Raw genomic sequence first — 72,089 nt, 5'->3', positions numbered from 1 at the left:
AATTCCAGTTACAATAGTGTCATAAACACTTCAGATGTTTAAGAGTAAATTTAAACAAAGATTGACAAGAATTATTTTCTCAAAACTATAAGTCTCCAGAGAGAAATTTTAAATGACCTAAATGATTGAGAAGATATGTCCTGTTTACAGTTAAAAATACTTAATATTCTTAAGATATTAACAATAATTCCCCAGTAATTCAACCCAACCCAACTCATGGTCCCAGCAGATTTTTTAAATAGAAATTTGCAAACTATATGTGAAATTTACATCGAAATGTAAAAGACCTAGAAAAACCAAATCAATCTTCAAGAAGAATACAACTAGAGGACTTACACTATGCAATTTAAGTTCTACTGTAATGCTAAATTCATCAAGAGTGTGGTATTTGCAAAAGAATAGACAAATCAATCAATGGAACAGAATGAAATTCAGAAATAGATTCTTTCATATGGTCAATTGATTTTCATCAAAGGTGCAAAGCAATTCGATAGAGAAAGGAAAGTTCATTCAACAAATGGCGCTGGAACTAATAGATATACATATAGGAAAAAAATATGCCTACATTCTTACCTCATACTAGTATACACAAAGTTAATTTCAGATAGATTGTAGATCTAAACACAAAAGCCAGAAAGGTAAGTCTTCTAGAAGAAAACATAGGAGAAGATCTTCACAACCCTTCGATAAGCAAAGATTTCCTTGAGGGGATACAGAAATCACGAATCATCAAAGAGAGAAAAAAAGATACATTGTACTTGGTCAAATAAAAATCTTCTTTCTATTCACCGGAAGATATCATTAAGAAAACAGTCAAGACACAGATGGGGCAAAACAGTTGCATATGTATATCTGATCAAGGAGTCCTTCCAGAATACAAAAACTCAATGATAAAAAAAATTTCAAATGGACAAAAGACATGAACAAACACTTGACTAAAAAAGATATAGGAATGACCAATCAGCTTGTGAAAAAATGCTCAGCTGGGAACTTCCCTGGTGGTCCAGTGGTTAAGACTCTGTGCTTCCACTGCAGGGGTCTTGGGTTCATCTCTGCAGCTAAGATACCCCATGCCGCATGGCACGGCCAAAAAAAAAGTGATCAGCTGATACTGGGAAACACATAAATGAAAATGAAAATTATAATGAGATACTACCATACAAGAATGACCAAAATTTGATAGAGGATAACATGAAATGTTGGCGAGAATGAAGAGTAACAACATTCAGCATTCCTGGTGTCAACACAAAATGCTACCAACATTTACAAAGTTAAAAATTCACCTATTCATTGATCCAGCAATTTCTCTCCTGAGTGTTTGTACAAAAGAAATATTTAAAATCAAATGTCCACTAAAACTTGTACAAGAATATTCATAGGAACCTTATTCATAACTGCTAGAAACTTGAAACAACTCAAATGTCCATCAATAAGAAAATGAATTTTAAATTTTTGGTAAATTTATACAATGAAATACTATTTAACAAGAAAAAAAAAAGAACAAATTACTGATAGAAATAACAAAGATGAACTTTATAAACGTCATATCAAGCATAAAAAGCCTTACACACAACTACATTTATATAAAGTTCAGGAAGGCAAAATTAATCTATGGAGACAGAAGTTAGAAAATCATTGACACAAACTGGAGCATAAGGAACATTTCTGGGTTGATCAAAAGATCCCATATTTAGTTTGGGGTGGTTGTTATATGATTGTACAAAATTATTCAGAACTAATTGAATCAAATACTTAAGATGTGTGCAATTTATTGTCTGTAAATAAAACCTCAATATGAAAGAAGCTAAAATAAGATTAAAATTTCAATGAACAATATTTCATATCTTCTTCAACGTGATGCTTTATACCACTGGTTTGCTAATAGCTTAAGCATAATCTGTTCAGAATTTTAACAATAATGGATGAAAATTTATTTCTCCAATTGTCTTGACAATTGCAGTTTTATCTCCCCCCACTCAACCTTCTTATCTGATCTGGTTAGACTGTCATTGTTTTAGGAGAAGATGAAATATCATCTCTGCCTTCTCAGTCTTCTTTTATGCTTGCTTGTATAGTATTATCTTTAATACAAGTTGGTTTCTTTGCAGGAATATTTCCAAGTGGCTTGTCCATTTTGTGAAGGTTAGTTTACTTATAAAACTGCCGTGATACAACAGGAAATGATGCTCAGTGAGTCACAACATGGTTAAAACAAACAAATAAAGAGGAACTTGTCAAGTTCTGCATGCTGCGGAGCCCTGGATCTCCCCATAGGGATGCCTCTCCACACGTTAGTAACAGTTAGAGCCCCTGCCTGTCTCTCTTAGGGACTTAAGAAGGACCAGAGTGCTAATCAGTATATTAAAAATAAGTAAAGCTTATTTTATTCTTAAAAAGAATAAACATAAGTGGGGGTGGTGTTTATCCATACCCTCTGGGGAACCTATGTGCCCACCTCATTACCTTACACTGTTTCTTACCTAGCCTGTTTCTTTATTACTACTTATTATTTAGGTCTTAGATATTACTGCCCTGGTGAGTTTCTCTGACTCTTTAGGACTGAGTTAGGTGCCTCAGGGCCTTTGCACAAGAATACAGACCATCATATTTCAAGGTGAGCCTACCTGTCATTATACTGATCTAGATAACAGGGTTAAACACATTAAAAGCTTCCTTCACTATTTATTCAAGAAATTGATAGCTAATCATGTTCCCTCCGCTTTTACAGGCATCGGGGATTCAATGGTGAACCAAATGACCGGCTATCCCCATATCATCTAGGCACTGAAATTCTGGTGGGGCAGACAGACAATTAAAAAATAAATAGTGATAAGTATACGGGAAAAAATAAGGCAAGAGAGGAGGTGAAATATGAAGACAGTGGGGTTGACAATAACATCTAGTGGTCAAGGAGGACCTCACTCAGAATGTGACCTTGAGTCAAGACCAGAAGGAACCATGTGAATATATGCAGGAAAATTGTTATAAGATCATACTTGCTGAGGGAGCAAGGGCAGAAGCAGGGAGAGAAGTGGATAGGTTCAAGATAATTTTCAGAGTTAGAGTCCAGAGATCTTTCTTAAACGGGAAGGACAGCAGGGATACGGAAAAGGATGAATAAAGGATGACTCTCAGGTTTCTGTTTTCAGCTAATTGGTGAACGATGATGGCGCTTAGAGAGATGGGAAAGAGTGAGCACGTGGCGTGCACATAGGGGGAGCGTGTGGGGTGGAGTGCACAGCGGGTCAACAGTTCATGTTTGACATGGTAAATTTGAGCTGTTAGGTACATAGTGGTTACCCATTTTACCTTTGAGGACATCCAGGCTCCCAGAGCATAATTTACTTGCTGCAGTAGATTGTCTATGCCTCCCCACTTGCAACGTGACCTTGAGACACTTCGCATCAAGGGGGGAGTCTATTTCTCCACTCTTTCGATGTGGGCTTAGATATGTGACTTGCTTTGTCCCAGTCAGATATCAGCAAATATGACAAAAGTGGAGACTTAGAAAGTCATGTTGCCAAGACCATGACCGCCACCATGGGGACAAGGTGGGGTAGCCTGCTGGAAGATGAGAGACACATCACCCTGTCACCCCAGCTGATATCACTCCAACCACCGGACACAAGAGTGAGGTCACCTTAGACCAGCCCTATCAGAGCCAGCCCAGACCAAGATGTGAGAAAGAAAAAAAAAGATGTGTTTGAATCACTAAATCATTTCAGCAAAACTTAATTGATACCCTTATTTCAGATCCAGAGCTGGGGAGTGGCCAAGTTAAGAATTGTAGCTTCCTTCTCCTAAATTCACTGTTTCTCCATCATTCCTGGACTAGTCTCTTTGAATATTAGCTCACACAGCCAGAACCAGGAACATTCTGGGGCCATGTCCTCCAAGCTGCCGTCTTAAAGCATGTGTGCATTAAAATCCACACCATTTGTTAATGTGCAATCTCTCTCTCTCTCTCTCTCTCTCTCTCTCTCCCTTTGCTGAGACCATGTTGCTGTAAAAGCAACCAACAGAAATCCAATTCAATCTCTGGGGAAATTTATAGAAAAAAAATCTTGCTATGCCAGTGCTTTTTCCATGGCAATATGAAGCATATGGGATCTCAGAAGAAGCATCTATCACAATATGTTGCATTGCAGTGCAGGAATTGGCATCTTTTCCAATTCCTCAAAGCATAGCTAAGAGCAAAAAAAAGTTATGAGGTCTAGGCTACTGCTGACATGCTGTCCCTTTCAAAGCATTCTATTCGTTTAAGGAAAAGGAAAAAAAAAGTAAAAAACAAACCAAAAAACTCCTGAGGCCCCAGATGTCGTCCACTACCGATCCCAGAAGTCTCTGAGCTGAAACCCGAACCCAGAACATATTAAAAATTGTAAATAGTGTCAAGGAGTCCTGCCACTGTGGGCATCCCCAACAAAATACAGGGGCTGAAGGACAGCATCCTGGGGCCCCCCATGGAATGGGAAGGAGGGTATAAAACTACTCATTCTCACTTTAGAAATGAAGAGTCCTGAGCGCTAGCCCTTGCTTTGTTACTATGTGACTGAATGACTCTGGACAAGTCTGCAACCACAGAGATGGTCAATGAAGTCATCATTAACCATGAACACTGCAGCACAGGACTCTTTGCTCAGAGCTAGGGGTGAACAGAGGTCTGTGTCCCGAGGAGAGGGAACAGGAGACTAGTACATTTTGATGTGATGGGGTGAGAGATGTGGGAGGGTCTCCTGGCCACTGAGAACAGAAGGAACTGGGGTATCTCTAATTAGTCAGAGACCACGGGGAGAATGTTGGGTGCTTGGAGTTTAGATGCAGAAAGGGAAGAGAAGGAATGTGGGGCATATGGGGAGCCTTACCGCTGATTGCCATGTAGAGGTAGGGGACCCATTAGATCCCCATCCAGTGCTGTCGGTCCTGCTTTGCCATTGAGGAAACTGAGTCAGAAGGAGAGATGGGACTCAATCCCACTCCATAGCCAGTAAGTGATGGAGCTTAGATCTAAACTCAGGCCTGCTGATCTCTAAACCCCATGCTTTTAGCATTTTAATCTTCTTGGAATATAAGACCAAAAAATGATGCTTATGGATATCTTCTGAAATATTACGGAAAGGACAACATGGCATTGTCAGACAGAAAAAGTGCTAGTTTGTTATAAAAACATCATTTTAAGTAATGAGATGGATTCTTTCTCTTCTTGCTCACTTCAGCTGAGTCTCACGCAGCCCCTCTTTCCTCTCTTGTTCCTGTGATCGAGTGTGGGGAAAGAAAGCAGTGCTTGGGAGTGTAAAGGCCCGGAATGTTAGATCCTGCTTGATCATCGCAGTGATAAGCATCTCAATAATGCAGCAGCACAGTGCCTTTCTGCTTCCCAGTGACCTGCAAGATCAATCCTGAGGCTTCTACAGCAGAAGGGAGAAAACAGCCAGAAATGGCTCAGGGGTTGGGAATCATTTTGGAGAGAAACCTGTTTCTGGCTTTTAAAAAAATTGTATTGAAATATAGTTGATCTACAATGTTGTGTTAGTTTCAGGTGTATAGCAAAGTGATTCAGTTATATACATGTATATATATATATATATATATATATATATATATATTCTTTTTTAGATTATTTTCCATTATAGGTTATTACAAGATATTGAGTATACTTCCTGCACTATACAGTAGGTCCTTGTTATTTATCTATTTTGTATATAGTAATATTTTTTATCTTGTGTATATTTTCATCCCAAACTCCTAATTTATCCCTCCTCCCCCTTTCCTCTTTGGTAACCATAAGTTTGTTTTCTATTTCTGTGGGTCTATTTCTGTTTTGTAAATAAGTTCATTTGTATCATTTTCTTAGATTCCACATATAAGCAATATCACATGATATTTGTCTCTCTCTGTCAGACTTACTTCACTTAGTATGATCCTCTCTAGGTCCATCCACGTTGCTGCAAATGGCATTATTTCATTCTCTAAATCACTTAAAGTTGTATTCCTAACCTTTTTGTTAATATTTGACATTAGACGAAATGGTTTAATTCCACCTATGTGTGTGTGTGTTTTATGTACCTCAAATTAAATGAAAAACAATAGAAACATTATTCCAAATTAAAAGTTATAAATGCAAGAGTTTTCCCAGTCAAAATAGTTATTCAGTTTGTATCCAGTACATGGGACACACATACAGAATGACCAATGAGATTCAAAAACCACTTGATGGTAACCAGAGGCCAGTGGGGTTATAAAGAGCAGCCCAGGTGTGTGTGAGGATGGAGTTTGGGGCTGGAAAGATGGGAGGGAACAAGATAGGGGCGGGGTGGGGGTGAGAATGGAGTGCCTGCCAGGAGTTTCGTAAACAGCAACGAGAGTTCTAAGAAAAGCTTTACTAGAGAGTTCAAAAGGGGGAGAAACTGTGAATTCCAGCTTTACCACTTACCAGACCTGTGATTCAGGTAACGTAACCTCCCTGAACCTCAGTTTACCTGCCCTCCTGACAACTGGGAAAACTGCTTCTCACTTGCCAGGGGAATTAGAGAAACAAATGAATAATGCTGTTTCCCAAACTCCCCTCTTCAGAAGGACCATGTGGAGGCGTCTGTCCAAATATAGATTTTCAGGCCCCTTTCCTGAAGCTTCTGGGGCCTGGGAATGTGCTTTCAACCAGTGTTCCAGCAGCGACAGGGCCCAAAGAATGGACTGGAGCTTTGTGTCAATTTCCCCTCCCATCACCAACACGCTTCCACCCTAGTCACTTTGAATCCACATAAATATTTTCATCTATTCTTATTCTTAACTTTTCACTTTGAAATAATTTCAGACTCATAAAACTTTTGCCAAAAAAACCCAGCAGGAGTTGTCTTATGCTTTTCATCCAGCGTCCCCAATTATTAACATCTTATATAACCCTAATACAATAATGAAAATCAAGACATCAACATGAATCCAATCTTCTTCACTAATGCACAGCCCTTATTTAAATTTTACCAGTTGTTCCATTAATGTCCTTTTTCTGATCTGGGATCTAACCGTGGCAAATTCAAATAAGTTAAATATGGTGTGATGCTAGGAAAACCCTCTTCTAGACAAGTCCCCAACAGCCCTGTAAACAGATGGGTGCTTCAATCCCATTTCACACGGACACTTTAGAGCTGTCATTATATCCCACGTAGTCCTTACAATCAAGAAATATGGATAAGCATTGAGATAATGATTTTGATGATCTTGGCACAGGTTAGTAGGATAAGTAGAAGCTCACTTAAGACACACACAAAATCATTATTCATTTGTAAGAAATCAAGGAAAAAGTGATGAAAGGCAGGCAGAAGCTTTAGTAGAGAAGAGCTTGAGATGCTATGGCCCTGTCCTTGCTTCTCCCTTGAGCAAGGCCACTCCCAGCCCTGACCACCACCCTGCTGGTCAGTCAAGGTCCATTCAATGAGATGAGCCGTGGGAAGGATTTAGCTCAATGAACACATAAGGAGGACTCAATAAATGTTGTTCCTAATTTGTTACTCTTTCCAAAGCCACTCTACTTGAAATTTATCAATTCTATCCATGAAGGGTGATAGTCCCAATTTCCAACCCCCCTTCCTGTTCTTTGCGTCTTTCATATAGCGTGGAACACATCCTGATTTATATTGTAGCTATCCGTGTACTTCTTTATCTTATCGCCCCAACTAGATTGTAAATTCTGATGCTTTTATCCCCTGTGGAAGCTTCCTGGGCTTCGTGCAGATCACACTGGGGGTAGCTGGCCTCCTAAATGGCACTGGGGCACACAGCCTGCAGATCCTCTGATTTAATTTATTACCGACGCTCTAGGCTTTAACTTGCTTTAAGCATCTTCCTATAAAGCTGCCATTGTGCTCAACATGGGGAGGCACCTCTTCTGGGAGGCAAGTCCTCCCCTCTTCAGGAAAAAGGAACACCCCTATTCAGGTGGCCCACTTATTGATAATGAGGACTTTGGGGCAAGGTCTGTATTTTGGGTACTGTCCATTGCCTTTAGGTAAAAGAGGGACAAAGAAAGCTTAAGGAGGTTGACGATACTTCCTAGCACTTTGTTGCTTCACATCTTCAAAGAGCTTTACACAAATCAACTAATGAACACCTTATCACACAGCATTTAGTCTCCCCCAGGGATCTGGAAGGCTTTAGGCTTCAATGCTGCAGCCAGAGACTTGAAACGGGTGGGCAATTTGCGGTTAACAATTGCATTTATGACTGCGTTTCCTGAAAGGCAATCACACACATCTCATGCCTTTTACTGAGCAAGTCTTGGCTGGATGTTTGTTGACTGACTGACTGAGTCCAACTGACGGGCAGATCGCTAAATGAGGCCCTTCCTTTGCCCTCCCGCTTCTCCAGGTCTCATCAAAAGGCACAGGGCAACTTCGTTTTAGAAAGTTCTTTTCAATGCCATAAGTCCCTTATAAAACTCAGATGCAAAGTCTGCAACTTGTTCCTAGGAAAATGCTAAGTGCACACAGCATATGCTGCAAATGTTTGGGTGACTTTTCAGAGCGCTGCCTAAAATGCAAATTAAGACTCTGCTTCAAGTATTGTTTGGAAGCAGCCAGCTTAAAAAGGATCACCTATGTCCAGTTCGGGAAGAAATAATTTACTCTGCCAAGAATACTTTGGTTCCACTGGTTTAAAAGCATAATTTATAAGTGCAGTTGCCCTTTTCAGATTAGGCATTAAGAATATCTTGAAAGGTTCTATGAATATGTTTCACTTAAAAATCATTAAGTGAAAACAATGTGTTTTCTGGTCACAGCCATCTGCAGTGACCTTAGGGACTTGCTTTTCTTAGCCTCATCTAATAGCAGATTCTCATATTTGGGAAAATAGGAAATGTTCAGCCTGCCTTCTTAGTGTGTGGATGCGTAGTGACTAGGGAAGACTTTTCTGAAAACTTCTTGGCAGTGCCGACAGTGATGTTAACTAAATCCTCCGTAAATACCCCGGAACAGAGCTAAACAAATGACGTTAGGAAACTCTGATAACCCAATACCTAATTCCAAGCCTTATTGAAAATCAGGAAGGAAAATAATTTGTAGGCATTCGGATGGAAAATAGCCTCACTTTCTAGGAAAAGTGAGCATTTTAAGTGAGCATTTTGAGAAGGAGGCTGGGAGAGAGGGAGGAAAAGAAAGATCAAAAGGAAATTTGAAGCCCTTTGGGAGTGGCCCTCTGAAAACAATAGCTTGCACTTCAATGGACAGCCTTGAAATGCAGAAATCTACGATTCCTTCTAAAAAGACGCAAAGAAGCTTAGGTAGAGTTTACCCTGGTCCCAATATCACTAATACGTGCACCAGGGGCCGGTCATTTCTTCCTGGTGTTTTGGGGAGAAAGGAAGGAATTAGCAAATTAAGGCCCAAGAGAGTGAATTCTATGAATTAAAGCCAAGGATAAAAGAAAGGGTTTTCCATCTTCTCTCCAATTGATGTGCAAATTTGCCCTCTGCTGGCCCAGATGTCCTTAAAGGACTGAGGGGTCCAGATGTTTTCAGGAGAACAGGAACTTAGAAGTTCAAGTCCATGATTCTTAGCTAGAAATAAGAGTTAACCAGCCAGGTAGGCTTGTCTCCTTCCAGAATTTCTTGTCAAGCATCCTGGATTCCTTTCCTTGACCCATCATTTTCTTTCCTCGTTGAAAGTTACCTGAATCCAATCACTCTATCCAACTCTAGCTGCTCTTCTCCCAACTAAAAGGGTCAAGTGGCAACTATGTCAGACTCATCTGCCTACCTAGCTCAACCTGGAGGTGCAGTGAGTTTGTAGGAAAAGGCTGCTCTAATTCCTGCCCCATCCTGAACTTGAGAGCCATGGAGTTAGATCTGGTTTGGATCCTGGCTTTGAGAGGCAGGCAGCTCAATTAAACTCTTTGAATCTAGGTTACTTCATCTATAAAAAAGGCTACTGTACACATTTAATAAATTTGTGGTGAGGATTAAATAAAGTATTTAAGTATATGTAAATATATCCTGCCTCATTCTATAAAAAATTTGCAGCAGTACACCTATATCCCCACCAGAAGCACATACTAAATTTTTTTAAAGAAGAGAGAAATTAAAATGAAGAATACTAAAGATTTAGTTAAATATGCTCTTCAGTTAAAATTAGATATGCAATAATATATGCTCATTTTTAAACTTGAGGTTTGGGGAATATGTTTATATTTTAGAAACCAGGTTTTTTTAAAAGTCAGAGTAAATGTACAGAGACTGAAGAAAACAAAAGATACTAGTTTTTCTGTTTATTTTTCAATCAGTGACTTCCTGTGCCTGGACAGGAAGCTGAGATATCATCTGTCTGGTTCTATGTAACACTCAGGTCAAGATTTCAGAAAGTGGCAGAGAGGGGGTGGTTGTGAGACAGGTTGGGACCTGGGACCTGGGACCCTTTGCTGCAGTGCTGCAACACTTGCACCTGGACAAAAGTCTCCTCCAGCAACAAAATACAAAGAAACTATATGGGACTAAAAATAACTGTGTGCATGCCCGATTGGGGCAAATTCTGGACCAAAAGATACAAAAATACCAGGAAAAAAAAAAAAAAGAACAATCCAACTGCCACTTCTGAACAGCCAGGAGTAAAAACTGGCTGTTGGGAGAAAAGCAGGGTACTGTGCATAGCTCCTGCCCTCAACACCACCAAAGAGGGGGGCGGGGCAGACCACCTAAGCCACCCGTTCTGCCTGACCCATGAACCCACCCCTACCCTCACCCCAAATAAGGAACCAGCTAATCCCTCCTCAGGGAGCCAGCAAGGCAACATGTTACTTGTTTTTGCTTCCTCCTGTGGCCTCAGGAGCCCCAATAAAGCCTTGTCTGAATCTCTTGTCTGGACTCTTATCCATTTCTATTGATTGGGAAAGGCCAAGAACCATGATGGGTATCAGTTGATGCCCCTTATCTGCACTAATATCAGATTCCTTGCATCTGAGTGGTTCCTTGTAAACCCCTATGAGATGCAAGACATAGGAATTTTTATGCCTATTCTGTAGATGAGGGAAATGGGCTTGGAAGGGAAAAATGGCTTCCCTAAAGTCACACAGCTAGTTAGTGAGGTTGCTATCCCACGTCCCTGGCTCAGAGCCCATATAATGCCATTAAACTTTTGAATCTCTACTTTGCAAATTTTCTCTACTTTTCAAAGTTTCCTTCCTTGTTCCCTCTCCAGCTGTGGTTTCATTTGTGGTCTTGTTTCTTATGAATTGTCTTTATTTTATCCAAAGATCAAGATATTAACCTCCTAGAAGGGTTCTCCCTAGCAACAAGCTGCTGCAGAGATAAAGAAAAACAACGGCACCCGTGTTTCTCTGCTTAGCTCTCTTTCATACGGATGGATGGTGGTTGGTGCCCCTTGGAAAGGTTATTTCTAATGATTACTCCAAACATATGAGCAATACGTTTCACTCATTAAGCAAAATTATCAAATTCTGGTATTTTAAGATAGTTGAAAATCTGAAGGCAATCCTAATATATATATATTTTTTTTTCTGGGGAAGAAGTGTGAAAATGTTCTGTTCAAAACTTAGATATTGTTAATTTTCCTCTCCTTCTGTTTCTGCTATCACTACCAGATGACACTGGATGCCAAGCACTGTGCTGGTGCTTTACGTGCATTATCTCATCATGCTGCACAGTAGCCTATGAGATAAGCACCTTTCTCATCCTCATTTTACCAACGAAGAAATGAGGGTTAAAGGAGGTTAAGTCATTCAAAGTTGTGAAAGTAGCAAATTGTAGAGGCCATTCATATCCAGTAGTTTCTCATTCCAAAGCCTGTTCTCTAAACCTCTACTCTGCCCTGCTTTCTCTACTCCATGGAAAGAAACTACTTATGATTCTACAATAGTTGACAGTATATTGGTTTTCATAATATAAGGTTTTGGTTACAGCAGAGGAAATGGATAACACAGAGAACTTCACCATTTAAGTCTTCTATTTGGAAAAACAAACAAGCAACTACACACATATATTTATACACACGCACACACACACACACCCTCTAAATTTATGTATTATATGCCAGACATCAAGGATGCCAAAAATGATGAAGATATAATTTTTAAGAATTCACAGGTTAAAGGGGACAAGAAAAGCAAAAGTTTATACCTTTATTTAGAAGTTAGGACAGAGATACAATTACAAGGAAGTAAAAAACAATTTCTAAGGATGTCAGGAAAGGCTCCCTTGAAGAAGTACTTTCTTGAGCTGGCTTCAAAGCATGTCATCCTTCAGGAAAAATGCATTTTACGTAGAAGTCTGGGCAAGGGCAAAAGCCTGTAGCACTGGCAGAAAGTGTGTGGCAAGTAGGGGCCTGGGGCTGGTAGCAGAGATGAGGTTGTGGAGAGGGTGGTTAGCATCAGATAAAGAAGAATGTCTCTTACCCTGTATTTTTATGTCAATTTCCAATTCACCTCTGCCAGACTGTGTGTTATTAAATGGTGGTTGTATTAATATGGGTTGTCCAGAGAAACAGAACCAATAGGGTTTATATTATAATATTATAATAATATGTAATTATATGTTATATATGTCATTATAGTATAAATGTCATTATATATAATTATATTATGTGTATAATTATATTACATATGTTTATATTATATTACATTATATTTATAAAGAAATTTATTATAAGGAATTGGCTCACACATTCATGGAGGCTGAGAAGTCCCAGGATCTAGTCAGCAAGCTGGTGATCCGGGAGAACAATGGTATAGTTCCAGTCCAAGACTAAAGGTCAGAGAAGCCAATAGTGTAAATTACAGTCCAAGTCTGTAGGCAAAAAAAGTCTGACCATGTACCCCCACCTCAAAGTAAGTCATTTAGAGAGAATGTGAATTCTTGTTTCTCAGCCTTGATGTTCTATTCAGGCCTTCCTTATAAGGATCAGATGAGGCCCACCAACATAGAGGAGGGCAATCTGTTTTACTCAGTCTACTGACTCAGATGCTAATCTAATCCAGAAACACCCTCACAGACACCCCCAGTATAATGTTTACTCAAATATCTGGGCACCCTGTGGTCCAGCCATCAGAATATCCTAATTTTATTCCCAGAAAATATGGTCACCAATGCTAAGATATGTGTCTTAACGTGTTTTAAAAGTAGGGCCTTTATTAAACTACACCATATTACATAAGCATTCTAGTATTAGTATTCAATTCAGCAGAAAGGCAATGGGCATGGTGGAAAAAAATAGCCTTTGGAGCCATACACAAATTGTGGTTAGTTTCCACCCCTCTCCTTTGGGAAAATGTCCTGCTGTTTTAGAGACTCAGTTTTCTTATCTATAAAACAGGGATGATCAGAAATGATATGCAAAATATTTAACAGCTGGTTCATACAGGCACCCAGAAATTAAAAGAGAAGTCAGCTATTTTGGGGGGGGCAGGGAGGGTGCATCATTGTGTACCACCCACATATCCACCCTAGAGATGATGACACCCACTTCATGGGAGAGAAGTGAGGATTAACTGGAGAAACTGAGCCTACAGAGACACTCAGCAATGGCCAAACTGGTCAAGAGCTCATCTTCTGTCTTCTCATGTCTTTGAAAGAGATGCTGTCTTTGTCTTCTAATCAGGCAGATAAGGTTTCTCTCAACCTTGCCTCTTTGTGGCAGGTGGAGATCAGCTCATCTCTCATAACCTCTGCAGGCTCTGAAGGACTGCTTTGGGTCTACACAGTCACAGTGAAGTTGGGGCAGAGGCCATTGTGGCCACAGAGATCTTAGTTTTACAAAGGCAGCAAATAGAATTTCTCCTTTCGGGCATTTTGGCAGGATCTAGGATAATTAAAAATGCAAACTCCCTTATATGTGAGAGACTGGCATGTGTTTCTTTCTCCTTCCAGTGTGCCTTCTTGACAGCAGAGGCTAGAAAGCTAGGCATTGCCCACACTCCCTTGCAGATAGGGTTTTGAAGGTAAATTAGATTCCATCAATCTGAAGTACCGTATGAGTTTTAATTGGCAAAAATGAGGCAGACACTTTGTTCCTACTCTATCTGGGGTCTTTAGTTTTGTGGGCATTAAATCCAGGGCATAGGGCATCATTTACCAGTGCAGGGCAATTCTGAAACAGCAGCAGCAGCAGTGTCATTTCCTGATCCTTTCTGATACCTGATCTTGGTGCTTTGATCATGGCTCCATAATGGTGTGGTTCTAGGAATTGAGCATTGTGTGGCAACTTCTCAATTAGGCAGCAGCTCCTTTGGTGGGTCAGTCCAACAATGTAATTTTGAGCATTATTCCTGAGATTTCCAACTGGAGTCTCTACCTCCTGGAGTGGACTTGATGTTCTGCAACTAAATGTAGGTGGGTTACATTCTTGAACTCTTCTTCTGAGAATTTAGACATAGATATACCTGTGATCTATGTGTGTGCAAAATGCATGCAGAGCATTCACCAAAGATTGCTTCATACTAGGAAAAAGCTGAAAATAACCTCAATGCCCATTAACAGGGATTGATTAAATAAATGATATTGTATCCATACAATTGAGATTTATACTGACAATTTAGTTTGTTTAAAGGAAATAGATCTAGCTATATGGCTGTAAAATAAATGTATAAAATGTTGGTAATGTTGCTAAATATTTTAATTTTTTGCATGGGTAGCCATACCTACCACTCACAGACCGTATACTTAGGGAACAATAACTCCACCTCTGGCTCTGGGGTGGGTTCTTATTCATGTAGCCCCATCCATTCCTAAGGTAATTGCTTCTGATAAAGGCACATGACCCAATTTATGCCAATGAGGTGTGAAAAGAAGTTGGCTTGAGCCTCAAGGGAAAAAATAATAAAATTAAAGCTATCTGGCTCTTCTGAGAGAACTTCAAGAAATAACTTCTCTCTCTGCCTACATATGGACACGTAACTATGTAGTCCTGGGAATGTTAGCAAGTCATCTTGCAGCCAAAATGGGAAGCCAGCCTTAGCAATCACACCATGAATTGCAGAGCAAAAAGAGGGACATTTGGTAACATAATGAAGCCACTGAGTCAAATCAATCTTGAACCAATCTCTTTCTCTGAACTTCCAGTTATATGTCACCAAATCCTTTATTACTCAGGACAATATGAGTTTGTTTTTTGGTTACTTGCAATGGAACATGATCTATAAGTTAAATGGGAAAAAAAGTAAGGAGCAAAAAAGGATGTGTAAGATAAGTACCCATTTGTGTTAAAAAAAAAAACCCAAAATTTAAAAAATTCATATATATAAATGCACTTGACTATACATAGAAAATTTTTAGAAAGAAACACAACTGTTCACTGTGATTATTTCTTAGGAGTAAGTTTGGGAGTTCCAGAGTAAGAGGAAAGCTTTTCATTATTTTTTTAAATTCAAACTTGTTTACTCAATTGCATACATTGCTTTAACAATTATTTTAAAATATTCAATAAAATCATTAGTTCTGTTCATACAGAAATATCTCCACAAAGGATTGGGTTGGGATCTATTTAATAACTGTGTAGGCAAAAGAAAAGGCAGAGAGGGGAGGAGGAGAAGCCCCTCTTTGAGTCATGTGGTCTCCATCGGAATGGGAGGCAGGGAGCAAGCAGACTCTATACCTCTCTTAGTTGAGTGTCCCTCAGGAAAAGGCAGCTGGTTTCAGGTTTTAGATGTAGAGAATGCTGAGGATCGTCTATAGACAACTTGCCCTGAGGTTTGGTTGACCTCATGCAGTTAAGCTGTCTCTGTTAGGAATCTGGAGGATACTGAAGGAGGAGATACGTTCTTGAGTTCTCCTTTCTTTATGCAGCTGAAGAACCTTGGCATTCTGTGTTTGAGGCTTCAGCAGAGGAGCCAGTGGAGAACCAGGCACCATTAGTTTTTTGCATCAGCTTCCCCAGTGGCCACAACTTCAGAGCAGACAACGAAAGCCAACCTCTTACAACATTCTTCCTCACACCAAACATCATTAGCCATCACTAGAGACCTTGCCTGGCTTTTTCATACTTCCCTGTCTGTGTTCTTGCTGCTCCCTGTGACTTGAAGGCTATCGCAAGTTGGGTTTCCCGGCAAGCACGCTCTGAAAAGATGATTAGTGAGCAGGAAGTTCACAGGGGAGAACTCTTGCAGAAGTGGGCAGAAGGGAAGGTTGAACTACGGTGCTGAAACGAAAAGCTCTTATTTCACTCCGTATTCTCCACACTCTAAGGAAAAAAACTCTTTTTCTTCCATTTCACTACTCATACTTCTTCACCTCTGGTCACCAAATGTGTGAAATTTTGGCACAAAACAATTCTCTGACACCAGCTGGAGGTCTTAACAATTTAATTCAATTCTAACACTATCTACCTGGCGGTAGCACAGACCCTACAAGGTTGAGGGCTCCGTCCTACAAGACTGTCCCTCCCACTCCACTTCAGATGCCAACTACAAGTCCAGGTTTTCACCTGTGCTTCTAATCAACAGGCTATAAATTGAAGTTTCCCAGGACCTCCTTCTCAGGTTCAATAATTTGCTAAAATGGTTCACAGAACTTAGGAAAACTGCTTACTTATTAGATTACTGGTTTGTTATAAAAGGATACAACTCAGGAGCAACCAGATGGAATGGACGCACAGGGATAGGTATGTGGGAAGGGGCACAGAGCTTTCAATGCCGTCTCTAGACACGCCACCCTCCCAGCACCTCCATGTGTTCACTGACCCAGAAGCTCTCTAAACCCCATCATTAAGGATTTTTATGGAGGCTTCATTACATAGGCACAATTGATTAAATCATTGGCCATTGGTAGTTAATTCAACTTCTGGTCCCTTTTCTCTCCTGGAGGTCAAGGGATGAGGCTGAGATTTCCAACCCTCTACTCACATGCTTTGTTCCCCTGGCCATCAACACCCATCCTGAGACTATGCAGGAGCCCCAGCCACCAGGCATCTCCTTAGCATATAGAAGAACAGTTATCACTTCAAAAATTCCAAGGGTTTCAGGAGCTATGTGTCAGGAGGAAGGAGGGCAGAGAACAAATATGTAGTTCTCATTATGCCACAGGTTCAGTCTAACAAGGCCTTGGCTAACACAGCAGGAGCCTGAGGTTGGGATGGCCCTTCAGCGTTGACCCAAATTGGGGTAAGGAGATGAGTCTACATATCCCTGCATCAGTCAGTCATAGGATGCAGGTACGCCAGGGAAGAGGGGCCACCATTGGTGAGTGGGCTCTTGCCTGCTGCAGGCTGACAGCCAAGAGCTAAGACAACCTTCCCACAGCTGAAGCATAAGTCTTTCAGGCTTGAAGGGGACTGGGAGGGGGGCACAGCACTGTGTTCCCCACACATGTTCCCCATTCTCATATGCTCATCAAACCCCCCTGCTCTCCCCCATACCTGCTCATGTAAACTCCATTCTAATAGGATCATCCAGGTGCTGCTGATTTCAGTGTCCTGCCCTGAACTTTCACCTGCAGTTTTTCTCATTATTTCTCAATGAAAAACCACGTGAGTCCACCTCAGTGCTAAGCATGTCTCAGTCATCATCTCATTTAATAGTCCAAACAACCTATGAGGTCAGGACTACCATGCCCCCATTTAACAGGGGAGGAATCTGAGTCCCAATTAGGTTAGATAACTTACCCAAGGTTGCAACTGCTAATAACTGTGTGTTCCCGCTTACCAGTAACGTTGCTTATCACAGATGGATCTCAAAGGGCAGCCTCGAAGGGAAAAGAAGTTCTAACAGCGCAGTTTGAGGGAGTCTGCGGAAGGAGAGAGCCGCAGATAAAAATGGCGACTTCTGAAAAAAAACAAAAAGGCAACTTCAGGGAGTGGGGAGGTTCTGAGTTACTTTCATCCATGGCCATCAGCCCCCCCCCCCAAAACAATCTAAATCACATAGGTTAAAATGAAAAGACACAACACTTGGTCAGATATCCCTTTCACCATTTCTACGTCCCTCAAATTTAGAAATTCTCCATCATCACTGGTCAGACTCATCCCTGCCTCTTCCCTCCATGGCTCTGGAAGTCACATTACACAGAATGGAAACTATGAATCAAACGTACTAAAACACTGGCTATATGTACCCTAGATAGTTTTTTTTTTTGAGGGGCGGGCTGCCCTATGCAGCTTGTGGAATCTTAGTTCCCCACCCGGGAACTGAACTTGGGCCACCACAGTGAAAGCACGGAGTCCTAACCACTGGACCGCCAGGGAATTCCCCCCAGATAGTTATCAGGACCCAAGTTCCTGTAGGTCTACACTATTTCACTGTGTCTTGACAACTCTTCCCTCTCTGCCCAAGGGGCCATTTAAAAAAAATTATTACTATTATTACCATTAAAAAAATCATATGAGCCTGTTTATAAAATTAGAATGTAGAGAAGAGACTCATCCTCCCCTCTCCACACACCCCAACTCTGTCCCAGGCATTGGGCTAAAGGGACTAAGGCGGTGGTGCTCACAATTTCTAGTCACAGCCCTTATTTTTATTTATTTATTTTTATTTATTTATTATATATATATTTTTGCTGTACGCGGGCCTCTCACTGTTGTGGCCTCTCCCGTTGCGGAGCACAGGCTCCGGATGTGCAGGCCCAGAGGCCATGGCTCACGGGCCCAGCCGCTCCCCGGCATGTGGGATCCTCCCGGACCGGGGCACGAACCCGCGTCCCCCGCATCAGCAGGCGGACTCTCAACCACTGCGCCACCAGGGAAGCCCACAGCACTTATTTTTAAAAGAAAGAAAAGAAAAAAGAAGCCTAAATGACGCTATTATGGTGGCTAATTAAACGTCTTCTTTGCTGTTACAATGCATTCATTTTTGAGGATCGTTACTTTTTGCGTAGCTTCATTCAAGAGCTCAGTTTAAGGTTTTACTGTAAGGAAACCACAAGGCAAGGCTTAAAGCCACAGGCCGTGCTGCCACCAATGACAATGTGTGGACTGCCAGGAAAACTCCAGGAAGAGAACGTGATTATAGAGCTGCCACTTCTTCTGAAGTACATGAACCCCAGGGAGAGGAGAACAGCTCACTCTCTAGGAGATCCCGTGAGTTTATAGATAAGGGTGTGTTTGCATATAGCCTTTAGCTAATGTTCAAAATTCAGGGTGTTCATTTCCTACTTAACATTCATTTATTCCATAAAGAGACATGAGTTGCCCTAGGGGCCCCAGGTACTCTGATGTATGTGGGGGAAGAGGGCAGAGAGTCGGGGAGGATCAGAGATGGCTCCTGAGAGAGGGCAGCACATGAGCTGGGCCCAGTGGGTTGGGGCCCTGGAGATAGCGCAGATTGCTGCTGGGGGACCACGCACATCTCTTTCCAGCCCATGCTGTCTCGTTTTGTTTCACAAGGCTGGCCACAGTGGGATTCTTTACACCGTGGGTACGGCAAACACCACAATCAGGGCTTCTTCCCCAACCCCTTTGGAGAGCCAGTGTACCAGCACCGCACTGGCTGGACCTCATTTTCCAGATAGAACCTGAGGCAGAGAGAGGAAGGATGTTTATGTTTAGTCTTCTTTAGTGCCAGCACGCTGTTTGGCACACCGTAGGTACTCAGGAAATATCAAGTAACTAAAACTGGGACCCTCGAATTTCTTACCTCCTCCTCCCTAAGTTATTGATAAAATGTATGTGAAAGTCTAGAAGATAATGCAGTTATTCTAAACTAAAATGGAGTTGCAGAAACAGGTACCAAACCTTAGAAAATGTAACACTGCATGTTACAGAGAAAATAAATGGCTAACATATTCCACCCTAGTAAAGCTCTGAGTACCCTTTCTTTCTAATCAGATTAGATACTTGACATGAGCCCTTGCAGATCTCCAAAGTGTGGCCCAGATCAGCAAGGCGATTTGGGACTAAGGCTTCCCGTTTTGAACAGTAAGCTTTCATTCACTGCACAGACTTTTCAGGCACTGAACAAAACATTAATCCAAAGTGAAACTCTGTATGGCAAATATTTAGGTAAAGGCCAAGTCCAATTTCAATAGATGATACCTGCAAGTGAAAAAAATACCTGCTGACATTTGGAAATGTGTTGGCTAAAGTGAATATGAATGAAAGTATATGTTTTCCATTAGAAAAAGATAGGAGTTAGATATGAGAGATGAATGATAAGGGGTACCCACCTGTAATAGCTTATTTTTAGTCTTACCTTTTTCAAAGTGCTCAGAAAAAAACTTGTTAGCGAGATAAACAGCACCACAAAAACCACTCACTGATACTGTATTGCAAATGTCCAATTGGAATCAAATTACAAACAAAACCCAGTTCTGAACCCTCAATGTATAACTTACATTCCTCCTTCTGCCACCCCATCCCCCAATTTCCTCCCACCCTCCACTCTGGTAATGATGTGAGTGCTCAAAAGTCAAGACTGGGTTAAGAGGGGACCAAAAAGAATGTTTTAGATGAAATCAGATGTGACCCCTGGAATCAAAAGCATTTGCTGAGCATGGTTTTAATTACGGGGACTCAGTCAGCTTCCCAATACCACTCTTTGCTGCAGCTTGGTGCACCTCCAAAAATGTGCACGGCCTGCCAACCTGCCAGCAGGAAGGGTTTATGGCCTCACACTCCATTAAAAAAAATAAATAAATCAGAAGCCCCTGAGGCAGTCACATGTTTAGAAGCAATGAAATTGCAACCTGTCTGCCTCTTCTTAGACATTTAAATTCCCAGCCCAGGCATAGCCTTACAAGCTAAGACTAAACTTTATTGTGAAGGAATTAAAATTCTTTAGCTCTGATGCAGTCTGGTTTATGGCATATGGCCCATAGCTGAAGTCCAAGGGCTCATCCTGTGTTTTCTGACCTCTCATAAAATTGTCGAGGCCTAATGGAAGGAAAGAGTTTTGCATCTTAAAATAATGTCAGTACTTCATTACAAACTCGAGTTCTTTAAACAAGGCAGTCGGTTGAACTCTAAGAGTGAGGCCACTTCAAGATGCAAAGGAAATGAAGTCCATAAATGCAGGAGTTTGTATCTAATATCACTGGGTGTGGGGCGGGGAGTGGAGGTGTGAATTTCTAAGTCTCTTGAAAGACATGAGAGAGCTTAGGAATGAAAGCAAAGAAGGGTCACTACCCATGGAGTGGGAAAGAGAATCTAAAAATATTTAGCTTTGAGAGAGAACAGTGCCAACCATCAAAACTGTGCTCTTCAAATAGTTGAAGTGGTGGTGTGATCATTGATTTTATGAGTCAACTTGGCTAGGAGATGGTGTCCAGTTATTTGATCAAACACCAGTCTAGCTGTTGCTGTGAGGTACATTTTAGATGTGATTACCATTTAAATCAGGAGATTGAGAAAAGCAGATTACTCTTCATAATGTGGGTGGGCCTCACCCAATCAGTTGAAGTCCTTAAGAGAAAAGACCGAGCTTCCCTGAGGAAAAAGGAAATCCGTCAGCAGATGGCCTTCAGACTCAAGGCTGCAACATCAGTTCTTCCCTGGGTCTCCAGCCCATGGCCTGCCTTGAAGATATCGGACTTACCAACCTCCATGAGCTAGTTTCTTAAAATAAACCTCTCTGTACATAAAGGTGCCTGATTGATTCTGTTTCCCTGGAGAACCCTGACAAATAGGGTTGGTATATGAAGAAGAAAGAGAGCTGGTGTTTGGTGGGTACACGAAGAACTTCTTATGATTTCCCACTCATCTCTTTAATCCTTACAACAACCTTGCAAGGTAAGCAATTCTCCCATTTTCCTGATTGGAAAACAGGTTTTGATCTTTTCCAGAATCACAAAGCAAGCAAGTAGCAGATCTTATATTCACTCAGGTCTGTCTTTCTCCTTCGCCCATGTCCTTTGCAGGACATCATTTGGCTGCCCTCCAAGGCTTGTTCTGTGTTATTCCAGAAAGTAGAGCAAGGCCTTGTGCCTCCACAGGGACAGAGTGAGAAGATGATCTGTAGAGAGAAGTCAGGTGAGAGAAAGTAAGTCCTAATGGCATCAAAGTCTCAGCTTCCATGCTCTCTGAGGCCAGTTCCACCCTGCCCCTCCATGCCAGGTGTATGTTTTGTTTTTACCACCTTTATGGAGGTATAGTTGACACACAACAAACTGAGCATATTTAAACTGTACAGTTTGACAAGTTTGACATATGTGTACATCCATGAAACCGACATCACAATCCAGATAACGGATACACCATCACTCTCAAAAGCTTCCTTGTGCCCTTTTACAATACTTCTCTCCAACCCTCCTTTCATTCCTTTTTGCCAGCCACCACTGGTCTGCTTTTAGTCACTATAGATTACTTGGTATCTTCTGAAATATTACATACTAATGGAATCATACCATACGTATTCTTCTTAGGGGGAAGGGAGTTCTGGCTTTCATACAGCGTAATTATTTGGCAATTCATCGTATCGTGCTTATCAGTAATTCGTTATTATTTTAGTGACTCTGCTAGGACACAAATTTAATTCATTATTTTTCAGTCCTGAGTATTATTCCATTGTATGGCTATACCACTGCCTGTTTATCCATTCATCTGCTGGTGGAAATCTGGGTGGTTTCCAGTTTGGAGCTTCACAAAGAAAGCTGCTCTGAGCATTCTTGTACAGGTCTTCATGTGGACATCTGCAGAGGTCCAGAGACGATGACTTATTATGTACTCTCCCCAAACTCAGCCATCCTCTTGCATGTATTTATTTGCTTATTGCCTGCAGCTGTTGTTACATTAAAATAGCAGAATATGTAGCATTTTGGCTTACAAAGCCTGAAATGCTTACTTGACAGTTTCTGAACACGTGTTCTTAAATAAATTCCTAGGAGTTAGTGGTTAGACTAATAAGTGTACGTTAGCTTTTCATAGAAATGGCTAAACTGTCTTCCAAAGTGGTTGTACCATTTTACATCCCCACTAGCAGTATATGAGAATTCCAGTTGCTCTATGTCCTTGCCGAAACTTAAAATGCTTATTCTTTTAAATTTTAGCCTTTGTAATATATGTGTAGTGGCATTTCACTGTGATTTAAATTTGTATTTCTCTGATAACTAATGATATTGAACCTCTTTTCATGTGTTCGTTTTTTGTCTCTATATCTTTTTTGGTGAAGTGTCTATTTCAAATATTTTTTCCTATTTGGGAGAAGGAGGATTTGTTTCTTATTATTCAGTTTTGAGAGTTCTTTATATATTCTGGGATACAAGTCCTTAATCAGATATGTGATTTGCTAATATTTTCTCCCATTCTGTAGCTTGTTTTTTCATTTTAGTAGCAGGATATTTTACAGAGCAAAAGTTTTTAACATTGATGAAAGCCCATTTATAATTTTTATTTTATGTATCATGTTTTAGATATTATGTTTAAGAAATATTTGCCTTACCCAAGATCATAAGACTTCCTTCTATGAGTTTTATACAGTATGTCCCCTACATACGAACCAGTTCTGTTCCAACAGTGCGTTCGTAAGTCCAATTTGTTTGTGAGTCCAATAATGTTAGCCTAGGTACCCAACTAACATAATTGGCTGTATAGTACTGTACTGTAATAGGTTAATAATACTTTTCACACAAATAATACATTAAAAAAACAAAAAATAAACATTTTAAATCTTATAGTACAGTACCTTGAAAAGTACAGTAGTACAGTATAACAGCTGGCATACAGGGGCTGGCATCGAGTGAACAGGCCAGAAGAGTTACTGACTGAAGGAGGGAGAGGAGGTGGGAGATGGTAGAGCTGAAGGATCGTCAGCAATAGGAGACGGAGGGCAAGCTGCAATTCCCCTCACACCTGACGTGGATGGCACAGGTTCTGGTTCCTTGCTGGATTCAATTCTATCTATCCTCTTGAAAAAATGATCTAGTGATGTCTGGGTGGTAGCTCTTTTTTTCTCATCATAGATGACACTGAAGCACTGGCTTGTATTCTGAATGGCTGCTGCAAACTTTGTGTACCATTCTATGTTCGGATACTGTGCCTCAAAAACTAAAAATGCCTCCTCAGATAAAGAAATTTCCCTTACTATTTCCTGCTTTGTGAATCTCTTTGGTTCTTCAGTTACTTATTCTTTCTCTTGTCTCTCTTCAACCTTTCTCTGGGCCTCCAATTCCATCACGTCTTCATTAGTAAGCTCCTCATGTTGCACAGCAAGGAGTTCAATGAAGTCGTCCTCTTGCAGATCTATTTTGAAATAAAGATACTGTACAACTGTATTCTATACAGTACTGTACAGTAAAGTACACAAAAGCACAACCACTTGTAGAGGATGCAGGCATGTGACAATGTACGCCAGACACGTGAACTAACTTACGTGATTGGACATGCAAGGGCACTTTCGCATCTTTGAAAGTTCACAACTTGAAGGTTCGTATGTAGGGGACTTACTGTAGATTGGCGTTTTACTCAAAACTATTTGAGAACCATTGAGAAATGATCAAAATTTTAAAAAAAAACAATTTGGGGGGCATATGGTTAGCTAATCATTTGTTAAAAACACGATCTTTTCTCCACTGAGCTGTCTTTGCACCTTTGTTGAAAAGTAATTGATCATATATGTGTAGGTCAATTTCTGGATTCTCTACTCTATTTCATTTCTCTGTCTATCTTGATGTCACTACCACACTGTCTTTATATTGTGGTAGATTCATATGAAATATTGAAGTCAGGTAGTAAAAGTCCTCCAATTTGGTTCTTCTTTTTCAGAATTATTTTAGGTATTCTATGTCTTTTGCACTTCCATTTGAATTTTAGAGTCAACTTCTTAACTTCTACCAAAAAAAATTATCTTGCGATTTTTTTTTTTCCCGGTATGCGGGCCTCTCACTGCTCCGGCCTCTCCCGTTGCGGAGCACAGGCTCCGGACGCGCAGGCTCAGCGGCCATGGTTCACGGGCCCAGCCGCTCCCCGGCATGTGGGATCTTCCTAGACCGGGGCACAAACCCGTGTCCCCTGCATCGGCAGGTGGACTCTCAACTACTGCGCCACCAGGGAAGCCCTATCTTGCGATTTTGATAATTGTTGAATCTATAGATAAATTTGGGAAAAATCGATCACTTAATAATACAAAGTCCTCTGACCCATAAAATAATATATCTTTCCAATTTTTTGGTTATGTGCTCTTTAATTTTCTCAGTTTTGTAATTCTCAGTATACAGGTCTTGCAACCACCAACTGGTTGGGACAAACTGTTCCTCTTGCACAATAATGTAGAATCACAAACAAAACAACATCCTGTCTTTATTTAAAATGTTGATATTTTACTAATCACAGATTTTTGCATTAATTTTGGTATTTTAAAAGATTACATTATAATATCATTTATCTTTATTAGTCAGTTTTTGGTGCTCCCTTTAGTTCTGGGATTGAGGTGAGTGTTTCATGTAGCCCACCCTCATTCCAGCTCCATCCAAGTATTTCATATTTATTGATGCTAATTTTTAATTTCAATTTCCAAAAGTCGTTACTAGTACACAGAAATACAATTGATTTTTGTATATTGATCTTGTATCCTGCAAACTTCCTAGACTAACCTATTAGTTTAGGTACATTTTCTATAGATTTCTTTGGATTTTCTACATATTTGATCATGTTGCCAGTTTTCTGAAGGAGATTGAATAGAATTGTTATTATTTTTCCCTTAAATCTTTGGTAGGATTTATTATGGAAGTCATCTGGGCCTGGGGTTTTCTTTGTGGGAAGGTTTTTAACTACAGATGCAATTTCTTTAACAAATATAAAGATGCTTTGTCTTTTTGTTTCTTGAGTCAGCTTTGGTAGGTAGTTTATGTCTTTTAAAGAATTTGTCAAGGAAGTTATTGGATTAATTGGCATAAAGTTTTCATAATATTATCTTATTATCATGTTAATAGAATCTGTTTGTATGCCATGTTTCACATTCCAAATATTGGTAATTGATTATTTGTTTCTTTCTCTTTTTTTCCTGGTCAGTCACCTCTCTTCTAGGAAAAAAAAAAAAAAAACTTTGAATGCGTTGATTTTTAAATTTTTTTTTGTTTTTTATTTCATTGATTTTCACTTCAATTTTTACTATTTCATTTCTTTTTACTTTGAGTTTCATTTGCTCTTTTTAGCTTCTTAAGAGAGATTAAGACTTTAGTTTCTGAGACTATTTTCTTTTCTAACATAGGTGTTTAGTGCTATAATTTTTATTTAACTACTGCTTTAGCTGCATCCCACAAATTGTGATATGTGGTGTTTGCATTTTCATTCAGTTCAAAATACTATCTAATTTCACTTTTGATTTCTCCTCTGACACTTGAATGTGTTACTTAGTATCCAATTATTTAGGCTTTTTTCAGATATATTTCTTTTTTTAAAATTTTTTAAATTAATTAATTTATTTATTTTTGGCTGCATTGGGTCTTCATTGCGGCACACAGGCTTTCTCTAGTTGCGGCGAGCGGGGGCTACTCTTCGTTGTGGTGTGCGGGCTTCTCATTGCCGTGGCTTCTCTTGTTGCGGAGCACGGGCTCTAGGTGCACGGGCTTCAGTAGTTGTGGCTTGCGGGCTTCAGTAGTTGTGGCTTGTGGGCTTTAGAGCGCAGGCTCAGTAGTGTGGCGCTTGGACTTAGTTGCTCCCCAGCATGTGGGATCTTCCTGGACCAGGGTTCAAACCCGTGTCCCCTGCATTGGCAGGTGGATTCTTAACCACAGTGCCACCAGGGAAGCCCCTCATATATATTTCTATTACTGTTTTCTAATCTGTTACTGAACTCAGGTTCGGCTGCTCACCACTCAAAAGCCAATAATCAAGAGGCAAGTGTCAGTAGAAAAGAAAGCTGCTTTAATCAGAAAAGCCAGCAATCTGGGGAGAAGGTGGACCATGTCCCGAGACCAACTCCAGTGATTCTGCTCAGCTATGACAGTTTTTAAAGGGAAAAAGGGGAAAGAATCTCAGTGAATCATCAAGGCAGGAGGCTGGATTCTGCATCATTCTTTGTTGAATGCAGACTGACTGACTCTTTCTTCAGATGTTATCCTGTCCTTGTGATCTGCCTGCAGAACTGACAAGGGGGCTTTTGGGGGTAGAGAGCTAGTCATTCTTTAACTACTTCATTCTTACTTCTTTTAATCTAGAAAAAGAATCAACAGGTTAGGCAAGGCATGGTGTGTGTTCAGGAGAATATAAGTCAGGAATTAGATTAAATTGCCTAGTGATCTCATTCCTATAATTATGTTCTTTTACCATTAGAGGGGAACAAAAGTGGGCAAACAGGAAAGGGGCCAAAAAAGCTGCTTTCAATCTAAACCCAATATGCTCAGAGATTATATTTTATATGAATTTGATCCAAATTATAGAGATTTTTGTGACCCAGCATATAGTCTATTTTGATAAATAGTGCATGTGCACTTGAAAAGAATGTTAATTCTGCCATTATTGTGTGGAGTGTTCTATAAAGGTCAATTAGGTCAAGTGACCATAAGTGTTGTTCACGTTTCCTATATCTGTCTTAATTTGTTGTCTAGTTGTTCTATCAACTATTGAAAGAGGAGTATTGAACTCTCCCAATCTATCTGTGGATTTATCTAGCTCATCTTGCAGTTTCCCAGTGTTTGCCTCATGTATTTGAAGCACTGCTCTTATGCACATACACTCAAGACCCTCTGGTATGTTTGTGAATTTAAAAAGCCCAGTAGACCATCTTGTGGCCCAACCTTTCACCACCACACGTTGTTGACAATCCTGAGGTCTCACCCTGTTCCTACATGACTAGGAATAAACAATATGTCTCCCAAACTAAATTGCTTCAGAAAAGAAGAATCCAAGCACATATTTTTAAAGATGTTTTCACTTTTTATGGTACTTGAAATCTCATTGGAGAAGAAAGACCATGACACTAGAGTGAAAAATGCAAGGCCATTTCTTTTTCTTTTTTTTCTGTTTTTTCTGTTTTTTTTTTTTTTTTGCGGTACGTGGGCCTCTCACTGTTGTGGTCTCTCCCGTTGCGGAGCACAGGCTCTGGACGCACAGGCTTAGCAGCCATGGCTCACGGGCCCAGCCGCTCCGCTGCATGTGGGATCTTCCTGGACCGGGGCACGAACCCGTGTCCCCTGCATCGGCAGGCGGACTCTCAACCGCTGCGCCACCAGAGAAGCCCAAGGCCATTTCTTAATAGCCAGATATGGCTCAGAAATATCCCACAGGATTCCAAAGGGACTGGAGCTAAGTCAGCATTGAGACTTGTAAACCCTTTTATTCTTCTGTTCTTCCTTCCTCCCTCCCTCTCCTTCCCTCCCTTGTTTCCTTCCTTCCTTTCCTTCATTTCACATTTCCTTTGCTCCTAATTAGAGTTGGTGTCTTTGTCAAAAGAGGATGCAGAGTTGATTCAAACAAGATCCCTGACCTCAGAGTATGTAAGACGTTGGCTTGAAAGAAGTGGGACTTGAGTTGGACCTTGAAAGACAATAGCTGGAGGACATATTCTGTAGGATAAAGAATAAATTTGGTACATTCATTATAAAATGAATTCTGCGTTTGTTTGTAAGACGACATTTTCATGTCTTTTATCTGATCCTTGTTGATCAAAAAGTAAGGTGTTTGGGTTTTTCCCCCTTACTATTAAACCACATGTACTTAATAAATGGGGGTTGGAAAGGAGAGACTGACAGGGAAATAACCATTTCTAATCACATTTCCTATATATAAAACCACTGTAGACATTTTGGTATTTTTCTAATTTTTTTCCTCTTTATTAAATAGAATCATTAAATTTTATTTTATTTATTTATTTTCTATTGGGGTATAGTTGTTTTACAATGTTATTTTGTACTGTACAGCAAAGTGAAGTAGAGTTCCCTGTGTTATACAGCAGGTTTTCATTAGTTATCTGTTTTATATATATTAGTGCGTATATGTCAATCCCTATCTCCCAATTCATCTCCCCCTTTTCCCCCTTGGTGTCCATACATTTGTTCTCTACATCTGTGTCTCTATTTCTGCCTTGCAAACTGGTTCATTTGTACCAGTTTTCTAGATTAGAATCATTAAATTTTAAATCCTAATCTTTTCTTGATGTCTTCTCCAGAATTTTCTATTTGGTTATAATTTTTCAATAGTGGCTAAATAATAGTTTACTTTAAAATTTCCCTATGTTTTCTATCCAGATTGTCAACAGGTTTCCTTTATTAAAAATATTCTGCCAATAGATTTTTATGAATTCTGAATTTATTATTTTAATGTTTTGTAGGTGAAGGGAACTTTTTGAGATTATCAAGTCCAACCATCTCAATTTTCAGACAAGAAACTGAGTGTGTGGGTAAGTTATTGAGTTCTTCGAGCTACACTTCTCAAACTTTAATGTGTGTGTGGATCACCCGGGGATCATATTAAAATAACGATTATGATTCAGTAAGTCTGAGGTGGAGCCCAAAGTTCTGCATTTCTGACAACCTCCCAGGTTATACAGACTGTGCTCAAAATATGATTCATGCATTAGGGGAAGGATTTGAACCCTAATGTGTCTGTCTGCAAAGCCCAACCTGACCAACTACTCAATACTGACTCTAACCTAGGATAAGGCTACAGTGGTAACTAGGACCAATGGGGGGAAGCTTTTATATGTAATTGAAATTTAATTTGATTATCTTAGTTTAAGCATACTATTGAAGATACGTTAGCTCTCGCTGCATACTCACTGTGTGGAGAGGCTTAATGGAAATTCAGCGATGGAGGGGAGTACCTATCATCTGGTGACCTTGAAGGTCCTTCCAACCCCAAGGTTAAGGTTTCATATGTTAATATTGAATACTTTGAATGTTTATCTGAACGGCTAGCTCCTTAGCCACTTAAGAAGCAAGGAGCCAATTTCTGATAGAAGTTGTATTGCCAGGCAGAAAAACCAGATGAAACTAGTACCTTTCTTTTTTTAACCAGGCTGGGTGGGAGTTAGAGACCCAGGAGATGGCCAGAGTTATCACATAGTTGTCACATGAAAAAACTAACTCTCCCTCTCTCTCCCCACCATTATTTTTTTTTTTAGAAAAATAAAAGCTCACATTTGAGAAATTTTCAGAAATGTAATTTGCATTTGAAGAAAATGTCAGAATTATTTAACACAAGACAGGAAGCAAAAGTGAAAATGTAAATCATTGGGGTCTCTTTACAAAAGGAAGATAGTGTCGCTTCTTGGTACAGACACATTTCTCTTTACAAGGTTTTCAAATGATAATGTTCTCCTTGAAACATGTTAAATGTCTGAGTCATAAATTTCAAATTGTCACCGCCTGATGAGCTCCAGCCTGAGGGAGGAAGAAAGCCCTGCTTGCTTTTCACGTAAGCTACATTAAAACTCCTGAAAATTCCCATTTGATTTTATTTAAGTTTTCCAAACTCTGGAGCACGTGCTTGGTGATATGTAGGCTCACAGGTGAGAGGCAAAGCCTTAGAGACACCCATCTGGTGCAGCCCATCACATAACCTGCTTCCAGAGTTCTGGACGCCCATTTCCAGTGACCTGTTAGACTTCCCTCCCTGGGCTGGACATCTGCTGCTCAGTCTGTCAAAATCCAAGCTCATTATCCACTTTCCTTGCCAAACCAGGTCCTCCTCCTGATTCTGAATAAAGTCATTTCATGTCACTTTTCCTCTTCTCAAAAACACAAATCAGATTCTCAAACATCTGACCGCTACCCTCAAATTAAGTACTGTTGATTCTCCCATCCCAAAGAGTTCAAAAATTTAATTCCCCTGCCTCCATCCACATTCCTGTCCTCTTGGCCTTTCTGATGCATCCTCCATACTGCTGCTGGATTATTCTTTTCGAAGGACAAAATGTCATTTTTCCTAAGGGCTAAGACACGTTGGTCTGAAATCTTTGACTCACTACAGCCTAATGGTCACACCTCCACACCTTGTATTCAAAACCTTCTATGAACTGTCCCCAACTTTTTTGTTCAGCCTCATCTGCACATAATCTATAGACTAGACACACTGAAGAATGTGCCATTCCTGAAAGACAGGTTTGGGAAGTAAGTCTGTGTAGTGGTTACAAAGCTTTGGGTTCAAGACCCAGCTCCACACTTTCCGAGCCATGTGAGTCCTTGAAGTTAACTCTGAGCCAGCCTCTCATTTTTAAAGTAGTGCCTACCTTCTCTAATCAGCACAAGGATTCAAGTTAAACTTATAGCAGAACTTCCTGTTTCTATTCAGACATACAGAACGTTAGAAGGAGAATTGTTCCTGATCTTAGAGCAAAGGAGCAAAGCAAACTTCAAGCTCATGAAAGTCCTCCCGTCATTCAAAGAAATGAGGTTACAGGGCGATGGGACAGCCCAAAACCTAAGGAGAGACAGTCACCTGCAAAGAGAGACAGGACACAGCACTTGTTTACCTGGGGAAGATGCTTACGTGGGACAGATGCAGCAGGACACTGGTAAGAAGAATTCAGTTAGAATAGTTCATGCGTGGAGGCTGGAGAGAGCATAGAGCCCTTGGGGGTCACAGATATAAGTGAGTTAACACAATTTTGCAGTCTCTTTCTCCATGGTCAGCACTTGGTGAGAACCTTAACTGTTCCTCACAGTTCAGGTCTGGGATTGGGAAACAGTAGCCACTACAAAATGGACATAAAATATCACCAAGGCCCTTCACATAAATGAGGACCTCACTCATTGGGTGGCTTAATTTACCTTTTGCTCATCCAGGAATTTATTCTTTATATTGAAATGATGTATTTGAAGGCAGGAATTCCTAGCTTAATTTTTTCATAGAGAGAGAAAATAGTTATCAATTAATTATGTTCCTATCAAGGATACACAATACATTTCTTTAGACGTAATCAAAAAATCATGGTCAAGTGCTTTTGCTGAGTCCACTTCCTGAAGTTGGTAGAAAATATCTATTCAAATATAAGATGTTAAATATTTTATCGTACATGGGCTTATTTAGAATGATTTACTGCTATTCTGTCAGATTAACATGGGTATTGACCCATTTTACAGATGAGAGAATTGAGACACAGAGAGATTAAGGTTTGTGCCAACTCAAAGAACAGTATTGTTAAGGTGAGGCTCGAAAAAAAAAGCTGGGGGAGGGAAGGAGGGGTAGTCCTCCTTGAAGATTTTATCCCATGAACAATTTGAAATGGTAAATGTTTTTTTTTTAACATCTTTATTGGAATATAATAGCTTTACAATGTTGTGTTACTTTCTGCTGTATAACAAGGTGAATCAGCTATATGTATATATATATATATCCCCATATCTCCTCCCTCTTGAATCTCCCTCCCACCCTCCCTATCCCACCCCTCTAGGTGGTCACAAAGCACTGAGCTGTTCTCCCTGTGCTATGCAGCTGCTTCCCACTAGCTATCTATTTTACATTTGGTAGTGTATATATGTCCATGCAACTCTCTCACTTTGTCCCAGCTTACCCTTCCCCCGCCCCGTGTCCTCAAGTCCATTCTCTACGGCTGCATATTTATTCCTGTCCTGCCCCTAGGTTCTTCAGAAACTTTTTTTTTCTTTTTTTAAATTCCATATAGGTGTTAGCATACAGTATTTGTTTTTCTCTTTCTGACCTACTTCACTCTGTATGACAGACTCTAGGTCCATCCACCTCACTACAGATAATTCAATTTCGTTTCTCTATTAGGCTGAGTAATATTCCATTGTATATATGTGCCACATCTTCCTTATCCATTCATCTGTCAATGGGCACTTAGGTTGCTTGTAAATAGAGCTGCCATGAACATTGTGGTACATGATTCTTTATGAATTATGGTTTTCTCAGCATATATGCCCAGTAGTGGGATTGCTGGGTCATATGGTAGTTCTATTTTTAGTTTTTTAAGGAACCGTCATACTGTCCTCCATAGTGGCTATATCAATTTACATTCCCACAAACAGTGCAAGAGGGTTCCCTTTTCTCCACACCCTGTCCAGCATTTAATGTTTGTAGATTTTTTGATGACAGCCATTCTGACTGGTGTGAGGTGATACCTCATTGTAGTTTTGACTTGAATTCCTCAAATGATTAGTGATGTTGAGCATCCTTTAATGTGTTTGTTGGCAATCTGTAGATCTTCTCTGGAGAAACGTCTATTTAGGTCTTCTGCCCATTTTTGGATTGGGTTGTTTGTTTTTTGATATTGAACTGTAGGAGCTGCTTGTAAATTTTGGAGATTAATCCTTTGTCAGTTGCTCCATTTGCAAATATTTTCTCCCATTCTGAGGATTGTCTTTTCGTCTTGTTTATGTTTTCCTTAGCTGTGCAAAAGCTTTTAAGTTTCATTAGGTCCCAGTTTTTTATTTTAGTTTTTATTTCCATTTCTCCAGGAGGTGGGTCAAAAAGGATCTTGCTGTGATTTATGTCATAGAGTGTTCTGCCTATGTTTTCCTCTAAGAGTTTTAGAGTGTCTGGCCTTACATTTATGTCTTTAATCCATTTTCAGTTTATTTTTGTGTATGGTGTTAGGCAGTGGTCTAATTTCATTCTTTTACATGTAGCTGTCCAGTTTTCCCAGCACCACTTATTGAAGAGGTTGTCTTTTCTTCATTGTATATTCTTGCCACTTTTATCAAAAATAAAGTGACCATATGTGCTTGGGTTTATCTCTGGGCTTTCTATCTTGTTCCATTGATCTATATTTCTGTTTTTGTGCCAGAACCATACTGTTTTGATTACTGTAGCTTTGTATGATAGGCTGAAGTCAGGGAGCCTGATTCCTCCAGCTCCATTTTTCTTTCTCAAGATTGCTTTGGCTATTCGGGGTCTTTTGTGTTTCCATACAAATTGTGAATTTTTTTGTTCTAGTTCTGTGAAAAATGACATTGGTAGTTTGATAGGGATTGAACTGAATCTGTAGATTGCTTTGGGTAATATACTCATTTTCACAAGGTTGATTCTTGCAATCCAAGAACATGGTATATCTCTCCATCTGTTTGTATCATCTTTAATTTCTTTCATCAGTGTCTTATAGTTTTCTGCATACAGGTCTTTTGTCTCCATAGGTAGGTTTATTCCTAGGTATTTTTTTCTTTTAGTTGCAGTGGTAAATGAGAGTGTTTCCTTAACTTCTATTGCAGATTTTTCATCATTAGTGTAGAGAAATGCAAGAGATTTCTGTGCATTAATTTTGTATCCTGCTACTTTACCGAACTCGTTGATTAGCTCTAGTAGTTTCCTGGTAGCATCCTTGGGATTCTCTATGTATAGTATCATGTCATCTGCAAACAGTGACAGTTTTACATCTTCTTTTCTGATTTGGATTCCTTTTATTTATTTTTCTTTTCTGATTCCTGTGGCTTAAACCTTCCAAAACTACGTTGAATAATAGTGGTGAGAGTGGACAACCTTGTCTTGTTTCTGATCTTAGAGGAAATGATTTCAGTTTTTCATCACTGAGAACGATGCTGGCTGTGGATCTGTCATATATGGCCTTTATTATGTTGAGTTAAGTTCCCTCTAAGCTTACGTTCTGGAGTGTTTTTATCATAAATGGGTGTTGAATTTTGTTGAAAGCTATCTCTGCATCTATTCAGATGATCATACGTTTTTTTCCCTTCAATTTGTTAATATGGTATATCACATAGATTGATTTGCGTATATTGAAGAATCCTTGCATTCCTGGGATAAACCCCACTTGATCATGGTGTATGATCCTTTTAATGTGCTGTTGGATTCTGCCTTCTAGAATTTTATTGAGGATTTTTGTATCTGTGTTCATCAGTGATATTGGCCTGTAGTTTTCTTTGTGAAATCTTTGTTTGGTTTTGGTATCAGGTTGATGGTGGCCTTGTAGAATGAGTTTGGGAATGTTCCTCCCTCTGCTGTATTTTGAGAGTTTGAGAAAGATAGGTGTTAGCTCTTCTCTAAACTTTTGATAGAATTTGCCTGTGAAGCCATCTGGTCCTGGGATTTTGTTTGTTGGAAGATTTTTAATCATAGTCTCAATTTCAGTGCCTGTGAGTGGTCTGTTCATATTTTCTATTTCTTCCTGGTTCAGTCTCAGAAAGTTGTTTTTTTCTTAGAATTTGTCCATTTCTTCCAAGTTGTCCATTTTATTAGTATATAATTGCTTGTACTAAGCTCTCATGATACTTTGTATTTCTGCAGTGTCAGTTGTTACGTCTCCTTTTTCATTTCTAATTCTATTGATCTGAGTCATCTCCCTTTTTTTCTTGATGAGTCTGGCTAATGGTTTATTAATATTGTTTATCTTCTCAAAGAACCAGCTTTTAGTTTTATTGATCTTTGCTATCGTTTCCTTCATTTCCTTTTCATTGATTTCTGATCTGATCTTGATGATTTCTTTCCTTCTGCTAACTTTGGGGTTTTTTTGTTCTTCTTTCTCTAATTGCTTTTTGTGTAAGGTTAGGTTGTTTATTTGAGATGTTTATTTGAGGTGTAGGATTGTATTGCTATAAACTTCCCTCTTAGAACTGCTCTTGCTTCATCCCAAAGGCTTTGGGTCATCATTTGCTTATTGTCATTTTTTTCTAGGTATTTTTTGGTTTCCTCTTTGATTTCTTCAGTGATCTCTTGATTATTTAGTAGTGTATGGTTTAGCCTCAATATGTTTGTATTTTTTACAGTTTTTTTTCCTGTTATTGATATCTAGTCTCATAGCGTTGTGGTCAGAAAAGATATTTGATACAATTTCAATTTTCTTAAATTTACCAAATCTTGATTTGTGACCCAAGATATGATCTATCATGGAGAATGTTCAATGAGCACTTGAGAAGAAAGTGTATTCTGTTGTTTTTGGATGGAATGTCCAATAAATATCAGTTAAGTCCATCTGGTCTAATGTGTCATTTAAAGCTTGTATTTCCTTATTTATTTTCATTTTGGATGATCTGTCCATTGGTGAAAGTGGGGTGATAAAGTCCCCTATGATGATTGCATTACTGTCAATTTCCCCTTTTATGGCTGTTAGCATTTGCCTTATGTATTGACATGCTCCTATGTTGGGTGCATATTTACAAATGTTATATCTTCTTCTTGGATTGATCCCTTGATCATTATGTAGTGTTCTTCTTTGTTTCTTGTAATAATCTTTATTTTAAAGTCTATTTTGTCTGATATGAGAATTGCTACTCCAGCTCTCTTTTGATTTCCATTTGCATGGAATATCTTTATCCATCCCCTCACTTTCAGTCTGTATGTGTCTCTAGGTCTGAAGTGGGTCTCTTGTAGACAGCATATATACAGGTCTTGTTTTTGTATCCATTCATCCAGTCTATGTCTTTTGGTTGGAGCATTTAATCCATTTACATTTAAGGTAGTTATCGATATGTATGTTCCTATTACCATTTTCTTAATTGTTTTATGTTTGTTATTGTAGGTCTTTTCCTTCTCTTGTGTTTCCTGCCTAGAGAAGTTCCTTTAGCATTTGTTATAAAGCTGGTGTGGTGGTGCTGAATTCTCTTAGCTTTTGCTTGTCTGTAAAGGTTTTAATTTCTCCGTTGAATCTGTATGAGATCCTTGCTGGGTAGAGTAATCTTGGTTGTAGGTTTTTCCCTTTCATCACTTTAAATATGTCCTGCCACTTCCTTCTGGCTTGCAGAGCTTCTACTGAAAGATCAGCTGTTAACCTTATAGGGATTCCCTTGTTTGTTATTTTTCCCCTGCTGCTTTTAATATTTTTTCTTTGTATTTAATTTTTGATAGTTTCATTAATATGTGTCTTGGCATGTTTCTCCTTGGATTTATCCTGTATGGGACTCTCTGTGCTTCCTGGACTTGATTGACTATCTCCTTTCCCATATTAGGGCAGTTTTCAACTATAATCTCTTCAAATATTTTCTCAGTCCCTTTCATTTTCTCTTCTTCTGGGACCCCTATAATTCGAATGTTGTTGCATTTAATGTTTTCCTGGAGGTCTCTGAGACTGTCTTTTCATTCTGTTTTGTGTATTCTGCTCTGTAGTAGCTATTTCCACTATTTTATCTTACAGGTCCATTATCTGTTTTTCTGCCTCAGTTATTCTGCTACTGATCCCTTCTAGAGAATTTTTAATTTTATTTATTGTGTTGTTCAACATTGTTTGTTTGCTCTTTAGTTCTTCTAGGTCCTTGTTAAAGGGGTTTCTTGTATTTTCTCCATTCTATTTCCAAGATTTTCGATCATCTTTACTATCATTGCTCTGAATTCTTTTTCAGGTAGGCTGTCTATTTCCTCTTCATTTGTTTGGCCTGGTTGGTTTTTACCTTGCTCCTTCATCTGCTGTGTGTTTATCTGTCTTCTCATTTTGCTTAACTTACTGTGTTTGGGGTCTCCTTTTTACAGCCTTCAGGTTCATAATTCCTATTTTTTTTGGTGTCTGCCCCCAGTTGCTAAGGTTGGTTCAGTGGGTTTTGTAGGTTCCTGGTGGAGCTGACTGGTGCCTGTGTTCTGGTGAATGAGGCTGGAGCTTGTCTTCCTGGTGGGCAGTACCGTGTCCAGTGGTGTGTTTTGGGGTGTCTGTGACCTTATTATGTTTTTAGGCAGCCTCTCTGCTAATGGGTGAGGTTGTGTTCCTGTCTTGCTAGTTGTTTGGCTTAGGGTTTCCAGCACTGTAGCTTGCTGGTCATTGAGTGGAGCTGGGTCTTAGCATTGAGATGGGGATCTCTGGGAGAGCTTTCGCCATTTGATACTATGTGGAGCTGGGAGGTCTCTGGTGGTCCAATGTCCTGAACTCAGCTTTCCCATCTCAGAGGCAGAGGTCTGATACCCTTCCAGAGCACCAAACCCTGTCAGCCACATGGCTCAGAAGAAAAGGGAAAAAAGAAAGAAAGAAAGAAAGAAAGAAAGAAAGAAAGAAAGAAAGAAAGAAAGAAAGAAAGAAAGAAAGGAAATATAAGATAAAGTTATTAAAATTTAAAAATTATTAAAAATAAAAAAATGGACAGACAGAACCCTTAGACAAATGGTAGAAGAAAAAGTATACAGACATAATCATAAAAAGCAGCACACACTCACAAAAAGAGGAAAAGGAAAAAAATACATATTATCTATATATATATAAAAAAGGAAGAGAGCAACCAAATCAATAACCAAATCTACCTATGATAATAAACTGCAAATACTAAACTAAGATAAACATAAAACCAGTAAAAATTAGATGCATTAAGCACATTCCAAGTCTACAGTTGCTCCCAACGTCCACCACCTCAATTTTGGGATGATTTGTTGTCTATTCAGGTATTCCACAGATGCAGGGTACATCAAGTTGATTGTGAAGATTTAATCCTCTGCTTCTGAGGCTGCTGGGAGAGATTTCCCTTTCTCTTCTTTGTTAGCACGGCTCCCGGGGTTCAGCTTTGGATTGGGCCCTGCCTCGGCGTGCAGGTCGCCTGAGGGCATCTGTTCTTCACTCAGACAGGACGGGGTTAAAGGAGCAGCTGATTCGGGGGCTCTGGCTCACTCAGGCTGGGAGGAGGGAGGGGTGCGGATACGGGGCGAGCCTGCGGCGGCAGAGGCCAGCGTGACGTTGCAACAGCCTGAGGCGGGCCGTTCGTTCTCCTGGGGAAGTTGTCCCTGGATCATGGGACCCTGGCAGTGGCGGGCTGCACAGACTCCTGGGAGGGGAGGTGTGGATAGTGACCTGTGTTCGCACACAGGCTTCTTGGTAGCGGCAGCAGCATCCTGAGCGTTTCATGCCCGTCTCTGGGGTCCGTGCTGATAGCCGCGGCTCGCGCGTGTCTCTGGGGCTGGTTTAGGCGGTGCTTTGAATCCCCTCTCCTCACGCACCCCAAAACAATGGTCTCTTGCCTCTTTGGCAGTTCCAGACATTTTCCCGGACTCCCTCCCGGCTAGCCGTGTGCACTAACCCCCTAAAGGCTGTGTTCACACCGCCAACCCCAGTCCTCTCCCGGCGCTCCAACCAAAGCCCAAGCCTCAGTTCCCAGCCCCCGCCCGCCTGGCGGGTGAGCAGACAAGCCTCTCGGGCTGGTGAGTGCAGGTCGGCCCTGATCCTCTGTGCGGGAATCTTCGCTTTGCCCTCCGTACCCCTGTGGCTGCGCTCTCCTCCATGGCTCCGAAGCTTTCCCCTTCAGCCACCTGCAGTCTCCGCCCTCAAAGGAGCTTCCTAGTGTGTGGAAACTTTTCCTCCTTAACAGCTCCCTCCCACTGGTGCAGGTCCCATCCCTATCCTTTTGTCTCTGTTTATTCATTTTTCTTTTGCCTTACCCAGGTACGTGGGGAGTTTCTTGCCTTTTGGGAGGTCTGAGGTCTTCTGCCAGCGTTCAGTAGGCGTTCTGTAGGAGTTGTTCCACATGTAGATGTATTTCTGCTGTACTTGTGGGGAGGAAGGTTATCACGTCTTACTCCTCCGCCATCTTGAAGGTCTCGGTAAATGTGTTTTAAAAACATATCAATAAGATCTGATGTGGCTTTGATGTTCCATTTTCAAATGATCAGTCTGCTTTATACTATACATTTAGGCCAACATCTACACTTCCTCTTGCTGAACCATACCCTGGTTTGGCTTTGAGGAAAATACCCCTTGCCTATTTGTAGCCCAGAGGATTCTGGGAAGGAGTACATGCCAGAGTCCAGGTCCCGCCTCTGACTGGTTCTCTGTGGGCAATGTGTTCTGTGGAGGCCCATCCAGGGCCAGCATTTTTATTGGACTTTCATTAGGCCACCATTTTTATTGGACTCTCCCTTTCTCCTGCATAGGTGTTCAGATGACACTACACAGAGAGCAGAAGAAGCCAAGTCCAGAAATGAGGCTTATCAGTGTTTTTAAACTTAAATGAAGCTTTACTTAAAGCAACATCTACTCCTGGTACTTTGCAGTTACCTGAGGTATCACTCTCTCCCTTCCCTATCTCCTGCCTTTTTTTCTTAAGCTTTTTGAGTTGGGTTTTTTAAAATGGCAATGGAAAGACACCTAAATAGCATGCCCATTCATGTCTACTAAATGAGCAAAGTTGTAAAAATAATAACAATCAAAATTTGGTAAGAGTGGGAAATAGGATCTCTCCTACACAACTTACATAAATATAAACTGGCATATATATACATATATATACACACACATTATGTATATAAACATAAAAATGCGTATATGTTAGCACTCAAAAATCCCACTTAAAATTTTTTACTGTAAGTAAATAATCAAGAATGTGTGACACAAAGTGGTTAGAAAGAATATCCACGATTATAATTTATAACATCAAAAAATTGGAAGTAATCTAAACATCCAACAATAGGAGATAAATTAGACAGTGAAACACCCATATACCACAAACTAAGCAGAATTTAAAATAATATTGTAGAAGTATTGACATGGTAAGATGTTCATAAAATATCACTGAGTAAAATATAGGCTATAAATTATAGGCACAGTATGATTTTACTTTTGCTTATAAAAATGTAGACTTATGTGCATGTAGAGATTACAGGGAGGCTATCCCCCAATATATTATCAGTCGTGGGAATACCAGTACATTAAAAAAATTTTCCTTTGTGATTATATTTATTTTAAAAATGTGTTCAGTTATCATGAATCCAAAAAATAACATTTAAAGCTTTTTAAGGAAAAATAAATATTGAATTACAGAAAAATTAGAATAACCAGAGGAAAGACCCCATTCATAATCATATCAAGGGCATACAGTCATTCTTATCCTCCTACAACTTTGCAGCCTTTCTCTAGCTATCATTTTTCTTATAGCGTAGCTCTTAGATTATATGCAGGATACAATTTTGTATCCTGTTTTTGTCAGGATAATTTTTGGTATTATTTGATATTTTTGTTGGTATTTAGTGTTTTCCTAGATCATTATCAGATATTTCTACCGAACATTCCTAGTGGTTATGTAACATCCCATGAATCTATCGTTCTTTTATTTAACAATTCCCGTATCGTTGGACAGTGAGGCTGTCTAATTCTTCAAAAACTAATTCTGCATAAGTGTGTACTTTGGATGTTTTCCTTATGAGAAATCCCCAGAGCAAAACCCATTTCATCATGTAAGGAAGGGCTCTTCCAAAGGCACTGTGTAAATGATACAGTTGCAAAAGACTAATTGCACAAAAGCCATCACCTGTGCCCCTTGACGGCCTCTCACCTGAACTGCCTCTTACTGTAGGATCTGTGGGAGCATCTCCCTCTGTCCGAGACACTGCTCAGACCATTCCTTCAAGTGCAATGGAAGCAGAGAGCTTCCAAAGCCCAGAAGGAGGCTGTGACCATGCCAAGGGCCTGCTGGAGAAAAGCTTAGAGACAGGAGCAGGATAAGATCTTTCCAGTTACTCCTAAGTGCAACTTAAGGCTTAGTGGCCATCAATTGAATCAATATCTGACCTGGAGCCTGGTTGGCTGAGACGTTGAGTCATTTCCTCATGTCCAAGGCTAGAAAATGGAGACTCTGTAATGGATGGGAGGGCCCTTACCCTGTGAAGGAGGGAGTGTAATGGAGGGAGGCTGGCCTTAGGTCAGGAGGCCTTGGTTCCACGGGCCAGATATGTGACTCTGAGAAGGTCTTCCCAACAAAATGGGGGCAATAATATCTCCCTTGCCTGGAAGGCTGAGAGCCTTCGATGAGAAAATGGATAGGAAAGTCCTTTGTAAAGTTTAGAGTACTGTGTCCCAGTGAGGGATTAAGACCTTCCATGCTTGATAAAGGTAAGAAAATGATAGGGAGCTTGCTCATTATGCCTGATGGTAAAAGGGGTTATTTATTTATTCCACATTTATTAAGTGCCTACTGTGTGCCTGGTCCTATTTTAGCGCTTGGGATACAACAGTGAAAAAGACAGAGAAGGCCTTTCATGGAACTTTACATCAGGTGGAGACAAACAACATATTAAACAATTATGTAAAAACGAGACCTTTAGAAAATGGTACCAAGAAAAAAAATTAAGTGGGGTGATATGATAGAGAGTGCAGGAGCAAGGGATATGGCTTTTTTCTGGGATGTGAACAGAGGGTCTCTAAAAGGTGACAGTGTGCTGAGTCCTGAAAGATGGAAAACAGCAAACCAGTTGAAGATCTAGGGGAAGATGTTCTGGGCAGAAGGAACAGAAAAGACAAGGGCTTGGAAGTGGGAACAACCTTGGAGGATGCTTTACACTGAGTGTGTGCGCCTCCCCAAATTTATATGTTGAAACCTAATCCCCATTGTGTTGGTATTTGGAGGTGAGACCTTTGGGATGTAATTAGGTCATGAGGGTGGTGCTCTTATGGGATTTATGTCCTTATAAGAAGAGACACCATTAACTAGATTTATTGTGGTGGCCATTTTGTAATATATGTATATTGAATCATTATGCTGTATACCTGAAACTAATATAATGAAAGAAAAAGAGTTTCCATGAATTGATAATTGGTGAAATGGGTGATAGGTAATATAGCAGTCTATACATGCTATTCTCTCTACTTTGGTATATGTTTGAGATTGTCCAAAATTCAAAGTATAAAATAAAAGGTTTATAATAATGAGAAAAGAAGGAGACCCCAGAGCTTCCTCTCTGTGCCATGTGAGGCCACCTGCAAGCCAAGAAGAGAGTCCTCACTAGATCCCAGCCATGCTGGCACCTTGATCTTGGACTTCTAGCCTCCAGAGCTAAGAGAAAATAAATTTCTGCTATTTAAGCCATCCAGTCTGTGGTATTTTGTTACAGGAGCCTGAGAGACTAAGAGAAACATAATGAGTCCATAAGTCTGTACAGGTTGGTTTAAAAATAAAAGTCTCCTTGCTCTTTGGTCAGCAGAACATCTGTAGTTAGGCCATGCATCCTCAACAGGGGTGAAATTGTTCTCAAGGAAACAAAAATATGTTCTCTTAGGGGACATAAAACATTTTACACTTTTTATGTATAACACACAGTTATATATACAGTACATAAACAAATATACAGCATATCCATGCTATTAAAATTTCATGGGAGGAGTTCATTAGGAAACAAATATCTTTAAAAGGTCCTTAAAGGGTCAATAGTGAGAAATAGGTGGAGGAATAATGAGTTAGAGCCAGCTGGGGCCTAGCATGGGGTTGTTAAAAGGCAAGTGAAAAACTTCCCTTTTACGGCAGGAACCTGGAATTCCAAATCCTCGGATGCTGTCCTTCCACCATCACCTACCATGGTTCACAGAGAGAATCAGTCTTAGGGAAGGAAGCTTGTTCCTAGCTGAGACTTAGGTCATCCCAGCTCAGCTGTGAGAGTCAGATAACTCCCCCCAGAAAGACTTTCAATAAAAGAGAACTTGATTTTCCTCTCACTTACATGAATCCCAGAAGTAAGGAGGCCAAGTCTGATAAGGCAGCTGCACAATGACCTTGAGCACTGTTTACGTCCTCATTGTCTAAAAATGGTTGCTTGAGCTCAGCCATCATGTCTGAAGCCCAGGAAGCTGTAAGGAGGAGGAGCAGAAGAAGGCATGTTGCTTCCCTTCGAGGACACTTCCAAGGTACATATCACTTCTGCTTACATCCCATTGCCAGAACTCACATGACACACCCAGCTGCATGGGAGGTTGGATATAAGCTCTTTAGTCAGAGTAGCAATGAGCTCAGCTCAGAGTTGGAAGCTCTCTTGTTAAGGAAGAGGAGAGCACAGATGCTGAGAGACCACCAGCAGCAGTCTCTGCCACAGTGCATGAATCCCATGTGGACCCTTTATCACAGGTGATCTGACTTATATGGCACAGAATCAGGAAGATTCCTTGGCCTAGGCAAACAGGGCTTCCTGTCCCTGGGGCCTCCCTCTGGTTGCTAATGAATTTTCTTAGGTGGCAATGACACAGTGAGATTTGGATGGTGCATTTTCACTAGAGGAAGGAGGCTCCAGGCACCATTTTATTTCAAAGATTGGAGAGAAAGAGAGAGAGAAAGAAAGGCACCATTGCTTTTTCAGGTTTCTCTGTGTTCTTTTACAACATTATACCCACCAGTCATATGGTTTGAGTAACATTCTAGAACCTGACTCATCCGCCACACTCACTGTTTTTTCTTGCCACGTGGGGCAGGAGGAGCTCGGACCTCCCTTTACCCGACAGGCTATCTTCTTTCAAGAATCAACTGAAGCAGAAGGAAGATGAGGGAAGAAGAGGGTCACAGAACCCATCGTGGGTGGTGGGATGTCTCCAGGGAGAAGGTCTGGGAGAACCAATGCTTGGAGAGCCCTGCTAATTAAGGAGCAGCATCCTGAAAGAATCACTTGGGCACAGCGTGCTGAGTGCTGTCATGGAAATGTGAGCAACGTGCGGATGGAAGGAAGGGAGGGCAGGGAGGTTCCATTACTCCCCACTTTGATGTCAGAGGTGCTGGAAATGGGAAAGAGGCATTCAAGGCAGAGGAAAGGCCTTGAGTGGTGAGGGTGGGAAACACGTTCTGGGGGACGCTGCCTGTTTGAGTTGAAGGTTGTATAATGCAGGGAGTGGTGGAGGTGGAGGGCGGAGGAGGACCATATGTTGGAGACGGATTTATTTGATGGGAAGGAGGGGCAGACACGATTTCAGTTACTCAGCTCTACATGTCCTTTGTGCACTTAACAGATTTTAAGAAACAAAGAGCCTGAACTTAGAGGTGACGGATAAGAACTGAGCCTGGGGAGACTTTGAGGCTAAACTCCACTAATCCTGGAAAAGAACCAATCTGAGAGGCATAAGACAGCAGGGGCTAGATGCCTGCCTGTGGAACCCACTCCACAGCATTGTTGAAACCCCAGCAGTACTGGGTTGAATCATGTCCCCCCAGAATTCATGTCCACCCAGAACCTGAGAATGTGACCTTATTTGGAAACAGAGCCTTTGTAGGTGTAATTAATTCAGTGAAGATGGACTAGGGTGGGCCCTAAAGTCAATATGACTGGTGTCTTTATAAGAAGAGGAAAAGGTGTACAGAGATGCGCAGGGAAGGTCATGTGATGATGAAGGAAGAGATTGGAGGAAAGGTCCACAGATGAGGAAAGAGTGAGGGCGGCCAGCAGCCATTAGAACCTGGAAAAGGTAAGGAAGACTCCTCCGCTAGAGCCCTCAGAGGAAGCATGGTCCTACCGACACCCTAATTTCGACTTCTGGTCTCCAGAACCATGAGGGGATACACTTCTGTTGCTTAGGCCACTCCGTTTATGGTACTTTGTTATGCAGCCCAGGACACTAACATGCCAGCCCTGAGCGAGCCCCAGCAGCTCACCAGCACATTGGCAAAGGAGAGAGTTCTCCTTGGGTCTGTGGGCCCTCCATGCAGGGATGGGGGTAAAAGGAAAGTGACCTGACAGACCAAAGGTGGGAGATGCGGAGGAGAGGAGAGAGCTAAATTTTCAAGTGGTAGGACACACCTTCAAGTTCTGAGAGGTCACTGGCTGGAGTGCTCAGGTAACTCAGAAACAAAAGGAAGCAAGGCGCACGCTAGCTTCCGTTACCATGGCAAATCCACTCTCCCCTGCTCGAGGACAGTCCCCCCAAACCCTGCCACTCTTGACTGTAAACACTTCCATACATGTCGAGCACATAAAAAGCACAAATACCCTTAGTCATTCTTATTTACCACTCCCAGTTTAGAAACAAAATTAATTTGCACAATGTATAAAAGTGAATATGGCCTGAAGTCTAGCAAGCCAGCAAGCCAGAGTGTTCGTGGCTTGTTCTGTGGGCTGAGACACAAACAGCTCATGGGCTCAGGATTGGTGATTCCAGCTCTTGTGGTTTGGAGTCAGGTTGACCTGTACCATGGGATCCTCACCTGCAAATGAGGTGGTCGAATTGCCTAAGTCAATATCTTTTCCAGTTTGAAAATTATCCACCAGAAAGGCTGGGCCTGAGCAGGCAGTAGCTGAGAATGATCTCCAGACGGTCCTCTGTCTTGGATGGGGAAACTTGGGGTTCTGCTTTGCACCTGACAGTACAGGAGGAGAAAGGTTGTACAAAGAAAGCAAATTCCAGAGGATTGTACAGCACCGTCACAAGAACTCCTCATGAGATCCAAATACCTAATTCTACTTTTTGTCTACCTTTTGGACAAAATAGCATTTATAACAGTGTTAGCTAATGTTTTTAAGCACTTATTCTGTGTGAGGCACCATTCTGAGCACCTTTGATATTTTAAATGCTACCCCTTACCTCCTATCTATCAGGTGAGTAGTGGGATCTCCTCCATTTTATAGCAGAGGACATTCAGGTACAGTGAAGTTCAGGACTTGACCCTAAATGCTCTTAGCCACCGTGCTCTGCTGTCTTTCTAAAAATGACTGGAGCAAAGAGACTTCGCTTAACATCGTGATGATTAACCAGGTCACAGAGACCAGGACCACATCTGCAGGACTTCAGAGGGAGAGACCCTCCGTCTCTGTTTCTCTACCTTTCCCCATCCAGCCTGTCATGGCTAAACCAGCCACCATACAAGGAACCCCTGAGGTAGCCAATTGAAAATTCACACTTGTGGGGTACAACTTTCTTTCATTCAACATCACAGAGCTTACACTTCCTCCTCCCACATGATCAACATCCCAGGGTTGTTGCACTGAGTCACGGGAACGCTTCAGGACTTGTGGTTACGTGCTCGTGTTGGTGCAGTTAACCAGGAGGGTCTCCAGGAGCTGTGGCCAATCCTGTGTCCAACCTCATGCAGGAGAGGAACTGAGGCCCAGGGGTGGGGGGAAGGGGGTACCGGGAGGCAAAATGTGATGGAATTGACCCAATGTCTCAAGTCCCACGCAGCAGAGCAAGGATCCAAGGCAGCCAGACAAGCACAACTGGGGTCCATTGCAGCTGCATCTGGTACCACACATCCTCTGCCCTGTGTTGCCCTGACTTGTCAGCTCCAGAAAGCATCTTCCTCAGCCCTTGCAAAAACATAGAGCAGAGGAAGATTGTGTTGTGTGCAGCTTCTTTTCCTCCCCTTCCCAGGGAAATTGCTCCTACATCTCTGCTTCTCTAGAATGGGTCTGTCAACTTGACACCTGTGCAGCCCCCAGATATGCCTGTCACATTGAGAATGACCCCTGCCCCATGTCCACCCCAAGTTCAGCTGATCAATGCATCCATTCAAACATTTCTTGAGAACGAACTGTGTTTGGAGAATCAAGTTTTGGCATTTTTCAAAGAAGAATTAAGACAGTCCCTTGCTCCTGGGGGCTGCTGGGTAATCACAGATTTCTGTTTAGATGGAAGCTTCTTGGAGATCTTGTCAAAATAAATAGCTTCTTGGATCCCCTTGGGGAGAGTGGATTTCTGCAGGTCTGAGGTGGAAGCTAGTTTTAATGCACTCCTAGGTGACATGGTGTGACCACTCTTTGGGTCCCACTGCTTGGGACCTCCTAGATCAGCAAGTGGTCTCTTTGGGCAGCTGACTACTCAAGGTCATACCCAGGCCATTTGATAACTTACTCTCGTCCAAAGAGAGCTTTTGTCTTTAGCAGGCTTTGATTTTCTTCTCTCCCTTCATTCCTGGTGTGTGTGAGCTTTATTTTGTAAGAAAAAATGACTCAACACTGACTCATGTTCTCTTTCCACTCCACCTCTTCATTCCTAAACTAATTGGGGCTCTTTTCATCTTTTCAACCTACTCTAAAAGGTGTGCGTGTGGTGGAGGTAGAACAGAGGATCTCTTACTGGTGTCTTGTTCCCACTCTTTTTTCCACTTCAGGTACCTAAGCATACAACTCTTTTCCAAGCTTCATACATATTAATCCACAAAGTGGCCTTCTACAAACTGTAGGAATCTTCGCCAGGGAGGGTCATATTTATGCCCCAAAGTAACTATGATGGAAAAGACCTCCTTATTCCAGGTTGAAATGTTTCCAACTTCTTTTATCATCAAAGCTTTTTGGGGTGAAGAGCAGGATTGCTCCTTCACTATGTGGACACGTTACTAAACCAGACTTGGGTCCACTCACCCGTGCGCAGTAAAACCAATCTATTGACACCGGGTTGTGGTGAAGGAAAATGCAGCATTTACTGTAAAGGCGCCAATACAAGGAGGATGGTTGACCTGTGCTCTAAAACCCGAAATCCCTGAAGAGTTTCAACAAAGCATTTTTAAAGGCAAGGTGAGGGAGGGGCATCCTAGGGTATGTGATCAGCTTGTGCACAATGATCTGATTGGTTGATGGTGCTCAATCCTTAGGTGCCAGAAGATCTGGGGGCTACATCTCACGATCATTAAGTAGCTAATTTCTTAACCACTTCTTGGTGGTTTTCTTTTCAGCATCCGAAAAACTCAGCAAATATGCACCAGATACTATTATTTAAGTACTTGAGAGAGGAGTCAAAGCAGAGGATATGGGGGAAGGGTCTATCCTGGGAAGGCCCCATAGGGTCCTTCTCGGTTAACAGACACTCTGTCCATGATCATAACAGAAAAACTTTAGCTTTCTTCTCTACCTTCTCTCTCTCTCACTTGCATTTCTGCCCTTCGTTTCAAATCCAGAGGTGCTGTTGCTTTGGTTCCAGGCTTTAGTTGTTTTGGTGAACATTTAAGCTTCAATGGAATAGACTAAAGCTTCAGTGCCACGTCACCTACAACTCACCCTTTTCTGCAGCAAAAAACGTTCAGAGAAGAGACATCATAGCCCAGCAAATTCAGACATAGTTTTCTGGAACACATTCTGCATTTCTCCATCACTAGAACCCACATTTCCACATACCCAGTGCTGTGTCAAATTCAGAGAATTGTTCTTTCTTTTGGGAATGACACCACCTCATCTTTCTTCCAGTGGGACCTCTCTGCCCCAGCTCCAATGCCCTCTCAGTAAAACCATGTCCTGAGTGTTTCCTTCCAATGTACGCTGGACAACTCCAGTTCCCCATGTCCCAAAGGGAACCAACCAGCTTCTCTGAGAAACCTGTTCCCCTTCCTTGCCTACTTGCTTCTTTATAAGATCTATTCCCCCAAGTCCTCTTCTTTAACCAAGGATGTTATTCTCAAATTCATTCTCAAACGCAAACGTACTGGTATAATTTATTATGTCCTCCTTTTCTAAATCCTCCAAGGTACAAAGAAGGGCACACTAAGAACCAATTCAGTAAATGCTGGATTGAAAGGAACGCACTTAAGCATGAAGTTGTTTGCAAGTGTAAAAAAGGCAAGAGATTATATTCTTTCAATCTTCACTACAATAATTTTACAAAAAAAATGCTTTAATGATGACAATATCTGATCCTTATATATAACTTTCCAAAGTGCTTTCACAAATATAATCTCATTAAATTTTCATCCCAATAATAGTTTAGGAAAAGTTCTGCAATAAAAATATCTGAATCTGAGCCCCACCATTACCTCTTACTAGCTTACTGAGCTTTTTTTGTGGCCTGCGGGCACTTTGTTGCAGCACGTGGGCTTCTCTCTAGTTGTGGCGCATGGGCTCTGTAGTTTTTGAGGCATAAAGTCTCTCTAGTTGAGATTCACAGGCTCAGTAGTTGTGGTGCACGGGCTTAGTTGTCCCATGGCATGTGGGATCTTAGTTCTGCGACCAGGGATCAAACCCACGTCCTCTGCATCGGAAGGTGGATTCTTTATCACTGCACGACCAGGGAAGTCCCTAGCTTACTGAACTTAAACATAAGGCATAACCTCTCTGAATCTAATCAAGTACATAATAATAACTCAAGGGTATTTAAGATTCTAAAAATGTGTGGAAGTGCATTGTAAGCCAATGGCCTCCTCTAAGACTCCACCTTACATGAAGTCACCTGGTAGAGGTGACAACTTTCTCCTGTGGTCCTGCAGTGCATGATCTTATTTCCCAAGCAGGCAGCATTGAAATGACCCCATCTAACCTATAGGCTCCTTATTCATTTCTGTGTTCTCTGAGTCTAGCACCGTGAAGTTATTCAATAATTATTTATTTAATAAAAGGATGAACTTTTAGTAAATGTGCTCATTAGGATCGTGTTAACAACTTTATTTTTAGTTAAAATCCTTCATTTGAATTGGGGTCTCCTTCCCTAATTGTGTTCTGATCAGATCAAAATGGAAGAGTGAGCTTAATTTCTTCAGGATACTCAATAAAACATCCCTACACATCTGTTTAGACTTTTGCCCTTAAAATCAACAACAATGTAAATATATGTATGTATATGGAATAATTATTCTGAGAAAAATAGGGTGGGGAACTGAGTCAGGCTAAGAAATAATGATCCCTTGTTACTGAACTAAGGAAGAGCAGATAGCTAATCAATTTGCCAAGAAGTTATCCATTTTTGGAAATTAACCTGAAATTTGATCTCTAGTTATAATACATGTGCAGTAAGAGGAAGCATGAGGTTTTGCTTTTCTTTAGGCCTCACTGCTGTTCTGTTCCTCCTCCCAGAAAGTCCCCTAATTCATATACAAGTCCAGATTCTCTCACTCGTTGAAATTTAGTAGTTGAGGCCTGCCTCCAACCCATAAAACCAACCTCTCACTTTGGTGAAATAACTCCCCTGCTGGGGGGCAGGGGAGAAATTAACTGAGAAGAAGCCGGATGAGAAATGTAACTGAGGCACAATCTGACCCATCATTTGCAAAGTCGTCACCATCCACAGGATGCGAGGATGTCTGATCGCTTGGCTTCTTCTAGCTCTGTGGAGCCAAAAGCTTCACTCATAGCTGCTCACGCCAGTTGCCTGCTGACCTTTTATGGGTTGCAACCTGCATGCCTGAGCAACTGATTTGTTCCAGCTGCAGCTATATTTTCTACCTTCCTTGTTACTTAATTGATCCTGACTGTGCCTGGTCCTACAAAGAAGCCCTCCTGGACCTTTCAACATATGCTATATATCCTGTATGTACTCCTGCGTCTTGACAAGGAACATAAAAATCAGAGATGGCAGGAGACAAGGGGAGCAGGGAGTCAAACAAAACAGTACGAATGCAAATCGCTTGGCTTGTCTCTTTGGGTCTCTCAACCACTGTCCGCTGCTCCCTGGACCAACTGACTTTCTACAGACAGTACATCTCTCGAGACTCAAATTTTCTCTTCAAATTTCAAAAACTGTAATCACCTACAAACCTTGAAAGACAGAAGAAAAAACAGAACAACAAATGGTTTCCTCCTCTCATTCTTTGTTCTTTTTGCCATATGCACTAAGTTCTTACTAAGAACTTGACGTAGTGTTAGCCTCTAGAGAAAGAGAAGTGAATTAGACAGAATTCTGACCCTGCTGGAGCTCACAGGCATACAAGGGACAAAGATACAAAAACAGATGGCTAAAATATCATGGGACATGCCTTAACCTAGATCACCAATTCCCAGTGTATGGTGAGGGACCTCTGGGTATCCCCAAGACCGTTTCATTGGGTCTGCGAGGTCCAAACACTTTTTATAATGAAACTAACATGGTATTTGCCTTTTTCACCCTCCTTCTCTCATGAGTGTGCAGTGGAGTTTTCCAGAGATGATGTGAACAGGTAAAGTCACAACGGGTCGCAGAAGTAGATAGAACAATCCATCTGTCTTCAATTAAACCATGCATTGAAGAGATGTTCGAAATGTAAAATAATGCCAACTTTCCTCATGATCATTTTATTTTCCAAAATATAGCTTATCATTCTTAAAAGTATTTTTGTTTGTCATCAGATAAATGGTTTACTATGATTTTTAAATGAATAAATAAATAAATATGTAAAGAATTCTCAGAATCAATTGCTTATATAGTAAATGTTGGTAGATATAGTGCACAAAAACAAAAGCTCTTAGGGGACCTCAATAATTTTGAGATGGTATAAGATTGTCAGGAAACTGCAAAAATAATACTGAGAGATCTTATATATCCATTGCCCAGTTTCCCCCAATGACAACATCGTATATAAATACAGTACATTGTCAAAACCGGAGAAGTGACATTGGTTCAGTACTGTTAACTACAGATCTTTACGTGTATTTTGCCAGCTTTTATATGAACTTGTGTATTTGTGTATGTGTGCAAAGTTCTATGAAATATTATCACACATACAGATTCATGTGACCGTTAACTTTGACCAGCATACAGAACTGCGCCATCGCCACAGAGAAACTTCCTTATGCTCCTCCTTCATTGTCATACCCTCCTCCCAACCCTAACTTCTGGCAGCTGCTGATCTGCTCTCTATCACTATAATTTTGTCATTTTGAGAACATTATGTAAGTGGAATCATACAGCATGTAACTCTTTGAGACTGGTTTTTTTTGCTTTAGTATAATGTTTTTGACACCCAGCCCAGTAGTTGTGTGTATCAATAGTTTGTTCCTTTTCGTTAAGTAATATTCCATTGAATGCATGTATCACAGTTTGTTTATTCATTCACTCACTGAAGGAAATTTGCATAGTTTTCAGTGTTTGACTATTACAAATAAAGTTATAAATAAAGAGCCTTTGTGTACAGGTATTTGTGTGAACATGAGTTTTTATTTCTCTAGACTCAATACTAAGGACTGTGTTTGCTTGGTCATTTGGGGAATATGTTTAACTGTATAAGTAACCAACAAATATTTCCAGCGTGGCTGTATTATTTTTCATTCCCATCAGTAATATATGAGAAATCTGGTTGCTTCACATCCTCACCGGTACATTTTATTGTCAGTATTTTTATTTTGGCCATTCTTATAGGTGTGTAGCAGTATCTCTCTTTAGTTCAAATTTCCTTAAGAGCTAATGATATTGAACATCTTTCTATGTACTTATCCATATATCTTCTTTGGTAAAGTGTTTGTTCAAGTCTTTTTCTCATGTTCACATTGGATTATTTGTTTTCTTACTGTTATATTCAGGGAGTTCTTTATATATTCTGAATTCAAGTCCTTTGTCAGATATATGATTTGCAAATATTTTTCTCCCAGTCTGTGGTTTTTTTTTTTCCACTCTCTTAATAAAGATCTTTTGCAGAGAGAAGATTTTAAATGCTGATGAAGTCCAATTTGTTGATTTTTTTTTAATAGATCATGCCTTTAGGGTCAAGTCTAAGAACACTTTGCCTAGCCCTAGGTCATGAAGATCTTCTCGTAAATAAATTTTTAAGGATGTGAAGTGTCCTGAGATTAAAAAGTTTGAGAACCACTGGCCTAGATGTGTGTGCTATGCCTTCAGAGTATAAGAATATTTTATTGAACTTGTGTGCAAAGAAGAGGGAAACGGTAGTAGGAAGAAGTAGAACTGCACTTTACAGATAAGATGAGTCCCGGACAGGACGTGCAGTGTATGGACAGGAACTAGGTCTTGGGTCTTTCTTTCTCTCTTTCTCCCTTTCTTGCTCTCTTTTTCCATATCCCTAGTACCTGGCATAAAGACCGGTGCATAGATGGATGGGACAAAGGTATTTCAGAGAGTGCAAGCAACAAAGCAATGTAGAGGACGGTGGTAATTGTGTGTTTGAGAACAGGGAGCCTTCCGGTGTGGTAGAGGTTGCAGATGTGTGTGGAGAGGCACAGGTAGAGATGTGGGACAGGGTAGGTGAGGTGGGGGTCTGAGGAAGGCTGTGCACAGGTCTTGTGTGAGCTGCTTAAGGATATTCTCTAGCAGCTTCTATATTCTTCTTGTAAGACTTTTCAATTCCAGATTACAGTTTCTTGCAATAAATGAGTTACAACACAACACTTTGCCAGATAACAAAGCTTTCCTGAGACTAGCTACGGAGAAAGATCCTATTTATTTTATTTAAATGAACAGGGAGTGGGGAAGGAGGGTAAGGAGCAAATTTACTTGTTTACTTACTTTGTGCCAGGCACTATGATCAATACTTCCTAGTTCACCCTGAGGAGCAGAGATTGGCTAGTTTTACATCAAAACTCTTTCCTTTTTTTGGACATACAGGTGACCTCCTTCCCAGCCTCCCTTGCAGTTAGGATTCAATGGAATCTGAGCAAAAGTGGAGTCAGGCCTTCCACATAGAAACCTCCACCACCTTCTGCCCTGGGCTTTCCTCTTCCTCTGACAGAAGCAGATGGGGATGGTGACCCTCACTGTCACAAGATGGGAGCAAAGCAAGTCCCAGACTCCGCACTGGAGGAGAGCTGCCCATATCAAGGACAGGTGTTTGGGGATTTATGTGTGCAAGAAATACCCCTCCAGTAGGTAAAGCCATCAACATTAGGAATTTTGTGGGACTTCCCTGGTAATCCAGTGGTTAAGAATTTGCCTGTTAATGCAGAGGACACGGGTTTGTTTCCTGGTCTGGGAAGATCCCACATGCTGCGGAGCATCTAAGCCTGTGTGCCACAACTACTGAGCCTGTGTTCTAGAGCACGTGGGCCACAACTACTGAACCTGCATGCCACAACTACTGAGGCCCATGTGCTCTAGAGCACGTGCACCACAAATACTGAGCCCACGTGCCAAAACTACTGAAGCCTCTGCGCTCTAGGGCCCGCATGCCACAACTACTGAGCCTGCATGCTGCAACTACTGAAGTCCACGTGCCTAGAGCCCATGCTCCGCAACAAGAGAAGCCACCACAATGAGAAGGCTGTGCACCACAACAGAGAGTAGCCCCTGCTCACCGCAACTAGAGAAAGCCTGCGCACAGCTATGAAGACCCAGCATAGCCAAAAATAAAGAAAGAAACAAAGAAACAAATAAATAAAAAAGTAAAAAACCAAATTAGGAATTTTGTTATAGCAGCTACCATGACTTTCACTGATACATCCTTGGGGCGTGTGGTTACTCTCTCTGTCTCACACCTACTGGAGGGTACACTCAGCTCCTCAGCCTCAGAGGGGAAAAGCCCCTTTCTGGTTGGTTCTTAAGGCCTCATCCTCTGATTCCAAGTCAAATCCCAAGACCAGGGAGCTTTCTGATCACCTGGCAAGTACCAAGCTCTCAGAGACCAGCTGACCTTCATTTCTCAAATTTTCTTCCCAAGCCTCCTAAGCAGGGCCAATAGTTGGGTGTGGGAGGAATGTCTCAACTCCCTAAAAAGGCACTTTCCCCCTACATTTTCCACCTGACCTTGCACAGCCTGGAAAGTCCTGCTCTGAACCCCTACTCCATGCCCTTCCCACCTCGGTTTGGATATGTTCCTTGTGTTGCACTGCCCTTGCGTGTTTCTTGGAGGAAGCCGAACACCTCAGGGCCAGGGGCCTTATTCTCTGGGTGCCCTGCAGAGTCCATCACAATTTCTGGCGCATCTGTGTCCTTCAGATGTTTTTATAGTAATTGAAACGGTATATGAAACCCTAGGGACAGAGCACCACCCCGGCACACCACGGGTTGTCTCTAGGATATCAGTCCCTACTGCTCCCTGGCTCGCTCCCCTCCTGTTCCCTCTGCCTGGAATGTTCTTCCCCAGAGAGATCCATGGCTCCCCTTGACTCCTGCAGCCTGAGCTGACACGCTGTCTTCTCGGGGGCTTCCTGTAACAACATTATCATCATGACTTTCTATCCCCTCTTCCTGCTTCATTTTTCTTTGATGTGCTTGTTACCAGCTGACACAATTCATTTTATTTATTCATCTGTTTATTGACTGTCTTTCCCTACTATTGTGTCATCCTCCTGAGAGCAGGGAGTTTGTCTTGATCACTGATATATTTTTGTACCCAAAAGAGTGCCTGGCAGTTAGGGTCTGGTTAGCATGTATGTGTTAAGGAATGAGGGAAGGAGAAAGGAAACGGGTAACAGGGAACTGCTCTGGTAGCCCTGAGGCAGGCGAGAATGGGAAAAGCCCCATCTGCCCACCTCCACTCTGCTCACAGTGGTCTCTGAAGGCTCCCCATACCAGTTTGGAGGCCTCTGGATTCACCTGTCTTCAAGGTCTTTCCATAGTACTTAAGTGAGAAAGTCCTGCACCCCAGTTTCCTCATCTTTAAAATGGAAATAATAATATTACCAACTTTCTACATGTTTGTGAGAATTAAATGAATAATAACAGACACATGAGAAGTGTTCAATAGCACTAGTTACAATTATATCTTTAAACCACCCACAAACCACTTTTAAACCACCCACAAACAAGTCTGTTTTGCTTTGAGAGTTGGAAGAAACGAAAATATTTTGGTGTTCCTCATTTTATAGACATAGCCAGAGGCATTCAGTGACTTTCCTAAGGTTACACAGTTAAAAGAAGCTGATAATCCAGGCCCATGGGTCTCAGAATCCTGCGTGTAAGCTCATGTCTCTTTCTACTATTTTTTGTAATCCCCCTTTTCTGTCAACAAATCTAGTTTTTTCTTTTTAACATCTATCATTCATTACTCTCCTTTCTTTTGACACCTATAAATACCTCCCACTTCTGTTCAACTAAAATGTGAGAACTGTAAAGGAATATAGCACCATCCTCTCTGAGACAGAACCACATTCATTCATTTTTTTACTCATCTATTTAGCATTTATTAAACATCTATTTTCTGCCTGTTACTGTACTATGCTCTGGGAATAAAAAGGTGAAACATAATGCCTTCTTTCAAGGCATTTCTGTCCAGAGAGGTACAAATAACAGTAATATAGTGCCCGGCACACAGAGATGATGTAAATGAAGTACTTTCCGTGCAATATGATGAGCACTGGGGTTACAAGGCCTCATCCATTTCCAGACTTTTTTTGTCCTCGTCTCATAGGATTTATAATTTTTGTTGTGGTAAATATGTCCATAGGGTGAAGAGAAGAAAACAAAATGTTCAAGTAAGGAGCTGCCTAACCCTATAGATAGGAAGAGGGTGAAGGCTCAGTGGAAGAGGTAAGATTTAGGGTAGGTTTTGGAGGTTGAGTTGAAGTTCACAGGGATAGAAACAGAGAAGAGTGTTTCAGGTGGAGGTAACTGCACGCTCAGAGATATAAAACCAAGAAATGGCCAAAAAGAAGAAGAAAAAAGAAATGATAGCCCAGATCTAAATAGTGATTGACACTATTGCCAGAAGACGATACTTGATTAATGATCAAACCAATGCTATTGGGGAAAGTTTTACGGGATGCAGAGGAGGGGAGATTGCTCCAAGTTCAGAGAAAGCCTCACGGGCAAGGTCAGGTTAAAACCAAAGAAAGAAATAGCTGCGAAGGCTAGAGACATTGAAGCTTTTATTTTTAGTCCATTGGGATAGAATTCTTTAAACTTGAGTATGGAGAAAGTTGTCTTGGTGGTGTTTGTCAGCCTGGGGAATGGGCTTCCTCTACTTCTTGGAGAAATAGAAGATAGCTTAAGTATTTTTAATATAATCCTTTATGTCATCTGTATAAAAGCCCTTAGGAGAAAGACTTGAAAATTTCATATGGCCTAAATATCCCTGAGAAAATTGTTCAAACTAATGCTTCCTGTTATACTGCAGGAGGGTTTAGAGAGAGAACGTCTTGGATGAATTCAGCCTGGGCCACATCTGGCCAGGTATGGATCAGGGTAACTGGCTCCCCTTTCCTACTGTCATAACACAGAGAGAGGAGAATGAGATTTAAGTTCAAATAAAGGATGGCTGGGAAAAATCTGTATTTCATATAAGTACATCAGTAAGTGTCTTTTTTTGTTGTTTTTGTTCTTGTGGCCAGCAAAAATTATAAGAACAAAGAATTCTAATGTTCTATCTGGGTAGAATTCATTTTAAAGTAGTTTGTTCTTGTTTCATTTTGGTTTTCACCAAATTGTCACCACGCTTTCAATGATCACTTTGCAGTGTTGGGAGTTCCCAGAGTGCGTGCCTCATAAGCACGCTAGAAATATTTTTAAATTGAACGGATCAGTGATGGTTTTAGGTTCCCTGGCAAAAATATTGCTTGGAGTCGATTGTTTTCACTGAAAGGCAAGTAGGAGAATAGGAGGTGAAGACAGGAAATGGACCGATTTTATTTTTCTTTCTAATTATGACTTCTTTAAAGACCAGAGCTAAGGTTTGCAAATGGCGGCCAGACGTTGACAGCTGCCTCTTTTCAGATTGGGGCACAGACTGTCCTCTAACTCCTTGCTGTTTATGGCTGGAAAATGGGACTCTGCCCAGAGATTTGAAGCAGAAAATTATGGGCTTGTTTATTCATCAAAGGCTTCTTTCGGCTTCTCTTTCTGTCTTTCCTCATGTGCCTAAAAGGGACCAATCAAGTGAAAATCTGGTCAGCACAATTAGTTTTGTTTCAACAAACCTTTATTAAGCCCCTGGTATGTACCAGTGCCCATGATGGGCACTGGAGAGGCAGACACATGAGTTCTTGTTCTTGCCCAGAGGTCACCACAATTACAGTGGGAAGCGGGAGTGCCAGATGCTGTGGGAGTGGGAGGGAGGACCCTTGGCACCACCTGGGTTGCCAGGGAACAGAAGAGTTGAGACGAGAAGGACCAGACAAATCACCAGGGGCCTGGGAGGGGTCACGTACAGGGAGAAAGATGCTTCACTTGGAGAGGGCAAGGGACCGTGTAGGGTCTCCTTATAGCCACAGTAGTTTCCAAAGCCTGGAGCTCTGACATTCTGGTCAGAGAGGAGAGAGCATCATGAGATAATTAGAAACATGATGTGCGGGGCCTTAACATCAGGGGATGCTGGCAAGGGATCCATCAGGGTCCTGGCAAGAGCAGACGCAAGGGTCCACTCACAGAGCAGGGTCAAGGGACCAGCAAGGGATGCAAAGGGGTCACGCGCTAGGAAGCAGACAAAGCCAGGACTACTCCCAGGGAAGAAAATAGTGAGACCTGGGCTGGGAAGATTGTCACCCACCAGGAGATGTTGTAAAGGGACCCTGCCATAGCTGGAACTGGGGCACTGCAGCAGGGAGGGAGATGGGAGGCCATGCCTCCACCCCTGCCCAGTACCCAGTACCTCCACTGGCCAAAGCCAACAGAGGCCCGGGGGCAACAGAGCCCTGGGAGGTAGGCGTCAGTCCTTGGGACAGAATGTCCCCATTATCATGTTCCATATCCAAAATGTAATCACAGTCAGTGCTGACCTGCGTACAGATATGAGGAATATTAGTTTAAAAATTTTAAGACAAATACCCAGAGAAACACGGTGTTTAGATAAGTATTACAAACACAGGTAATTATAATAAGCTTCAGGTAACAACTGAATGGTCTTCCTATATTTTGTTAAAATCATATGCAATGCTAAACTACCTTCTAGAGCTTAGGACCTAGATCTGTTCTTCCTATAACCTCTGGGAGATTTATTTGATTCAGTGATTATTTGATGGGAATTCACCTGAGTTTTCTTTAGTGATTTATATATTCCGGTGAGGGAAGTTAGGGGGAATCATGTTGATGGAAGAACAGAATATGGAGAAGGAAAACATTTACTGAATACTTACTATGTGCCTATAATCTCCTTTCATCTTCACAGCCACCCTCTAATTTTTTCACACACGGTAGATGGGATTACATCAGAAGCTCATTACAAAGCTCATGGAACCAGGATTCAAAGCTGGGTTGTTCCAAGAAGATGGCCAAAGCCCATCTTCTTTACAGAAAACCAGTATCTTTGTGTTAACATGTCATGTGGTCTCACAAGCCAAAGTTTCCTGTTGGAAAACAGGCAAATAATCTTTTTTCCTTTCTTCCCTTCTTCCTCCCTCCCTCCCTCCCTCTCTCCCTCCATTTCATCTTTCCTTTTCCCCATCCTTCCTTCCTTCCTTCCTTCCTTCTCCCTCCCTCTCTTTCTTCCTTCCTTTCTTTCTTGCTATTGGTTTCTAAACTCAGTGCATCACAGACAACATCTTTTTCATCTCCCATCTCCGATGACTTTCTTTAGAAAACAAATCCTATATGATAAATAGTATAACTTTTGTTATACTATTGTATCATACTTTTGTATCAACTTTTGTTGATACCCTCTGAGTCAGATAAATGGAGATAATCAAAGTTGATGAATTTGAGAAAGCATGAATGATGCCATGGGCACAGCTAGGTCTGACAGGGGAGCCATAAATGCCTTTCAGAGTAGGGCTCCGTCAAGTGTATGAACACGTACAAAGTTTCAGTGTAACATTTAGGGCTTTGTAAATGCTGTTCCCTCAGCACATAACACCTCCTCCAACCTCTTTGGCCTGGGAATCTCAAAGAAGTCTCAGCTAAGACCCAACTACTTCCAGGAAGCATTTTTTTTTCTTTTTCTTTTGGAAGATTTTGAACATATACAAAAGTAGAAAGAATACTGTAATGAACTCCATCTACCCATCAACCAAGTTCAATACTATCATCTCATGCCCAATGCTGTTTGCTCTGTGAACCTGGGCGTGGGGAGCAAAGATTTGGGAGTTGGGATTTTACCCAAAGGACAACAGTAGCACTAGAGATGGGTTATAAACACTAAAATGGCATGGTCAAATCTGCTGTTCAGCAAAGATCACTCTGATCTTAGAAGATTGATTAGAAAGGGCAAGACCTATCTTGGGGATACCAGGGAGGAAGGTGTTGCTGGGAAGTAGGTAGAAACTTAAAACGCGGTGAGGGGAGGCAGGCCCTGCACAAACGGATGGGATGAGCTACCGTCAAGCTGTGGGAGATGTGTTTTAACACCAGCAAGGAGGAAAGGTTCCAACCCTGGGAGTTTGAGAAGCCTCCCTGTAGAATGGTACGGTTTTGTTCTTGAAGCAAAGATGAGCAGCTATAACTGTATATCAGTGCAAAGAGAGTTTACGCAGCAAACAACATTGTTTATGGTGCATCGATAATTAAACCTGACCCTCCATTTGCCACGCTCCACCGACCTTCAGTTAAAAGGACCCAGCATATGTGTGTTGGTATTTTAATGAACAGAGTTTCCCCTACTGCCCCTCACCCAAATCCCTGGCAAGTCTATATGGTTCTTTAAGAGTCATTACCGTGGGCGCTCACACTTCCATCATAAAACCTCACATGAATGTTTCTCACAACCACTTTGCTTTCTCATTGAGGCTGTTCAAATGTCAGTGGTTTTAGCACTGAGCTTAACCTTTACGTATTTTCACCAGCGTTTCAGAAACACAGCCTGTGCTGGATTTTCCTTACGGCGGTGGGTGGGAATGTTTCATACACATAGTTATAAGCCAAGAATTCTGGCAGCACCATCGAACTGCCTTTGAGACATCATACGTGTTTGAGCGCTTGCAATAAGGCAATGGCACTCCATTACATTCAGTGCCAAGCACATATTAGTCATTTGTTTATCACTCATTCAGCAAAATATTTCCTGAGGGTCTATTCTGGGACAAGCACTCTTAGAGGCCATGGCAATAGGAGACTGAACAAAATAAGGTCACTGTCTTCATAGAGATTATATTCTAGTGTAAGGGACAGACCATTGCACAAATAATGGATCGGGGGTAAGTACTGCATAAAAATTGAATCACGTTAAGAAACGGATAGAAGCCATATTCCAGTGGCTTCCAATGAATGGAGAGACTATATTTTATGTAAGTGGTTAGGAAAGAATTCAGTTGTCTTTTTTCCTTCAGAAATACTGGAAGATAATTGACCTAAATGTATTTGCAAATTTTCCTACTTTCTAAAATTTATCTGTAAATTCAAAATCAACACTGGCGGCACGTTCCCCGCGATTCCTGGATTTTTGCAGAGTGTGGAAAATTTTGAGTCACCCAGTGAGCACGTTTCCAGCTGAGGTCCAAAGAGGCAATGCTCTGCCTTCCCGTTTGGGCTTTCATATTGTAAACAAATGTCCTTTTTAAGGTCTGTTTAGTGCCATGTTTTCCAATTTTTTTGTGCTTGTTCTTGGTGATTTGCTGTTTAAAATGAGCCCTGAAACATAGTGTTGAAGTGCTGTGTAGTATTCCTAAGTTCAGGAAGGTTGTGATGTGCCTTGTGGAGAAAGTATGTGTGTTGGAATTCGCTTTGTTCATTTGCTGTTGGCTGAGTTCGGTGTTAAAAAATCAACAACATACATTCAATGAGGGTCTTTAAATGAAAATGCAGATGAAACAAAGTTATATACTCATTAGTTGACAAAACAATGCAGACTGAGTCTCACAGGAAACTAACTCTATGCTTCCTCTAGGAGCAATGGTTCGGTATTCACCAATTTGTGTGTTAATGGTAACTTCATAGAACGGAACTACAGCAAAGAATGAGAATTGACTGTCTCTCTCCCCTGCTTTTCTTTCCACTGCCACCTACTGAGAGGCACCTTAGTATTGTTGAAAAAACATACTTTGGAGAAAAGCCATACTTTAGAGTTAAACAGATCTGGATTTTAATCCCAGTTCTACTACATATATGTGTGATTTGGGGCAAGATCGTTAATCTCGCCGGGCTTCAATTTTATGATCTGTAAGATACAAATAACACTTACAGGTTATAAGCAGGGTTGCTGTGAGGATTAAATACAATCATAAAGGAGCAGCAATTATCTGGCACATAGTAGGTGCTAATTAAATTAAATGAAATATCATCTAAGTTTTCTACGTTGAGTATGTCTTGCTAGTGGAAATTTTATAATGGGAGATAACCACTTGAATGTTTTTAAAATAAACCTCTTTTTAATTGAAAAAATATGACATGCATATGCTAGAAACTGAAATGATACCGAAGGTCATGCATGCGCAATGAGCCTCTGTCTTACCCCCGGTCTCCCAGTTCTTCTCAGAGTCAGCCATTGTTAACCACTGTATATATTTCTAGAAGATTTAGATGAAAACACAGGTACTTATGCACATAAAAGACTTCAGGTAAAAAAAAACACATTATTTTAAAAATTAGGAGTCCTTACAGCTCTTCAGATTTTAAAAGCAATGGTTATAAGAACACTGGGTTTTTGCTCTATGATTTGCTCTATGTTGCTTTCAACAAGGGATTTTCCCCTTCAGGACAAATGCCCTGTTAGAAGCAGTTAAAGAGTGAGCTGCTTCATTAGCAAAGGGTGTCCATTTAGTTCTGGCTCCTCGTGTCCCACTCCCCCATCCCTGGCACGCTGGCTCTATACTTCAGTCAACACAGTTGATTATCTATCTCCTTGCAGCCACTATCTCATTCTTCCTTGCTCTGAAGGAAGGAATCAGTGGGCAATCAGTTCCAAGGAATGACTTATGATTGGTCTAAAATAATCAGTGTAATCTCTCTCCCAAAAGACTGGTTTCAAAATTACGATGTGACCCAGTTCCCCAGGGCAACTTAAAGAGAACTTTCTCCTCCTTCCTGTTGTTGGAGATTTTGGTGTGTGAAGTCACTGCAGCCACCTTGCATGTCTTCATAGAGGAGGCATTGCTGACCCACTGGGGTTGGCCAAATGGAAAGATGAAAAGAGCCTGGACTCTGGTGACATTGCTGAGCTGCTAAACTACCCTTAGAACTCCCTAGCTCTGGACACAGGCAGACCCTTGCTCTTTTAGCCATCTTTCGCTCAGTGTCCTGTTACTTGAAGTCAAAAGCATCCTAAGTGACTTAGCTCCAAAACTCATTCCAAGAACTCATCCAATCCATTTGGATGAGCTTCTATGACTGGATCTTCTTCATTTCCACAGCCTCCAACACCATTTTATATTCTCCCTGGCGCTAGTTCCACAGTTCTCCCCAAATCCCTCCCCGTCCCCCACCAGCCCAGACATCCAGATTTCTTCCTAAAGGAGCCGCCAGACATCTGGGAAGAACGACAGGGCTTTGATGAGCAAAATGCCACAATTTATTCTCCAAGTCATGTAATGTTGAATTGATTCAATATTCATTTTTCATTTGTTCATCAAGCATTTATTAAACACCCATTTATTAAGTAGGAGGAACCGTGCTTAATACAGGAATATAATTGTAAATTAAAGAAATAGTCTCTGCTCTCAGTGAGTTTATACTCTACTGTATAATCAAATAGTCATACATACCAAGTTATAACTGCACACTCTGAAAAGGTGAATGAAGAAAAGCATAGGGTGCTCAGTGACAGATGAGCTGGAGGCTGGAGAAGACCTAAGAGGAAGGGCTCCTCCATGTGGGCTTAATTCAGAGGGGGCCTCAAACTCAGATAAGAAAAAGTTACACCTTTATTTTCACTACCCTCTAACTGAAATTTGACATTTCCTTCCATTTATAACTGTGGCCGTCAAATATAGTAGCATTACAGTAGTTGCAGAGACCTTGAAACAGTCTTTACGCTCATCACTACCTTGAAATTATTATAGTTATTATACCTGCCACAAGTTCATGATACTTAATGAATTAATAAAGAGGTATACACATATATTGTAACACAATTAAAAAATATTTTGATAACTTATTTCAACAGAATTACACTCCTGGGTATTTTACAGATGTTAAGGCATTGTCCTGTGAAGAGGGTATACAGATTTTATCAAACTGCTAAAGGGATCTTTGGCACAAAAATGGTAAAGAATTTTTTTTTTAAGTGATGTTGTGGTGGGAGTTACTAAGAAAAATGAGTGTCAGCATCTCCTTTCCCTACTGCATCCCCAGATCTTCACTGTTCTTCCAAAGATCCATGTGAGAGTCGTCCTAGAAGAGCTGGGACCCAAAGGAAGGGCTTGGAGAGGTAGAAACTGAAATAACTCACCTGGGAGAAGGAGAGTTGCTCCAGTATCAGGAAAAGGATGGCGTTTGGGTGGCTGCTGCCAGTAAGTGGTAGCAGCACTCCCCCTTTGCAGTACCAAGGAGGTGCCAGGACCTGATGGCCATGGATAAAGAGCTGGGTGGTGTGCCCGGGGGCTGGCACCAGGCCTGAAGCCTCCTGGCCCCAGCACTGACCCTCATGCAAAGCATAGCATAGAGGAGTGAACCTTCTAAGCTCGGACAGTGACCTCGATGTTCTGAAGACCTGAGACCCTGGACGCTGCCTGGCCCCTATTCACCAAAATTTTTAAAAAGAACTGAAATGGAAATTCTTGTCTCCCTAGTGAACTGGGATTCAAAATCTTATTTTTTAAAGTAGATAATGTGTCACCTCTTATACCCAAGTGCTGTAGGCAAGTGAGATTCACATCTGCTCTATTGAAAGCTGAAGAATGAATAAGAGTTAATCCAGTAAGGTTGGTAGGGACAGGGCTATTCTTGGCAGAAGGCAGCATATGCAAGAACCAGGCATGACAAAGAACATGACACGCCTAGAAAGAAAGGCCAGTAAACCTCAGGGTAAGACTGGAGGAGATGGGAGCCTGAAACAATGGAACCGTCCCCACTATAGGCTGTGTTAAGGAATGTGGCTTTTTCCATAACAACGCTGGAATGGCTTCAATGGTTAGGCTTTAAGTATGTGTTAAGGAAGGGGTGAACATCAAAGAAGGGTGTGAAATGATCAAATCTGCATCTTACATAAATGTTTTTGGCTCAAGTGTGGAGAGAGTGTTGGAGAAGGATCAAAGGAGGTAAGTGGAGGCTCTTTGGAAATCTACTGCAATTGTCCAGCGAGAGGTGACAGCTGACTTGGACTTGAGAGGAAGCAATGCAGTGAAGTGAGGGGAAGGGATTCAAGAAAGAGGGAATAAACCTGCAAGAGGAATCAGATCTCCAGGGTGAGATGTCAGAGTGCCTTATAAGCATAATGACGTGGCACTCCTTGAGGTGGCACCGTTCCCTGAGATAAGGCTTCCTAAGGGAGGAACGGGAAGGAAGGGGAGAGGATAGAAATCAGGTTATGATAATGTTGAAAATAAAGTGGTTTGAGACATATCAGCTGAGGCTGAATAAATGGCTGGATGTATGGGTACAAAAGAGAAGTATCCATTAGCTGTACAGATTCAAGCAAGTATCTTTAAATTTTCAGATTTTAAGCTACTCTATATCATTCTTAGCCCTTATATGTGATGGTGATAGTGATGGTGATGATGATGATCATGGTGACAGATAATGCTCACTGACAATTACTCTGTTCTTAGCACTTCGGTACAGTATTTTTCTTAATTATTATAACAATGTATGTTTTGTTACTAATCCGTGTTATGGTTGAGAAACTGAGGCCCAAGATCACATAGCCAATCAGTGGCAGAGGCTTGATCCACACCCAGACAATGTATTCCATAAAGTGGGAACATTAATAATATTTCCCTTATAGGGTTGTGGTGAAGATTACATTTTAAAATATTTACAAAGCACTTATTATATGCCAGACACTGTTCTAAGTGCTTTGCATGGATTAACTCATTTAATTCTTGCAACAATATTATGAGCTACATACCATTATTGTTTTCCTCATTTTAGAGATGAGAAAATGGATAATAATTTGCTTGTATCTAAGTAAGTCAAAGGCAAGATTAGGAACCAGGAAGTTTGGCTCCAGAGTCCACAATGTTGACCAGTATGTTGTGTTGTTTCAGACTCGTAAAACATTTAAGACAGTTCTTACTACATGGCAAGCATATGCCAAAGTCCAGGATATTAAAACTGATTTGTCTCAGGACTTAACCATGGGTACTGATGCTTTGCAAAAGACGAGGAACTAAACCCACATTTGCATTAAAGGCTAAGTGCCGAAATGTAAGAATACCTGTCACAAAGTAGATGTTTAATAAATATTTGTTACATGAATAAATGAATGAATGAGCTCAGGATGAGAGTCACAAACTAATCAAAATATAAGACCTGTTCTCCAATCTGTCTCTTGGAAATGTCACTTCTTTTCTTAGGTCTCCGTTCATTCACTTGTAAAACGTGTTGGTTGAACCATCAGAGAGGACAAATGGTCTACATCTTCTGTGCTGTTGTTTCCTACTCCTGCCCCTTGGACAGACGTTGCTAATCCATCACAGCACCATTTCCCACTAAGCCCAAGCCCACCTTCAAGACATTGCTCTTAGAAATCATCAGGACCACCACTCAAGTTTCAACCTGTTAGCAGACCCTTAACTCCATGATGTCTGAAGTCCCTCCCAACTCTGACATCTCATCACTCTCTGAAATAAAGTCCTACTTTCTTAAGATCTTCTGCACGAATCTGCTGCTTTCAAATGTCTTCACTCAATTTCAAACCTATAATCTTGGCTGGATGGGCCTGTCAGGAGGGGAGAATAGGAACCATATGCTGACAGGGCTATAATCTGTTCACACGTCCGACTGGTGATGTTGAAACTCGAGGCCACGCGCTGCTGTCAGCAGCATCCTTCATGAGAGGCCTTCCCATGTTTCCTAGGCATTCCCAGAGTTCTCAGGAGTACTCGGCTTTTTTTTTTTTTTTTGCAAGAATGCTGCTCCTCCCAAATTCGTTTCCTGTCCGCCTGTTCCCAGCTGCTGTCTAGCAGCCCCAAGCAAAGCAAAATGAAAGGGCTCTTGCTGACTCCCGCAACCTCCCACTACAACCCCAGAAAAAATGGGACTCTGATCCTCTCGGGATTGTGGAACCTCCTCTTGCTTCCGTCCGTCTTCTATCCACAGCTGTGAGCTGAGACTTCAGGAAGCACTTTGACCAGACACATATTTTAAACAGATTAGGAGCTATTTTTCATCATCTGCTTTTCAGTACTGGAACCAACAACTCTGTCTCTGAGCATCATTTTGTATTCTCTCAGCCCCCTCTCAACACTGACTCAAGACCTATCACCAGCCCTAATTTGGGGGAGGGGATAACGATATTTATAGCATGATTTTATACATGCAGACACCAAACAAGCCAAATGAGCCTAGCTGGGTGCCTGCCATCAACCAGTCCCCAGCACGCTGTGTGGACTGGCCAAGAGGCCGGGGGCTCAGAGGGAGAAGGATGGACTAGAGGTCTGCCAATGCCCTTTGTATGACCCTCAGTAAGTCTCTTCACTACTCTGAGCTTCAGTTCTTCATCTGTTCAATGCTACCACCGAGCCATCTTCTCTACAGCTGCAGAAGCGAGACCCCTTACACTCTGCAGAGAGGAAGTGACTGGCAAAGAGAAAGAATAAGAGAATGGGATTGTAGGGACCCACTGTCTCAGAGGTGGGTGGGAAAAAATGCTGGGGAAAAGAACGCAGGGAGACACCAAGTTTCCAACATTTGATTCTTCCAACAGCTGTACTGGGTAGTGAGTGGGGATGGGGTACTTCCTGTACCCAAGCAGCAGAAAGATGCTGAGCCTGGGTCCTTCCAAACGAGTCCAAGAAGATGACTTGCAAACACGGAGTGACTTGCAAACACAGCAAGGCTTCTACAGACCCCTGCCTCGTGACCCTCCCAGAGGCCCCGTTACATGATGGCATTTTGCTTCTTCAAAGCCAGCGAGAGTCCCTTCCTCCCGTCTGCTAAGATGGAGTCATATAATGTAATACCGGGGAGTGAAATCTCTTAACGTTTGCCATATTCTACTGGCCTTAAGCAAGTCACAGATTCCAGTCATCCTCAAGGAGAAGGGATTATACAAGACATGACTTACTGAGTGTTCAACTTAGAATCCTGCTTTCCACAAGCAGCCTGTGCTCTCTCCTACATGCTACTCCTTAGCAGCCAGCATCACTCCAGTGCAGGGAGCCTAAAGGCACTGCCCGACCTCAAAAGTCCTGATCTAATCCTGCCTTGTACAGTACATGCACCCATGAGATTGTTCCAGTTAATAAATCTGCAAATATTTATTGACAATATATTACATACCAGGAGTGTGAATTTTTTTAAAAATTGTAATAATCATTACAAAAGAAATATTTGTGATGAGACTTGCAATTTATAAAGGACTTTGACCTGCCCTCTGATTCGATTCCTACAGCAACAGACAGGAGAAATACCATTATCCTCATAGTTCATGTGAGGAAACTGGTCATCTGGAAGTTTAATGACACAGTCAAGACCACATGCTAGTAAGTGAGAGAATCAAGATGGGAACTGAACATCCTAAGTACTTATCTCTAGGAGTGTGTGTCTAGTTGGGAAAGTATAATAAAGGTGTATTTCCATCAAAAGATCAGCAACAGGGCTTCCCTGGTGGCGCAGTGGTTGAGAGTCCGCCTGCCGATGCAGGGGACACGGGTTCGTGCCCCGGTCCGGGAAGATCCCACATGCCGCGGAGCGGCTGGGCCCGTGAGCCATGGCTGCTGAGCCTGCGCATCCGGAGCCTGTGCTCCGCAATGGGAGAGGCCCAAACAGTGAGAGTCCCGCGTACCGCAAAAAAAAAAAAAAGAAAAAGAAAAATCAGCAACAATAAGTGGAATATGTACTTAGGGCCATGGGATCAGTGTGGTCTTAAAGGATTTTTCTGAAAGGCTGGTCTGGCCCAGGAGGATTTCATAGAAGAGGTGGGATGTGAATTAGATCCTGAAGACCAGGATCCATGTACTTGATGGGATGGATGAAAAGGTGGGCATCCAAGTAGAAGGCATGAGGTGAATAAAATGGGAACGTAGAACTTTATGAGAGTCTCTAAGGCACCAGAGGAAGATTGCCCAGCTGAAGAAAGGACTGGAAAGGCATTTGAACTCCAGTAGTCTCTTTGGGGGGTTAAAAACTGTGGCACCAATGGGCCCCCACCCCCTTCAGCCTTCCTGGAATCTCATGCCTAAGCCGCAGCCTGCATACCTAACCTACACTGAGCTCCCTGGGGTGGCAGGCACCTCCTCTGCTGCTGGAGCTCGGATACTTGGCTCACCAGGTGAGGCAGCTGAGTGGACAGGGCTGGATGGACCTGGTTGACTTGCAAATTCCCGGGTAGGTGGCTTTGATCTCTCTGAGCCTCAGTTTCTACCTCCACAAAATGAAGGTTAAAAATACCCACCTTGCAGACTTGTTGAGTAGGAAAAACTGAGCTCATACCTGCAAAGTGCAAAGCTCAGCATATTCAATGAAGAGGAGTTATTATTGCAAAGCAAATTAATCCATCCATTGGTCTGGCACAAGGATCCCCCAGCATCCCAGATATTCTACAGGCTTCCTCCCCCATCATATGCCCCCCAAAACCTTCTCCTTGTTTATCTGCAGCTAAAAAACAATCGAAATATTTTTAAATGACTTCTTTTTACCAGTTGGTTGTTGGTGATCAAAGCAAAAATAAATCCACTAGTAGCTTAGAAGAAGGTGTCTTAGACCAGAGCAGCAGTTCTCCACCAAGGGACATTTGGCAATGTCTGAAGATGTTGGTTTTCACCACTGGAAGATGCTACGGCATCTAGTGGGTTGAGGCCAAGGATGCTTCCGAGCAGCCTGCGATGCATAGGACGGCCCCCTACCCTACCCCACACATGGCAAATAACTATTCAGCCCAAAATGTCAACAGCACTGAGGTTGAGAAACTCTAGACCCAAGATGAGGAGATATGGGTCCTGGTCTTAGCTATGCTTTGAATAAGCTCTGTGATAAATAGGCACTTAACCTATCTGGGCTTCGATTTTCTTATCTCTAAAATGAAAACATTGGCTTAGATTTGCCTGTAAGAGAGTGAAAAAAAAAGTTGTAGCAAACTTTTCATAAAACTACATGTATTCACTTTGACATTTTGTCCCTTTTACTGATGCTATAGTCTGCTTTGTCAGAGAGGGACGATAAATACCCCTTCTTTTAAGAACGATTGTGGTCGCTAACTTGAAAAACATCAACGTATTCATAGCAAAACGAAAATTACAAGTTCCATGTCAATTTCACACACTTTAAAAATTTTATTTGTCAACAGAATCAAATTTTGAAAAACTTAGCCCACATGATCTCGAAGGTCTCTTCCAGCTTCAATAAGCTATGATTCTGTCAGAAACAAAAGAACTTACTGAAAAGTTGCTGTTTCATGAAGTGTTATGTTTTTCTGAAAAACGTACTGTATAAACCAAGCTTCACTCAGGAAACCAGAAGCTACTCTATAGATTCCAGGTATTGGAATTAGGAGGTTATACAACAATTGGAAAAGCTGGGAAGTAAAGGACAGAGCAGCCACCACTGGAAGTCACAAAAGCCAGTACTGAAGTCTTTGACCTGAAGCACTGAAGCAGGTGATTCTCCAGAATCTGTAGGAAGCCTCTGGGAATTTCACCTCTGAGCGCACAGCTACTACAGCTACCCCCAGGGAATCATGGCTTCTGCTCTTCAACCTTCCAAATTTAGTGAGTGTTTCTCACTGGCAAATTGAGGGAAGGGGATTTGGGGTTACGTAGTCTCTACTTTTCCTCTGTGATGTGGCGGGGACTTTAGAAGGGATGTTAGGCTGATCAAAATCCAACACACACTGAACAGACCCAGATACCATCCCATCTTCTACCCACTTCTTTCTGCTCCATCCCCACACAGATGGCAGGAGTCAACCAAACCGAGACTTGGAGGGCTTTCCTCTGAACGTGTGCTTCTCGATTACAGGAGAGAAGAATCTGTAAAAGGGGGGCGGGCTACAATGAGTTAAACAAATCAACATTGTTTACAAAAATGCCTGACTTTTTCAATAATTCCGAGCCTGATTTGCAAAGATGGTTGGGATGCTGGTTGGGAGTTTTCAATTCCCCATTAGCATTTTGTAAGCCAACGAGTCCCTGAGATTCAAATCCTGTGACCAGCACATGAAGCTATAAAACATTGTTCTGCTGATGCAGTAATTGCCTGACATGGCTACCTGGTTCCAGCTCATGCTTAGTATGCAAATCTGCTCCAAGAATGCATTTGACAGTCGCTTTTCTGTCCACAGAAACTGCCCCTTGACAGAAAATGTGTTCCTAAAATGACTTTCTATTTTTTGCCTTTTAAAACTAAAGCTTGCATGTCCAATGGTAGCTGAGAGCAACAGCATATGCTTATAATTATGATTACCATCAGGGAATTCAACCTTACGGAGGGAAGGGAAAGAGGCCCGCTGAGGGGGAGCACAAAAGCTCTGAAATACAGCAGAGGAAACAAGCCCAGCCGGGTTGGCTATTTCCTGGGTAACGGGAGAAACTTGATTGTGGAAAGCAGTGCTGGTTTCACTCCAAACTCTAAAGAAATGTTGTGTGGGCAGCATGAGAAATGCTGACAAACGTAATCAAGCTTTAGGGATCTGCTTTCCGTGGTGGGCTGAAGGAGCCCTCTCAGAAAGCCAGCCCTGTCCCAAGCAGCTGCCCCAGCGTGGACCTCGCTCCAGCCCTGTGCGACCGATGTGCTGCTCTGCTCCCACGGAGGGTTTTGGGTGCCCTTACTTCTCTGCTACTCTGGTTCCCTATCATATTTCTAGATTCCAAGCATGAGTTTTCAATCAAAGAAGCAAGTCTTTGAATCCCAGCCCTCATGCTGCATGATTTGGGCAGGTAATGCAACTTCTCTGATCTTCAGCCTTTCAAATGGGGATGGTGATGCTCACCTCCCAGAACCATCACGAGAATTAAACAAAATAGATGATGTAAAGGAATGCCAGTGTCCACTGGCCACTTAATCAACAATACCCGCTGTTATCGTTCCTTTGTTTGGTTGGCTCCTGAGCTTCTTGGCTACTACTTATGGTTCCTGTCTTTTATTAAGTAATTTATTGAACATTTATTTATTAAATTATACTATGTGCCAGACACACTGAAGCCATAATGGTATGTATGTAGGACAAATATAGTCCCTATTCACTGTCTAATAGGAGAAACAGATGAGTGAATAGGACA

Source organism: Orcinus orca, chromosome 4, assembly GCF_937001465.1.
Source record: "Orcinus orca chromosome 4, mOrcOrc1.1, whole genome shotgun sequence".
NCBI classification, from domain to species: Eukaryota; Metazoa; Chordata; class Mammalia; order Artiodactyla; family Delphinidae; genus Orcinus; species Orcinus orca.
The sequence above is the reverse complement of the archived record's forward strand: the minus strand, read 5'-3'. Positions refer to the sequence as shown.